Source organism: Pelophylax lessonae, assembly GCF_965119305.1.
Source record: "Pelophylax lessonae genome assembly, chromosome: 3".
In the NCBI taxonomy this organism is placed as follows: Eukaryota; Metazoa; Chordata; class Amphibia; order Anura; family Ranidae; genus Pelophylax; species Pelophylax lessonae.
This window is the reverse complement of record NC_138770.1, coordinates 180,577,166-180,649,254: the sequence shown is the minus strand read 5'-3', so window position 1 is coordinate 180,649,254 and position 72,089 is coordinate 180,577,166. Positions and strand designations below refer to the sequence as shown.

The window sequence follows — 72,089 nt, the reverse complement described above, 5'->3', positions numbered from 1 at the left end:
GCTATATATTGAATTTATTGAATATATTGAATTTAGTGACCATTTTCAGAAGTTTTTTTAAAGTCTCATTTGGGGTTCAACACACATCGGTACTTACATTATATTATTTATTATTTTAAAAAATTGGCGATAACAGAAATAAGATGAAATGGTACCACATATGTTGTGGGTTACACACTTCTTCAAGCATAAAGTAAAGTCAACAAGGCACTTTTTCAATAGCTATCCTTGGAGAATCCTTGAAAAGGTATCCAGATTACTGGGTCACCTATAGATCCCCAAAGTCCTTGCAGCTGATGGTGGGAGACAGTTCTAAGAAACTTGTAGATGACATACCCTGTAAGGAAAAAACATTTTCTTTCCCCTTTTCCTAACAAGTGGGACTCTAGACCTGACCTACTCCCACACTACGGACCTGCCGAATAATGCAGAAACTAACCTATAACACAAATTTCACAGGATTATGCCATCCAATAGGAGATGCCAGCATCCCCAAGATGGCCACCAGGAGCTCATAATAGGGGCCAACACATGATCAAAATATTTGGCAGAGTTAGGTTGTCTGGTGGTCCCTACAGGAAAGCAGGCCCCACCATCCATCTCACCACCTGAAGGCAGAGCATTCTTAACAGGAGAATCTGAGGGTCTAGAAGCAGAGGAAGGCTGCACATCCTGAACTCCCTAATGCTGAAATTTAGTTTTGATTTGTAGCAATTACCTCTCAAAATAAAGCCTCAAGAATTAGGGGCAAGACTCTAATTTAACAAAGGTTTTGGAGGGCACTGAAAATGAGTTTGCACCCTGCACCAAAGACACAGGATCTTAGGAGATTCTAGTGTAAATTCTCAAAAGGTCCTACCTTGTCTTCAGAAACAACATGCACAGGACGATCTGGAAAGGGCTGCTTTTCAGTGCAGTATGGACGAGACTCCCATCTGTACTCTAATTTGCTGTCCCACTTATATTTGGGACTACTATTGGCGCTTTTCCACTGCATTGAACCGAACGGTTCGGCTCGCTTTTGTGCTTTTCCACTGCTGGTACCGCATGGTATGGTGTAGGAACGGTACAGTACGGTACGACGACGCTTTTTCACTGCATGGAACCGAACGGTACGGCTCTCAAAAACAGTACCACCTCGATTGCGGTTCCAAGAGGTACCATACCCGGTACCATATCCCACAATCCTTTGCATGCAGTCACTACTAGCCACTGATTGGTCAGAGAATCCCACCCACCCCGTTGTTATCCCACCCACTTAACTTTAGTATTACTTTAGTGGAAAAGCAAACCATACCGTACCGTACCGAACCGTTCCAACACCGTACCATGCGGTACCAGCAGTGGAAAAGCAAACCGGGCTAAGCAGGGCCGAGTAGGGCCGAGCCGGTACTTGCAGTGGAAAAGTGCCAAAAGAGACCCTGATTACCAGGTCAAAGGGGTAATAGATCAATCAAATGTTCATCTTTTCATTTTTGATGTCTTTCTGGTGCCACCTGCTTAGCCTTCCTTAGGTAGTAAAGAGAGAGAGCTGCGCTAAACTGATATACTTGATATGTATAAACACAGGCTAGAATAAACCAGCAAATATTAAACAATCATATATATGAACACAGGCTAGAATAAACCAGCATATATTGAACAATCAAAGGACCAGTAATGATCGTATAACTGGACGTCATGCAAACATGGAATGGGCATAAAGTCCATCAAACATAAAGTCCAAATGAAAGAGGAGTAAAAAGGGTGTCCAGTGTGGAAAAGGAGATCAATCACCACTTCTGCGTGCCTAAATCCACACTCGGTGCCACATGCATAGAGCTCACATCAGGCTTACCAGAGCTCAAAGGATAATGAGCATATCATAAGTTCCATCCACTATGTAAACTGACTGATGTCAAGGATAGCAGGAAAGCCTCGTCGTACTGCTGCCTCTGGATAACAATGCGGATCACCCCAAGCGGATATAGTAGCCTCTCAGCAATCCACGTACCCAATAAGGAAAGGGAGCACAATGGCGTAGTACGTATAGACAGTTAAAAACACTTACATGAACGAAGATAACAAGCGCTTGTATACAATGTCCCGCTGCCGCCCGGCTTCCGGGTTGCGTCGTGGTGATGTCAGCACGCCTTCCCTACGCGTTTCGTGACACCTCACGCCTTCCTGGGGATGCGGGCGGCGCGCTGACGCACCACTTAAATAGCAAACATCTACACAGGAAGGCCGCCTCCTCCGGTGTCACCCGAAGCGAGCGCCGCCATCTTGACTAAGGGAACCGCCAGACCTCCGGGAACTTCACACAGTAGGTCATGGCAGAAAAGTTGACCGGAAGGGGCCGACCAACCTCAGATGCAAACTCAAATGCTAAAAGTTCTTTACAGCAAATCACATTTACAAAGCAGGTATCGAACTACCCATGATGCTGCATCAAAAGATTGTATTAATAACAAACGAAGTAGCCATTCAAACTAACTTCGCATTTAAGTAACCAGCAACCAAGAATATCCCGGAAACTGGCTACGCCATATTGGAACATGAAAAACGCAGATGAACTGCATACAGTCTCAAGATATGTATCATACCTGAGTCCAATGATAAAAAATACTCCAGTGTATTGAAATATCACTGAAAATAAATTGCCATAAACATTAAGATTAGTAATGAATAAAAAACATCATATATGAGTCATGCCGGAAACACTATAATAAAACCACATGTCTGGAAATGTAGAAATATATAAAAAATATACGTATAAAAATATGTATATAAATATAGAAAAATATAGAAAATATAAGTGGGACACGAGCGTATCTCACTCAATGCACTTAGGGTAAGAAACAGCATTGCTGCAAAGGGGCGATCAATCTAAAAATTTAAAAAATATAACCACAATACAGCATCATGGGTCCACAACACCTGCTGGTACTAAAGTACAAATCAGCCCAATTGACATAATACATAAGAATATGACTCCATATAAGAAATAAAATAGACAGTAACCCCTAAAAGAAGCTAACTTATCAGCAGAGAAAGGCTATGTCCTGGATCTAAAGATGGACAGGTACACGGACGGAAAGCAATCAAGAATTGTCTATAAATGCGTTCACGTCCGTGTCAATGTTGAGACCAAAAGGAGTAAAAGTCCTGATCTTATAGATCCAGGACATCTCCAGCTTTGAAAGCCCTCTCACGAAAGGCTCCCCTCTCCAATGGGGAGAGAACTTATCAATTCCAACAAAAATTGTGCCTCGGGATCCTTGTTATGCTTAATCCGATAATGGTTGGAGACAGAATGTTTCCTAAAGCCTTTCTTAATATTTGCTATGTGTTCGTTGCAGCGGACCTGAAAAGCTCTCTTGGTCCTGCCAATATATTGCAGGCCACACGGACACTGCAACAAATACACAACCTCTGTAGTCGAGCAAGAAATGAAGGGCTTAATAGGGAATTTGATGCCCAAACTGGTAGAAAGAATTTCCCTGGTATTCCTTTGCCTACATGCATTATAAAAGCACGTCTGGCAGCGGTTGCATTTGTAATAACCTTTGAGCTGATTAAAAAAGGTAGGCTTTGGCTCTGGGGGGTCCAAAACATTTGGAGCCAGCCTGTCCCACAGCGTAGTAGCACCCCTGAAAATGAGCTTCACAGGCAATACTTCTCTCAGAGTCCGGTCATTTTTCTTGAATGTGCCAGTGGCGTTCTATAATATTCTTGACATTACTATGCTGCGTGGAAAATGTAGTTACAAAAGGGGCAGTGTAAGAAGACTGCACATTAGCCGGCCGAGTAGTACTGGAGAGCATGTTAGACCTATCCATGACCTCCACTCTCTTGAGAATATCAGTCAGGAAAGATCTATCGTAGCCCTTATCCAGAAAACGGTCAGTGAGGACCTGGGCCTGACACATAAAATCCTCTTGATGGGTGCAGTTTCTCTTGAGCCGCATGTATTGCCCCTTGGGCACCGCTTGCAACAAAGGGGAATGGTGACAGCTATCTGTCGGAATGTAGGCATTCCTGTCCGTAAAATATGTCCTAGTAATAAACTTGGCATCATCACAGGTTATTGTCAAATCTAAGAAATTAATGGCCTCCTGATTAGCCTCAAAACTAAGTTGGATACCTCTATTGTTGCAGTTCAGTTCTTCCATGAACGCATCAAGCTCTGCCTTAGGCCCATCCCATAGGAGGAGGACGTCATCAATGTACCTAGCCCAGAGCAAAATCTGGGGTTTAGCACTGTTATAGATGACGTCCTCCTCCCACTGAGCCATAAAGAGGTTAGCAAGAGAGGGGGTATACTTAGCCCCCATAGCCACACCTCTATCCTGGCGAAAATATTGCCCACCAAACCAAAAATAGTTTGATTTGGTGGCAAACTTCAACAGCTCCATGATCAATTGGATCTGGAGCTCGGGGACTCCAGAGTCCCATTTAAGGAAATCCTCCACAGCCTTCAGTCCCAAATGGTGTGGGATAATAGAATAAAGTGATGCCACATCAGCTGTGACTAACCACAAACCATCCACCGGAGTTATTGATGCCAGCAAATTGATAACGTGCCGGGTATCCTTAATATAGGATGGGGTAAGCTGCACCAAGGGCTGAAGATACGAGTCTAAGTTCCACTTAGGTAGTGCCATTGCTTCTGCACCCACTCATCAGATAATTGTTCAGACCCATGTTCAGGTCTGAGCTAAGTCTTTTTACTATATCTCATGTTGAGGCTTAAACACTCTGAATTTGCCCTTCTCCTTTTACACTTTACTATAAATTAGTGATTATTTCTTCAAACAATTACACTTTAGGACAACAGTTGTGCCCCCTGTCAGCCCTTCAACATTTCCCTTCTCCAGCCTGTCCCGCTGTAAGAGAAGATGCCAAACTAAGTAAGCAAGCTGGATTTGTTCCTGAAAAGTGGGCTTTTGGTTTGCTAGACAGGAATTTCCAAACCTGACAGACGTTGGGATTGTGTTGTTAAAATGCAGTCCTTTTTGGTGGAGGTTTATTTCAGGTACACTTTATTGTTACTCTCCATTCTGAACAGGTAAAGCAGCCGACCCTTCTAGATTTCCTGTATGAGGGAAAACCTCATATTCCTCCAGATGTTGCAAACAGTCTAAGAAACATATAGAAATTACACCTGCAAAATGGGATCTGAATGATAAAAAAATTGTTTGTGTCATACCCAGGGGCATAGAATTGTTAATAGGTTTCATTTTTATTGCTACAAGGAAATGGTGGTTTGCAGGTGGAAAATCTGCATTCTTGGTGTACAAGGTTTTTTTAGATGCTTGTGCACAGCAAGTTCTTTACTAACACATTTTAAAGAAAACAGTTAAGGGAAGCTTTGATGGAGGAGAATTGATTACAGAATGGCAAAGTCTGCGCACCACTGAGAGTTATGTAGACTGGGTTTAGTTAACTACGCAGTTACCTGGTACACACCAAACAGCTACCACCGTGTGTTTTTTTGGAAACGCAAACTGCTCACAATATCTGCACTAACAATTATGACTTTTAAGAAATGTCTGCTTTAAAGAGGAGTTCCAGTCTCCTGTGAAAAAAAGTTAAAAGTCAGCAGCTACATAAAATGTAACTGCTGACTTTTAAAAAACAGCCACTCATCTGTCCAAAGTTCCAGTGGTGTGCTCACCCCAGTCAGTTGTCCACTGTTCTGTCTGCTTTCCTCAGCGCCAGCATCTTCATTATGAGCACTTGACTGTGACAGCTTGCGGCTTTACAGCCAGGTGCCTACTGCACATGTGCTGTGCAAGCAGTGCTGCACATCATGAATGGTGGGATGCAGTCTTCTGGAACCTGTCACATATCCCAGAAAACTGCAGGGGGGAGGAAGGGAGGAGAACTTTCGCTCCGATCACCTAGGTGGTCGTAGCTGAAGTGGGAGCGGGTTCCCCTCATCAAAATCAGATTCCCCATTCCCCCCCCCCCCGCTCCTCAAAAGTGCCAATTCTTCAAGTGGAGTGGGGGGACAACTCCTTAACCGCTTGACCTCTGGAAGATTAAACTAACCTTCATGACCAGGCCATTTTTTGCGGTACGGCACTGCGTTACTTTAACTGACAATTGCACGGTCATGCAAAGCTGTACCCAAATAAAATGTATGCCCTTTTTTCCCACAAATAGTGCTTTCTTTTGTTGGTATTTGATCACCTCTGCAGTTTTTATTTTTTGCGCTATAAACAAAAAAAGGCATAAAATTGTGAAAAAAACAAAACAAAATTTTGCTTTAAAAAACACATCCAATAAAAAAATGTAAAAAATCAAATTTCTTCATCAATTTAGGCCAATATGTATTCTGCTACATATTTTCGGTAAAAACAAATCCCAGTAAGCATGTATTGTTTGGTTTGCACGGTATAGTGTCTACAAATTATGGGATATATTTATGAAATTTTTATTCATTTTTTTTATTTATTTTTACTAGTAATGGCGGTGATCAGCGACTTATAGTGGGACTGCGATATTGGGGCAGACAAATCGGACACTAACTGACACTTTTGACAGTTAGTGTCCGGTTTATCACTAACACAGTGACACTAATACAGCAATCAGTGCTAAAAATATACACTGTCACTGTACTAATGACACTGGCTGGGAAAGGGTTAACATCAGGGGTGATCAAAGGGCTAACTGTCTGCGTAGCCAGTGCTTCTGTACTGTGTGGGAGGTGCTTTGACTAGGGGAAGGCATTGATCCATGTGCCTGCTTTACAGGAACACAGAATCAATGCCTTCCCTACTGACAGAACAGCAATCTGCTTTTTTTACATATGTTTTTTTATCGGTAGGTTCCAGCAGACATTGAGTCTGTGTTACCCGCAGTTCAGCTCCCGCGCTGTGTGTAAACACAGAAGGAGCCGGTCACCGGTGGCGTGCATGCGCGCCCCAGACACGGAATTGCAGGATTATGTACTAGGTATTTTAGCAGAGATGCCTTGCCGTACAGTATACAGTATATAAGTTGTACATTTTTGATAAGCGGTCAAAGAGGAACTTCCCCTTTTGAGTGGAGCTCAGCTTTAAGTTCTGGCTTAGTGCATCAGAAATAACTTTAAAGATTTAAAATATTTAAAAAGAGAAAAGGAATAATAGTGCAAACCATATTTTTGCAGATAAAAGGAACAAGAATAAAAGCACTTAAAGTAGTAGTAAAGGCTTTTTTTAAATTTATACCTACAGGTACCTACAGGCTTACCTGTAGTTATAGTAAATAAAATATCTCCTAAAGGTGCACAGATTATGAGATATTTACCTTAGCAGCACGCATGCGAATTGCGCTCTCAATGAACAGCATGCTGTCCATAGAGAGAGCCATGCTGCTGCCACAACTCCCTTGCACATGGGTGGGAGTGAAGTAATCCCGGCTCAGTCAAACGGCGGCTGCCTGCATTACTACCGTTTTAAAGAGGAGCTCCAGTTACATACAGTGGGTACGGAAAGTATTCAGACCCCCTTAAATTTTTCACTTTTTGTTATATTGCAGCCATTTGCTAAAATCATTTAAGTTCATTCTTCTTCCTCATGAATGTACACATAACACCCCATACTGACAGAAAAACACAGAATTGTTGACATTGTTGCAGATTTATTAAAAAAGAAAAACTGAAATATCACATGGTCCTAAGTATTCAGACCCTTTGCTGTGACACTCATATATTTAACTCAGGTGCTTTCCATTTCTTCTGATCATCCTTGAGATGGTTCTACACCTTCATTTGAGTCCAGCTGTGTTTGATTATACTGATTGGACTTGATTAGGAAAGCCACACACCTGTCTATATAAGACCTTCCAGATCACAATGCATGTCAGAGCAAATGAGAATCATGAGGTCAAAGGAACTGCCTGAAGAGCTCAGAGACAGAATTGTGGCAAGGCACAGATCTGGCCAAGGTTACAAAAAGATTTCTGCTGCACTTAAGGTTCCTAAGAGCACAGTGGCCTCCATAATCCTCAAATGGAAGATGTTTGGGGCGACCAGAACCCTTCCTAGAGCTGGCCGTCCGGCCAAACTGAGCTATCGGGGGAGAAGAGCCTTGGTGAGAGAGGTAAAGAAGAACCCAAAGATCACTGTGGCTGAGCTCCAGAGATGCAGTCAGGAGATGGGAGAAAGTTGTAGAAAGTCAACCATCACTGCAGCCCTCCACCAGTCGGGGCTTTATGGCAGAGTGGCCCGACGGAAGCCTCTCCTCAGTGTAAGACACATGAAAGCCCGCATGGAGTTTGCTAAAAAAACACCTGAAGGACTCCAAGATGGTGAGAAATAAGATTATCTGGTCTGATGAGACCAAAATAGAACTTTTTGGCCTTAATTCTAAGCGGTATGTGTGGAGAAAACCAGGCACTGCTCATCACCTGTCCAATACAGTCCCAACAGTGAAGCATGGTGGTGGCAGCATCATGCTGTGGGGGTGTTTTTCAGCTGCAGGGACAGGACGACTGGTTGCAATTGAGGGAAAGATGAATGCGGCCAAGTACAGGGATATCCTGGACAAAAACCTTCTCCAGAGTGCTCTGGACCTCAGACTGGGCCGAAGGTTTACCTTCCAACAAGACAATGACCCTAAGCACACAGCTAAAATAACGAAGGAGTGGCTTCACAACAACCCCGTGACTGTTCTTGAATGGCCCAGCCAGAGCCCTGACTTAAACCCAATTGAGCATCTCTGGAGAGACCTAAAAATGGCTGTCCACCAACGTTTACCATCCAACCTCACAGAACTGGAGAAGATCTGCAAGGAGGAATGGCAGAGGATCCCCAAATCCAGGAGTGAAAGACTTGTTGCATCTTTCCCAAAAAGACTCCTGGCTGTATTAGATCAAAAGGGGGCTTCTACTAAATACTGAGCAAAGGGTCTGAATACTTAGGACCATGTGATATTTCAGTTTTTCTTTTTTAATAAATCTGCAACAATGTCAACAATTCTGTGTTTTTCTGTCAGTATGGGGTGCTATGTGTACATTCATGAGGAAGAAGAATGAACTTAAATGATTTTAGCAAATGGCTGCAATATAACAAAGAGTGAAAAATTTAAGGGGGTCTGAATACTTTCCGTACCCACTGTATGTGTTTATTAAAAGTCAGCAGCTACAAAAACTGTAGCTGCTGAGTCTGACATTTAATAAACAGACACTCACCTGTCCAGGAATACAGCGATGTGCTCACCTGAGCCGTTCGTTTCGTCAGTGCTTTGTCCCTGACCCGCGCTGTGCTTTGTGAATGGTGCCACAGGCTTCTAGGACCTGTGACTGTGGGAGGAAGGGGGAGGGGGAAGAACTTCCTAAGTGGTCCTAGGTGGTCCAAGCGGAAGTGGGAATGGGCACCTGTCGAATCCCAGCCCCCCCCAAGAAAGTGCCTTTTGGTAAAGGGGGGGGGGGAGGGGGTGGAAGGAGGCCTTAAAGGGGAACTTCCTCTTTTGGGTGGAGCTCCGCTTTAACAAGGTCTTGGGTTCTTTGGGTTTACCCTTTTAACCTTGATGAGAGCATTTCCTGCTACAAAGCAACAGGTTTACTTTAAAAGCAAGGCTTTCCCAGGTGTTCGGGATTGTGACCCAGTCCATCCACTAATTTGAATATGAAATATGCCAGTCAGCTAAAGAACCCTTAGCCCCCCCCCATTCACATCAGTACGATTTGACCTGTCAAACCGCATTTCAAATCGCAGCCTATTGCCGGCAAAGGGAGCATCCCAATCGGTGCGACGCCGACTTTGCCGTGCCTCAACGATTTCCAAAAGTAGTTCCTGCACTACTTTTGGCGACTTTGGGGCGATTTCAATAGATAAACCCGCACAGATGTCTTTCAAGTCACCCCCGAAGGTTGGACTGAAATGCGGTCAGATAAACTCGCACAATTTCAAAACTGCGTTAATGTGAGCGAGGGCTAAAAAGCAGAACACAAACTAATACAATTTCCACTAGCAAATTGTGATGGCATGGATAGTTAAAGGTCACAGTTGAGCAGTTGAGCTGATAAGTGTAGAATAAACTATAGTTTCTCACAAACTGAAATGTCCTTACTGTGAAGTTTCAGTACTTTGCCTCCTATGTGGTTGCTTATTTGAGTGACTTAGCAGGAAACCACACAACATGTACCTATCTGTGCATCTTTCACACCTCTTTGCTCTTTCAAATGTATCATTGAAGCGTTAACCTCTTCATGGTCACATTTACCAGCTTTGCTGTATGTTTTTAAAAACATTTAATTCAAATCCCACTGGGCTTCTACCTTTCTGTGCCAAACTTATTTTTTTTTTTATATGCTTTTCACAAAATATAAAATGTTGATTTTTTACTTGAAAATGTACTAAAGAATACCGAAACTATAGTGCAGTGCACACAAAAACACATTATAATCTCCAAATTTTCTGTTAACTATAAAAATGAAGATGTGAATTATTAAAAACAAATATATCTAGATTCGAAATTGTGCCCTTGAAACAACATAAAACTATGATACCACAAAATTGTAGAAAGACTGTGCTTTTTTTTTTTACTAGAAAACTACCTAGAACCCCAAAGCAATATATATTTTTTGAAAGCAAAGGCCCTGGAGAAAAAAATGTTGGATGTTGCAATTTTTTATGTCACACAATATTTACGCAGCGATTTCTGAAATGCAATTTCTTTTGGAAAAAATATATTTTAATTAATGTTAATGCACACACGCAATTATAATGCCCAATTGTTTAATAAAATATAAAAGATGATGCTATGCCAAGTAAATAGACACATAATATGTCACACTTTAAAACTGCACTTGCACTCCCTATAGTAATTTCCTATCCAAGGTCCCTTTCCATCCCCTACCTTCTCTTCCTACTAGGGATGGCCTTGCGGTTCGCCCGGCGGTCGGTTCGCGGCGAACTTTGCTTGTTCGCAGCCCGCCGATTTTCCGAACATATGGTGTTGTTCACGGCGGCCATATTAGTTTACATTGGGGAGAACTTTGACCCATGACACAGCCATCAGGTGGAACGGGACAGCCAATTGAAACATTGCAGCACATGGACATACCCCCTACCTTATAAATAGACCTGACCTGGCGCCCATTTCACATTCTGCTTTTTGTCAGTGTAGGGAGAGGTTGGCTGTGTGCACCAGGGACAGATCGTCAGTGACACAGATCGCTCTGTGAAGGTCCACAAAAGTCCTTTTAAGAGCTGGTATTTGCTCAAAGACCAGACCCCTTTTTTCAACTTGGCACTGCGTGACTTTAACTGACAATGGCGCGGTCATGCAATGCTGTACCCAAACAAAATTTATGTACTTTTTTTCCCCACAAACAGAGCTTTCTTTTGGTGGTATTTGATCACCTCTGCGCTTTTTATTTTTTGCGATATTAATATAAAAAGAGCAAAAATGTTGAGAAAAAAATTACATTTTCAACTTTGTCTTTTAAAAAATATCCAATATACTCAATTTATGTCATATATTTTGGCCAAAATGTATTTAGCTACATGTCTTTGACAAAAAAAATCTCAATGAGCGTATTTTTATTGGTTTGCGCAAAAGTTATAGCGTCTACAAACTATGGTGTAAATACAGGAATTTATGCAGCTTTTACTTTCTGACTGCCTATCTCATTTCATTAAAGCGGAGCTCCGGGCACAGAAGTCATTTTTTAACAAACATACCCCCGGGACAGTCAGGGCTAGCACATTCCACAATGGCTAGCCTCTGATCTGTCCCGGTTCGCACTTACCTTTTAGAAGAAATACTTACTTATAAAATTTCTTCCACAGCGTTTCCATCTCTCTTGTGGGCAGCTGAAGCCGGCGCGGTCCTCTTCTGCGTCTTCTTCCGCGTCTTCAGAATGCGCCTGCACCGGCCCCTCTCATCACTTCCGGTGTGGCGCCGCATTCCTAAACAGCTTCTGGGCATGCCCAGAAGCTGTTTAGCAGGGGAATTGATTCCTGGGAGCGATGACGTTCAGCTCCCAGGAATCATCGCGAGACAGGAAGTGACAGCGGAGCCGCGGCGCTGAGGGAGGAAGTACCATGAGGTGAGTATTTACGATCTTCAATTACAAGGTGAGTTTTAAAAAAAAAAAAACCTAACTATCCAATTCCTTTTCAGGTGATGCAGAACTAGCGGACGGGCACAAAAAAAAAATATTGATTTTGTGCCTGGAACTCCGCTTTAAGTGCTAAAATGGCAGGGCAGTATAACCCCCCCCCCCCCCCCAAAAAAAAAAAAAAATTACCACTTATTGGAAAGTAGACATCCTAAGAAATGTCCTGAGAGGCATGTTGAGCCCAATGAATATTTCATTTTTTGTCACAAGTGTTGTTATTGAAATGATATATTGCTCACACATGCCATGGGTATATGTGTAATTACACCCCAAAATACATTCCGCTGCTTTTCCTGAGTATGGGGATACCACATGTGTGAGACTTTTTGGAGCCTAGCTGTGTACGGGACCCCAAAAACCAATCACCACCATCAGAATTTCAAAGGGCGTACATTTTTCATTGCATTTTCTCACTACCTATAACGGTTTAGGAGGCCCCGAAATGTCAAGATACCACAAACCCCCTCCCAAATGACCCCATTTTGGAAAGTAGACTGTTTGCTGAGAGGCATGGTGAATCCATGGAATATTTTATATTTTGCCACAAGTTTTGGGAAAATTACACTTTTTTTTTTTAATTTTTTTTAACACCAAGTTGTCACTAAAAGATACATTTTCTTTAAAAAAAATTTTAGCACCAAGTTGTCACTAAAAGATAAATTTCTCACAAATGACATGGGTTTATGTGGAATGACACCCCAAAATACATTCTGCTGCTTCTCCTGAGTATAGGGATACCCCATGTGTGAGACTTTTTGGGAGCCTAGCTGTGTACGGGACCCCGAAAACCAATCACCATCTTCAGGTTGTCTAATGGCGTAAATTTTTGATTTTACTCCTCACTACCCATCTCAGTTTCGGAGGCCCTGAAATTTCAAGATAGCACAAAACCCCTCCAAATGACCCCATTTTGGAAAGTAGACACCCCAAGCTATTTGCTGAGAGGTATGGTGAGTCCACAGAATATTTTTTATTTTGCCAAGTTTCGGGAAAATTACATTTTTTTTAAATTTATTTTTTTAACACAAAGTTGTCACTAAAAGATAAATTGCTCACACATGCCATGGGTATATGTGGAATGACACCCCAAAATATATTCTGCTGCTATATATATATATATATATATAATTCCAAATTGTTTGGTAAAATTTAAAAGATAATCTTATGCCGAGTACATAGATACCAAACATGACATGCTTTAAAAATTGCGTACGCCTGTGCAGCAGCAACAAACTACGTACTGTACATTTTTAAAAGCCTTTAAAAGTCTTTACAGGTTACCACTTTACAGAGGAGGTCTACTGCAAGAATTACTGCCCTCGACCTGGTGTTCGCGGCGATACCTCACATGCATGCTGCAATTGCGGTTTACATATGGCACTAGACCAACGCTTGCGTGCGCCTTTGCGCGCAAGCACGGGGGGACAGGCTGGGGCTTGATTTTTTATTATTATTTTTATTTTTTTGCTTTTTTATGTTATTTTGACTCCTTTCCTTTCATTTTCTTTTTTTTTTTTTTTAATCATTTTTATTGTTATCACAGTGAATTTAAATATCCCCTATGATAGCAATCTGTAGTGACAGGTACTCTTTTTTTTAAAAAATGGGGTCTTTTAGACTCTAGATCTCTCCTCTGACCTTGATGCATCTGACCACACCAAAATTGGTGTGATAAGATGCTTTCCCAAATTCCCAATGGCACTGTTTATTTCTAGCGAAACAGAAGTCATGAAATGCTCGTAGCTTCCGGTATCTTAGGCCATAGAGATGATTGGAGCCATTCTCATCTCCAATCAGCTCTATGGTCAGATAACTGAACCACCGGCTGCACTCTCAGGTTAACCGGTGGGACTGGAGAGCCCAAGAAAAACCACGGAAGGCGACGGGAGGGGGGGGGGGGAGTCCCCTCCCACTGCATGTAAAAGCAGTCTAGTGGCCAATTATCCGCTGGCTGTAAAAAACGATACCAAGATGATGCCTAAATCTGCAGGCATCATCCTGGCATAACCACTTAAAGTCCAGCAACGTACCAGTACATTGCTGGTCCTTGTTTGGCATATAGTGTAGGTTTTTTTTTTTTCATGCAGCCTGTGGGCTGAATGAAAAAAAAGAGAACCTAACAGAAATCACCACAGGAAAATTGTGTAGTATACACACCATTAACCGCCCACATCCAAACCCACTTATTTAATGGTGGGTATACATGACAATATTCCACGTATATCTAAAGGTATTTTAACTGCAGTGGTGAAATCAACCTACCACAGCTGCTGCCATCAGAGGTATCCATATATGCTGAGCGGAAACGCAGTTTGTGTCAGAATATATAAAATCAGTGTGGCAACCGACGGGTACCTGCAACAGAAACAGGTTAACAAAAGAATGAAAAACAAACAAAGTACAGTAAAAGTACAGTAGGAAGAGTAGAAGGACATAAAAATAACTGACACGACAACTGTTTTTGGCTTTTTTATTTTATATTTTTTTTTGTATTTTTTTATTTTACACCTTTTTTTTTTGTGAACTGCAACTTTCCAGCTTAGGGTCTCTCAAAATGTCGATAGCCATCGAACATCTTTTGAGACCCTGTGTTTGTGTGCCCTACACTATGTCGTGCTGTACCCTACACTAAAACTCCATTAGTGTGTGGTAGTGACGGAAACAGTCCCCAATGCAGAGACCAGGTTGGTCAGGACAGTCGGGACAATAATAACGGGTGTCACGCCTAAATCTGCACCTGCTACAGACACAACATCTTCTTTGGGGGTGTCTTTGGGTAGGGGTATGCGGGAGGACATGACATGTGGAAAATGCCTCTCATGCAGCCGGCTCACTGCATCTGGAAGGGGAAGTTGGGCAGGAACACCTACTGGATACAGGTAGGCATTAATGATCTCTTCCTTCCTAGGACAAAGGCGTTCAGCATAGCCAATTGGAATAAATAATCAGACACTCGTTTGTACCAGCGTCTGGCTTTACGGGCAACTAAATACGGCGCCAAAAGCTGGTCGTTAAAGTCCACCCCTCCCATATTAAGGTTATATTCGTGGACACAGAGGGGTTTCTCCATAACGCCAGTTGCCGTAATAATTTGGATCGTCGTGTCTAGGTGAATGGGGGACAGAACGAAAACATCCCGTGTATCCCTCCACTTCACTGCAAGCCATTTGTCCGTTTTCAAGCAGGCTCTCTCCCCCCGACTAAGACGGGAATTTACAAGCCATTGGGGGAAGCCCCGGCGATTAGGTCGCAAGGTGCCACATGCGCCAAATTGTAATTCAAGAAGGTGACTAAATAGTGGCACGCTTGTATAAAAGTTGTCCACGTACAAATGGTACCCCTTTCCAGGTAAGGGTGATACCAAGTCCCAAACTATCTTGCCGCTGCTCCCTATGTAGTCTGGGCAGTTGGGGGGCTCCACAGAGCTCTTCCCTCGTAGACCTAGAAACTAACTGTATAGCCTGTGGCCCTGTCACCTAGGGACAACCGCCTTAAGAAGGCACCTGAACTCCCATCACTGAGCCCAGTGAGAGCAATGCCGTCAGAACCCACAAAGCCACACTCCAGGCTCTCACCGTCCAGCCTCTTCTCCTTCTCCTTCTCCTCTCTCCTCACAATTGTCCTCCACTCCACCTTCCATCATGCCGTCCTCACGTTGTTCTGGAAAAAGGCAGGCTTCCGTGGCCCAAATGTTGTAGCATAAAAAAATGATGACGCCGGATAACCCTCTTGCCCAACGTTTGACTGCTGGCTTGTCGGAACTGATAGCCCGCCAACTACTGCTATATCAACTGGTGGACTCAGAGGCCTTTCGGAAATTTGTGGCCTTCGGAACACCACAATGGAAGGTCCCAGGCAGGAAATATTTCTCGCAGAAGGGCATTCCAGAGCTATATGACCATTTTCAGCTGCAAGTGAATGTATCTCTGGCACACAGTGTCGGTGCCAAGATAATTCTGACCACAGACACATGGACTAGCAAACACGGGCAGGGAAGGTATATAACTTTTACTGCCCACTGGGTGAACCTTCTGACAGCCGTCAAGCATGTAAACCGTGGCACCCGTGTAGATTTGGTTTTACTGCCACGGATTGCATGCAGGCCTGCCTCTTCTTCTCCTCCTCCTACTCCATCCTCCCTCTCCTCCTCAGCTGACTCCTCCTTTTCCGCTGCTACTGTCTCTTCCAGCTGCACCACCCACGATCCCAAGAACCTATTCCACATGCCAGGTGAGACATTGCCATGCTGTGCTGCGTCTGTTGTGCCTGGAAGCCAAGAGCCACACTGGTCCTGCACTCCTTTCAGCTTTGCGTTCACAGGCAGATCAGTGGCTGACACCACACAATTTGACAGTTGGTAAAGTGGTGTGTGACAACGGTGCCAATTTGCTGAGGGCGCTGAAACAGGGCAAAATTACACATGGCACACGTCCTGAACTTGGTCGTGCAGCGATTTGTTGCCAAATACCCTGGGGTCCAGGACGTCTTGCGGCAGGCCAGGAAAATCTCGGGCCATTTCAGAAGATCTTACACAGCCATGGCTCGCCTTGCTTACATTCAATAGCGACGCAACCTGCCCATCAGGCGTCTTATTTGTGACTGCCCGACGCGATGGAACTCAATGTTGCATATGCTTGATAGACTGCTCCAGCAGAAACGTGCGGTTAACGACTACCTGTACGAACTCTGCGGCAGGACAGGTTCTGGGGAGCTTGGGTTTTTTTCACCTCGACACAAGTGCCAGTTAAAGTAGTGCAGTGCTGAACAGCACTACTAATCTCTCAAAAAGTGTTTCCCAGTGCTAAACCTTTCATCCAATTTCTAAATTGCTGCATCTGTAAATTTCAAAATCCAGTATAAAGGAATAATAGTGGTAAAAAAAAAGCAATTGTGTGTGTCCAATGTCTACATACTTTTGCTAATAGCTGTCCATCGTTCCCATCTCAAAAACTTTGGAGGTATGGAAATGGCATTTTCAGTTTAGTGTATGCTGAGAAATTATACTTGTAAGCAACATGTTTTTAAAACCACTTCCATACCGCTGGATGTCATATGACATCCTGGGCTTTGAGTGGGGATATCTGAATGATGCCTGCAGCTGCAGGCATCATTCAGATATAATTTTTTTAGCCAGCGATTCCCTTCAACATAAGAACAATCATAGCAACTGTTCAGCCGCTTGATTGTTTTTACAGGCAGCGGGGGACATCTCTCGCCGCCCTCCGGTGATTCAACCAGCTTGTCCGTGCGATCGGCGAACCGGAGAAGGAATCCGCCAGCGGTGGAAGTACACCTTGGAGGATACCAAGGACCAGATGGTCCCCGGCAGTCTCTATGACACTCGGAGGCCCTGGCAGTCATAAATACTGCCGTGATCTCGGCTGGATAGCCGAGATCGCTTTTTTTTTACCTCAGGCTTTCCAGCCTGTAGGAGAGATCTGAGGTCTAATTGATCCCAGATCTCTCCATAAAGCGGACCTGTCATGCACTTTTTCTATTACAAAAGATGTTTACATTACTCGTAATAGAAATAAAAGTGATAAAAAAAAAAAATTAAGGGAAAGTGCTATAATAAAAACAGAAATAAAATAAACAATAAAAAAAATAAAAATTTTATAAGTGCCCCCAGTCCTGGCGTGCTCACACAATGAAGTGAACACATGCGTACGTTGTGCCCACATATGTAAACAGCGTTCAATCCACACATGTGAGGTATCACCACCAACGTTAGAGTGAGAGCAATAATTCTAGCCTCCTCTGTAACTCTGAACAGGTAACCTGTAAAAAATTTTAAAGCGTTGCCTTTGGAGATTTTTAAGTACTGAAGTTTGGCACCATTCCACGAGTGTGCGCAATTTTAAAGCGTGACATGTTAGGTATATATTTACTCAGTGTAAAATCATCTTTCACATTATACAAAAAATTGGGCTAACTTTAGTGTTTTTTTTTTTTAAATTAGTGAAACTGTTTTTTAAAAAAATAAACGCATTTGAAAAATTGCAGCGCAAATACCGTGTGACAAAAAAGATGCAATACCACCATTTTACTCCCTAGGGTCTCTGCTAAAAAAACATATGTAATGTTTTGGGGTTCTGAGTAATTTTCTAGCAAAAAAAATGATGATTTTTACATGTAAAAGCGGAGTGCCAAAATTGCCCCGGTATGGAAGTGGTTAAACACTAGCACTCACTGACTTTACAATTAGCACTGCTTTGTTTTAAAGTCTGATGTTATTAATAAATGCAATACAAGAACAGGGTAAGGTACAGTACATTTTCATGAAGGATCTTTGGTAAACATTAGGAAAAGCAGTAATTTTCCCTCCTAAAATAAACTGTTCCTCCTCCTCCCACTTTTCAGGTCACTTACATAAACCTCTGGAGAATGGTCTGAGGTACACCAAGAATAGTTTCACTACCTCCATTGCTTGTTCTTTTATATGTATGTTACTGTTTGCAATAATGAACAACAGTGAGGCTTTCTCAGGGTTAGAGAGTAACAATGGTGTGACAGGTCATTGTTATGGAGACTCGATCTCCTCACCCAACCACAATGGTTTGAAACTGACAACTGTGAACCGTGAAGCGCTCACAGCTGAGCATTTCTTTATTCACTGCACAGTGAAGGGATCGGGAAAGATGTTCCTAAATTCCCCTCTGGTTTCCATCCCAAATAGATTTTCAATGTTCCCAGGCAAGATGGGGATAGGGAGAGTCCTTAGCCTTGTGTAACCACCGACTGGTACAACTTGGAAAATACCCAGGAATCCTTTTCTGCACTTCAAGGTGCTGATTGGAACAAGAGGGGATTAAATTAAATGTATTTGCAGCTTGGGAAAGAGGCATTATAGCAATCCTTTTGCTTTACCCTCTTCACCAGCAGTCCTCAACCCTTTTTGCACCAGGAACCAATTTTGTGGCAGCTAATTGTTCTGATGGGGGTACTAGGGAGGTGCAGGGGTGGTTGGTGACAGGATATTGGAGAAGTCAGTCCTCAGCCCCCTTCACACAACAACCCTTTTTACAGCACAGTCCCCCTTTAGATCAGTGTCCACAGTCCCAATTTACATCACAGTACTCCCTTTAAAACAGTCCCACAGTGGCCTTAGTTCCCCTTTACATCAGAGCCCCCCTTTACATAGTGCCCTTTTACAGTGCAGTCCCCTTTACATCACAGTGTTCCTTTACAGTGCAGTCCCCTTTACATTAATATAACGCAGACTGCACTGTAAAGGGGGGGGGGGGTTGGTGATGGGAATGGCACTGCAGTGTAATGTAAAAGAGGGCTGTAATGTGAAGGGGACTGCGCGGTAAGGGGGCTCTGTGATAAAAATGGAACTGCACTGTTAAAGGCCACTGTAATGATTACAGTGCCCCATTACATCACAGTCCCCCTCCTGATAACAGTGCCCCTTGCAGTCATGTCCCACCCCCTTTTATCTCTAATCACAGTGCCCCTTTTTACTCTCTGCCTCCTCTGCACAGTCCTACCTTTGGCAGGGCAGAGACAGGATTCAGCCTGTGTGTCCTCTCTCGGCTCTATCTCCCCGCTGACTATGTCATCCTAGTAGCAGGGCAGGAGGAGCTGCAGATCTGGACAGAGGTTGGGAGCTGCCCAACTTATCATATTAATAAGCTGGTGATTACCGCTTGTTACTATGAGAAGACTCTATATCTCCCAGAGAGTCGGGAGAGGACACACAGACAGTGGAGAGTGAGCAATGACCGCGGTCTGTGATAGCCCTGTCTGAACCATAGTTGCCGCTCACCTCCTGCTGTGCGGTCCGGTCATCAACGGGCCACGGACCGGTACTGATCTGTGGTCCGGGATTGGGTATGTCTGCTTTTCACTGTTCTTACCTTTTTACATCTTGATTAGTTTCATGCTTTTCCTATTACCCTCACTTGAGCTTTGTTAGTGACTCTGTATGCGAAGGATGTGCTAAACTATCATATGAAATTGGTCAAAAAGGCAAGAATGCTTTGTACCTACTAGAGTGGGTCGTGTTGGTAGGTCTGTGGTAGCTGTCCTCTGAAAGAGAACTCAAGGCAAAAAAGACAGTAATAGTAACAAATAATGCAATTTTACGTATACCAGTTTTCATTTCAGATGCTTAGTTTGGTCAAAGACTGGCAGATTTCTGACAAACAATAGTGAGCAGTGGGACATCTGGCTGCCATACCAAGCCTTGTGTACTGTCAATACATGCCACAATCTTCTTCAGCAGATGGGTGAATATAAGGCATGTACTGGGAAAGCTGTATTCCCTTTCCCTCATAGTAAAATAAACATTCAATTATAAAAAATGTTTGAAATCTCTTTCTGAGATAAGTCACTTTAGACGATCAGTAGAACTTGTTGCCATGCTTCAACATGTGCCAATTGTGTCAAGCAGTGCTATAGTCACCCACATTGCCTATGTTTATTGGGCCACATATGGGTAGGCTTAAAGTGGTTGTAAACGTTCACCTTGTAAAACATCCCATTCAGTTTAAAATAGAAATGAAAGGCAAAACATTTGTGTATAGATATTTAAAAAAAACATTATAAATACCTTTTTCCCTTTTTTTTTTATAAGTGATCACAATCCCTCTGTTCTCAGCTGCATAAGAGCAGGAGGAGGAAAAGCAACAGTACACTGAGCTTTCATTGAATGGCTGTGCAGGGTGAAAAGAGGGAAGGGGGGGGGGGGTTGTGGTTGGAAAAGAGCAGGCTGAATTCCCAGCATAGCTAGAGAACTGGACACCCTGTGTTCCCCTGCTTGGTGTGCTCAGTTTATAATACGAAAGCAGAGGGACTGGCAGGATCACCAGAGGTTTCACACAAAGGAAGCAATACAAAGAGAACAGGAGACTTTTGCATACAAGTATATGGTACAGCAGGCACATATAAGGAATATGAAATGTTGGGTTTAAAAACGCTTTAACCCGGCCTTAGATGGATCGAATCTCAGGTGGTTCAGCATCTATAGGCAGGCTGGTTGTAATGAAGTTTATCCATTTATTTAATTTATCACTCAATGGACATGTCTTTTTTCAATCTAAACTAGCAAAAATGGTCAGCACACCAAAGGATAAAGATCTCAAATCTTTACAGAGATCTTAGCTGTAAGAAAATAGCTTGTGCAAGAGACTGTAAAACCGCCAGATTCTCTTTTGCACAAGCTATGTTGTTATTACAAGATCTCAGTAAAGATTTTAGATATTTAACCTTTGGTGTGCTGGTCATTTTTGCTATTCTGGATGTTCATGGTATCTCCACTGGCTGTGCACCATCCTGAAGGCATGAAAGTAAAGGTGCTAGACTGGGTTTTTTTTTTTTTTTTGTAATCTGACTTGAAATTTCTGCCAAAAAGTAGCTGGACCACTGACATAATTTTGACTAGTCTAAAAGTCAGCCTTTTCCATCTACAATGCTCAAATCGTATGTAGCACCCTACAGGTAGGTGCTAGGTAAATGTATAGTGGGCCTTGTCTGCCAAACAGCAGGGCCATGATTTCTGTTAGTTAGGGTGTCATGGGTTTCAGATGTGTTTGCTAAAGGGGAAGTCTCCCCACTGGCTCCTGTGAGAGGCTTCTCATAGGGTAGTGGAAGAAGCCCAATCAGGGGACACATTCAAGCTTGTAACTACCCCAGGAGGCAGATTATGCCGCAAAGGATTCTGGGAGTGGATATAAGTTTGGGGGAAGTGCGTGACACGGTGTCTTTGGTGAGAGCAGAGTCCCAGGAGGGAGAGAACGGCTGTCTCTCCTCCTGTCTGAGGAAGTGGATGTCTCGGGGTGTCGCCTGGGAATCCAGAGAGTGCTGAGTTGAGCTGAGGGGATCCGGTGTGCCGAGAACCTGCGGAGAGAGCGAGAGGATTCCAGTCCAAGGAAAGCCTACATCGTAGTACTGAGGATTGCCCCTGGGGGTCTGCCTAGAGTCAGAGGGGACCACTCCGGAAGAGGTTCTAGGATCCAGTGTCAGCTAGCTGAGGAAAGGGGGTACCTAGGTTGAGGACCCTGAAGTTACTGAGGGGGGGTACATAGTCAGTGAGCCCTGAAGAGTTCAAGGTTAAAGGGGGCACCTGCAGTTTGGGCCCTGAATTGTACAGAGTGCCAGTTGAGAGTTGCAGCCATACAGGAACCTACAACAAACTACCTCAAGCCAGCGCAAGGCTGGGGGGGGGGGGGGGTTGTAGTAGCCAGTGACTTTGCAGTACTGCAGTGTCAGTAGTTCTATAATCCACAGTCCTGGATCTTCTAGACTTAAAGTCGAGAATTCAGTACTTCTATCAAGTTACAGTGTGTTCTGAGAGTCAGTGAGCATTGGCTAGCGTCGGCTGGCGTCAAGGCAGCGTTAACGGACATTTTTCCTGGATAAAGTCCCAAGTGTATTTAGTTGAGCCTAAGGAGTATCCCACTCATTCCCTTCTCCCATCCCCTTATCTACAATAAAACCACAAAACAAAGATGCCGGAGTTGTCAATGTCTCAGTTCTCACACCGAGGGTCACAGCTCACATGGGCTGGAGATGTAACCGGTAACAATGGCAGACCCACATCAGGCCACAGGCCTGGAAACCTTGCTACATGTATAACTAGAATCACCAGCATTTTATTATTTGTGACAGGTACTGTATGTTCTTTGTTGACAATTCTTGGCTTACAGCACTAGGTCCTGGGTTCCAACTCCACCAAGGACATCATTTGCATAGAGTTTGTATGTTTTCCCCTGTGTCTGTGTGGGTTTCCTTCTGCTGTCCTCCACCAGTCTAGAAATATTCTTCTAGGTGTAGCACTGCCCCCTTGAGGGCTGCTGGAATGTGCACCTTGGGACCCCCCTGGGTTACCTATAGCAACTGCAGCATGCACAATTTAACTCTTCTCTTTCTGGCTCAGTCCATAAACAGTCTAGAGGTTGTAGTTGTTTTTGTGTTTTTATTTTAAATAGGGATGGGAGAAGGGAAGAGTGGGATACTCCAGAATTGAACTATTCACAAAAGATTAGGACTCCTGTCTGTGGATGCAGCCAGGCTGCAGATTCACCTTGCCACTAGATGAATTTTAGGATTAAGTCTCTGAGTAGATGACTTGATTAAGTAACTATCTTCGGGGTACTCGCCTAGCACTCCCTTTCACTCCACCAGCTGACACCCATCCTCTGACTATACTACTCCAGGCCCTTAGACACGATCCCCTGTACTCACGATATTGTTTTTCCAGGGTCTCCAGTGTCTCAACCCCTCCAGTCAGTTCTCCTGGAACTCTGGGTTCAGCTCCTTCTTTCTGGTCCCCAGGCCGATTGCCTGTGACCACGTGCCATCTGCTACAGAGGAGGAGGAAGCCGCCACCCTCCCTCCGGGACTCTTCTCACCCGCCAAAGACCCTGCAGCACATGTGCTCCTGGCTTTTATACCACACCCCAGAATGCACCGAGACAACCAGTCTGTGCCAATCACTAGGCTGTGTCAAAACCTGTTTACCTATTGGCCTGGTTTCCACCACTGTTCAATATGCCTCCCTATTGGACCAGTGTGAAACACTCCCTAGACCAGATGAATCACACACTGAGCACCCTGAGCAGACCTAACTCACAGATCCTGCTCTCTGTTAAGCAAAAAGCAATATAGAATTTGCCTGCTGCTCCTTTGATAGGCAGACATAGCCAAAAACTATACTCTCTCTCTCTAGCACCTACCTAGGAGGGTGCTACATGGGTTACTTACTTCCTCCTAAATTTTTCCTCAAGCCAGCCATACATGGACAAAATTTGGGTTTTTACCTGCTTATTCAGTGCCGGAGACTATAGCCAGCAGCACTGGTCAGTGTAGTCTGCTGGCGGGGAAGCTTCCCCGCTGTAAAAATACAATAACTCAGGGGGAAGATTCCCTCATCCAGATTGAATGTGTGGATGGAGGAATCGAGTACGTTTCTTTTTTTGTTCAGAACACTGGTTGAATGATAAAAGAAAACGGAATCCTGTATGAGCTGCATTAGTGTCTGTATAAATGTCCCATGTACAATAAATAATGAGCCCAGAACAAAGACTGATTTTAAGTTCTCCTATATATTCTGTAAATTGACACATAATATTTTAGCAATATGTAAAATGGGTAAATGAAATAAATAGGAACAAGCAATATTATATGTAGAATTGCTATGAAAAGTTTGCGCCTGCAAATCGCAAATATAAAATTTATGTAAACTTAAATTCTTAAGTGTTCTTATTTGCTTTCTTAGTAGGTATTAGATCTCATATGATTTGTATTTGATTTATTATATTTAAAAAATGGGAGAAACAAAAACTTTGTGGTTCTACCAGTTTCTTGCCCTATCCTGCACTTTCTTGGTTGGGATGACAATCCTAACTACAGCCTACAAAGGACTTAATAGCATTGTCCCATGCCCAGAATCCCCTGCTTACACACAGCATGCCTGAAGTCCCGTTGTCAGTCTGTGGCCTCATTGGGTGACACACTTCCTCTTACAGTCAACACTTTATGAAGCTCCACAGCCCCTGCTAAGGCATGTATAGATAATTTTGAGGACATCGCAGTCCTGTGACCGCTAATATAAATCTTCAAAAAGGGTATTTTTTTCCACTTTTTTTGGTATAATAAAGGCAATGTCTGTGGTTAGGGCAGCCATCAGAAATTTCACGGCCCCTTACACAACTTTAGGCCTGGGCCCCCCAGGCCTGAATACCAACATTTCTCAGTGCCCGCCCACTGACCAGCCCACCGAATCCACCCACTTGCCATCCCAATGAGACCTTCAGTGCACCCACTTTTATTTTAACACTCCTACAACTTAATATATCCTCCATCCCATGTCCTCCTCCTCCAGTCCCATCTCTTCCTCCTCCAATCACATCTCCTCCATCCCACGTCCTATGTCCTTCCTCCTTCCCCATCTCATTTCCTCCTCCTGCTTCTCCAGTCTCATCTCCCCCATCCCCATGTCTTCCTCTTCCAGTCTCATCTCCCTCATCCCATGTCCTCCTCCTTCTCCTACTCATGTCGTCCTCCTCCTGCATCTCCAGTCCCATCTTCCTCATCCCATGTCCTCCTCTTCCAGTCCCATCTTCCCCATCCCATGTCCTCCTCTTCCAGTCTCATCTCCCTCATCCCATGTCCTCCTCCTTCTCCTACTCATGTCGTCCTCCTCCTGCACCTGCAGTCCCATCTTCCTCATCCCATGTCCTCCTCTTCCAGTCCCATCTTCCCCATCCCATGTCCTCCTCTTCCAGTCTCATCTCCCTCATCCCATGCCCTCCTCCTTCTCTATCTCATGTCCTCATCCTCCTGCTCCTTCAGTCCCATCTTCCTCATCCCATGTCCTCCTCTTTCAGTTCCATCTCCCCCATTTCATGTACTCCTCTTCCAGTCTCATCTCCCTCATCCCATGTCCTCCTTCTGCTCCTCCAGTCCCATCCTCCTCATCCCATGCCCTTCTCTTTCAGTCCCATCTTCCCCATCCCATGTCCTCTTCTTCCAGTCTCATCTCCCTCATCCCATGTCCTCCTCCTTCTCTATCTCATGTCCTCCTCCTCCTCCTGCTCCTCCAGTCCCATCTTCCTCATCCCATGTCCTCCTATTCCAGTACCATCTTCCCCATCCCATGTCCTCCTCTTCCAGTCTCATCTCCCTCATCCCATGTCCTCCTCCTTCTCCATCTCATGTCCTCCTCCTCTGGCTCCTTCAGTCCTATGTCCCCCATCCCATGTCCTCCTCTTCCAGTCTCATCTCCCTCATCCCATGTCCTCCTCCTTCTCCATCTCATGTCCTCCTCCTCTTGCTCCTTCAGTCCTATGTCCCCCATCCCATGTCCTCCTCTTCTAGTCTCATCTCCCTCATCCCATGCCCCCCTCATGCTCATTCACATAGGTGCTGCGGCCTGTACAGTGCAAATCATTTTTTTTTTTTTTTTTTTTTTTATGTGGCTATTGCTGTGTGCAGGCAGCTTATGCTATGCTATGGGGAAGCAAAAGCTGTATGAACACAGTGGCGGGTCGTAATTTAGATAGGTGTGTGGATGCAGGTGTGCGGCCCAAAAGACAGAGTATGCATTCGGGGCCACTTACAATTTTTTTAAAAATGATTTATTTAAAATATTTAACAAATATTTTTTACAGTTTATTTTCTACATTTTCAAAATTATTTTTTTACAACATTGTGGGGGGGTCTTTGGTGAGACTGACATCTCACATTTGAGACAGAGAAAGGATTGAGGACACATTGCCGACACATACCGATCACACATTATGTCCATTAATTCACTAAAGGAAGGGGCCAGTAAATTACATATTTACTGACCCCTTCCACCGCTCTCTATCCTGACAGATGCTCCTGTGTACCTGCAGCCGCTGGCAGGACAGTGAAGCTGGCAGGGGTGTGGGGGGGGGGGGGGCACACAGGGGGAAATACGATGTATGCAGGACAGAGAGGGGATCGGTGTGGTGGGACGGGGAGATATTATAGGAACTATGCCCTGTGTGTTTCTCTCTCCAGCAGCTTAAAGCCAGCGGGAGGGAGAGGGGTGAAACTAGCTTTCAGCTGCTGCAGAGAGCCGCACAAGGCATCATTACTGGAATTAGCCCCCCTGTGTGCCTGGGCTCTTTACAGGAGGACTGGTGGTACCCCCCTGTTCAAGGCCCTGTCTGTGGTATTAGTGCATGCACATAGGTTTCCTTCTTTCGCAGCTAATGTCTTTATATATATTTTAAAGAGACCCTTCAGGCCATTCATTACATTAAAATCTTTCTATAAGAATATATGCATTTAACTGTAGCACCCTTTAGTGTGTGCTAGATGTTAGTGTGGGGTTGTTAGTGTACATAAATTTAGTTAGCTCAGGGCTAAGCCTGAGCTGTTGAATCTGGGTCAGGGTTCAATGAGTAAGGGCTGGATAACTCATCCTGACAAGTCCTATTGTGCCTCCCTCTGGTCTAGAAGATTGTAGAAACTTCTAGAACTAGTGGGCAGGAGGTCAGGAGAAGCTGTCTGGAATATTTTTGAGGCCTCGGCCAATCCCCAGGAATGGGCTGGCAGGGGGCAGAGCTTACTTCATAAATAGGCATGGGCTATGCCAGCAGGGCAGTCGGGTGGAAGATAGAGATATAGTGCTGAGGAGGTTGTCAGTGGCACCGTGGGGCATCCCCCATTCTCGGGGGGTGACCTTGAGTCGGGGCTCAGGTGTTGGAAGGATCCTGCCACAACACACAGAAGAAGCCCTTCCTGGAGGCACAAGAGCAACAGTGTGAGGACAGTGTGAGTAGTTCAGCACTACTGGGGACTTACAAGGGGAGAGACTGTCACATGTAGCCAGTTCTCCCTGTAGATAGCAGTGGGCCAAGTATTCATCCTTCCCCAAGAGATCTTCTGAGAGAAAGCCAGGTGGGCTGGTGAAGAGTCAGTCTGGAGGACTGCTGTGGAGAAGTTAGTCTGGAGGGCTAGTGAAAGGGGCAGCTGCAGCCAGGTGGGTTGGCCTGAAGAGGTGGTGCTGGGATCAGTAGCCACAGGAGAAGGAATACAAGCTGATCACTGTGCATTGCTGGACAACAAGGGGCTGCGAGTTCCTGCCTGCAAAGGGCCATTGCTAAATCTGACTGAGCCGGTCAGATCAACCAACAGTGATTCAGCTAGGACAGTGGCGGCTGGTGCTCAAAATTTTGGGGGGGGGGGGGCAAACAGAAAAATGAGTGACCAGCATGCCCCCAATCAATGCAGAGTGCCACAGCATGCCCCCATCAATGCAGAATGCCAGAGCATGCCCCCCAATCAATGCAGAATGCCACAGCGTGCCCCCCAATCAATGCAGAATGCCACAGCGTGCCCCCAATCAATGCAGAGTGCCACAGCATGCCCCCATCAATGCAGAGTGCCACAGCATGCCCCCAATCAATGCAGAGCGCCACAGCGTGCCCCCAGTCATTGCAGAGTGCCACAGCATTGTCCCCAATCATTGCAGAGCACCACAGCATGCCCCCCAATTAATGCAGAGCGCCACAGCATTGTCCCCAATCATTGCAGAGTGCCACATCATTGTCCCCAATCAATGCAGAGCGCCACAGCATTGTCCCTAATCATTGCAGAGCGCTACAGCATTGTCCCCAATCAATGCAAAGCGCCACAGCATTGTCCCCAATCAATGCAGAGCACCACAGCATTGTCCCCAATCATTGCAGAGCGCCACAGCATTGTCCCCAATCATTGCAGAGCGCCACAGCATTGTCCCCAATCATTGCAGAGCGCCACAGCATTGTCCCCAATCAACGCAGAGCGCCACAGCATTGTCCCCAATCATTGCAGAGCACCACAGCATTGTCCCCAATCATTGCAGTGTGCCACATCATTGTCCCCAATCATTGCAGAGCGCCATGGCATTATCCCCAATCAATGCAGAGCGCCACAGCATTGTCCCCATTCAATGCAGAGCGCCACAGCGTGCCCCCTTCAATGCAGTGTGGGCTCCCCCCCCCCAAAGCCAATGCACTTACTTGGCGGAGGCTTCTTTTCAGTCCCGACGGCGGCGGCTTTTCCTCACTCTGTCCCCCGGCGCGTCTCCTGCAGTGCTCCCGCTCTCGCCTCCTCCTCGGCCAATGGCATGAGGTTTGCCTTGCACCCAATCAGGAAGCGTGTATCGGATGCGCTTCCTGATTGGCCAGGAGGAGGATCGGTGTGGCAATAGCGAATTTTCATTCGCTATTGTCACACAATGGGTGGGCTCGGGACGCAGTGCTCTGCGCCCCGAGCCCACCCTTTGCATCGCCCTATTAGAGCCTCTGGCTCTAATCAAGTGATGTAAAAAAAAAAATCCCCATTGAGCTCCATGCGTCCGGTGCCCCTGCATGCAGATTAGGGGGCCGGATGCATGGATGGGGGGGGCGGCGCCCTGCGCCCCCAACACACCGTCCGCCACTGAGCTGGGATCAGTGTGCAAGTGTGTGCAAGAGGAAAGTGAGGAGACTGTATATAGGAAGATGTCCCTGAAGTTGTTATTAAAGTTCTGCTAAGTGCAGTGGGCATCCTATAACCTCCCATCCCTATCCAAGTTATCAACCATCAATTATAACAAAACAAAGCCATTGACTGTTTTCTGACTCTGGAGTGCCTGTGAAAATTCGGTGTGCCTGGCTGTGCAAGGTGGGGGGGGGGATCCCAGTTCATCTGCGGCGTAGCTACATAACATATTGTATGTATCCTCTTTTCTGTAAAAACCTCCCTTATGTAGATATCCAAAAGTCCTGTGACTGCTGCTGGGTGCTGCCATCCTGTATGTGATGTCAGCAGCTCAGCTCCAGCAGACTCACAGCTATCACTCAAGTGACACTTTATAGTATTCGCCTTTGCTCCTCCCCTAGCAGCTAAATAAAGTGTTATGTAGGGAGGTAAAGGAAGGGTAGGAGTAGCTGGGCCAGCACAGACTATAATTAAACACTCCCAGAAAAGAAGAGGGCTATGATGTGCAAGCAGGGAGAGGGCTGTTCCATTGTCCTGGAGTAGTTAAAATTTAGGTACGTTTTAAGTGAATAAAACATCATTATTGTAAAGGAAATACACTGCAAGTATGTGTGTAGGAAATTGTTTTTTTCTATGCTTTTACCTGCAATTTCTGAAGCTGGTGACAAGCTCTCTTTAAGCCTTAAAATGCATACATGAGCACAGCCTATAATGCTCAGTCTTTCATTTTTTCATCCAGGCAATGTTGTAGTGAACCAAGTAGATTTTGTTTGTAATCTGTTTATCTGAGAATGCATGCTTGTACTATAGAAGAAATATTCCCAGACACACCCACTGAATGCTCCTTGTTGACTCTGGCATACATAAAGCCTGGTATAAAAAATGTCAGTACCAACTACCAGGCAGACACTCAATGCCACCTATCAGACTGAAACGTCCGCTCCGTAAAAAAAGAGCCTAATGGGCAGATGTCAGTAGCTATATTTGCCTCTAATAAATTCTGAAACTTTTACATACATTATCTATGCATTAAAGGATATCTAAACCCCAAGCAAAAATGTAAAACAGTAGGTTGCAGCTTGTTCTTCAGTATAAATACACTTAAGCCACTTCACCTTTGTACATCTTAGAACAGCTGAGTGGTGAACATGTACTGTAATTCTGCAGTGCAGAAGTACCGGCAGTACAGCCCTGCCGAAATAATGCTAATAATGGACTGCCACTGTGCCTGTTAGTGACTGCGATCTATCAGTCAGTTCTGTCTGTCAGATGGCTCAGATAACAGACACATGTACAGAGCCAGCCCAAGCAGCTCTGTACCTTGTGATCACTGTGGTGACCAACAATTAGATTTATGCTGAGGGGTTGCAAGTGATTGTAATACACTCTTTTCCTTTCCTGTACAACTCATCCATGCTGTCTCTATGTGACTTGTACATTAACTACATTTATCTTCTGATCCCTCTGTGTAAGACCTGTACAATAATGATGCACTGTATCTAGTGCTCTATTACCAAGTTTTAACCACCCCATCATTTGCATGTTTTTTTCATTTAAAAAAATGGGCAAACAATCAGATCATCTTGGGGTGTCTACTTTCCAAAAATGATTATTTTGGGTGTTTCTGCACTGTTTGGACTTTATTTGATGCATTTTAAAGCAGAAAGTAGGGAATACATTTTTTTTTCTTTTTACAAAATGTTTGTTTTTTTCTTTATATAGTATCATCATGAGTGCTGCTGCCAGACTCATCCACCTTACCAGCCGTTCAGTGTCTACTGCCTCTCTCTGCCAGTCGCTATCAATGGCAGTGATGCCAGTGCCATCAGGGGGGTACAACCCATACACCTGTAGGGGGCCCAGGTGGCCCTAGGGGCCTAGGCAGGGACAACTTCCCTGCAAATTCTCTGAGGACCGGCAGCACAATGAACCACTCTGACAGGTCCCGACTGCTTATCACAACAGCACACCTAGCTGATGGAGCACAGGCTCCTCCTCCATTCTGACCAGGTGCGGACTGAGGGCCCAGGTTAAGTGGAAGAGGGATATACTTGCCACCGTGGTGACAGCAGCAGTGTCATTGTTTCTAAATACATACACTGCACCGGCGCTGTATGTATTTAGACTCTCCAAAGCTTTTTTCTCTTCTCCCCTTCCTCATCTTCTGCACTGATCTCTGACTTACCCCTCCCCTTGGATCACCAGTGCGGTGTGCTGAAGGAAGGCGGAGCACACTGTAGCTACTGCTCTCACAACAGGTGAGCTGAGATTTTTTTGAGCAAAGTCTTCTTGGATGAAAAGCTGCCAAAGTTTCTGTTAGGATGTGTCTTGTAGGTTTTGCAGGGATAAGGAGAGGAGGAGAATCAAGAGACAGGGAGTGTGACAGATATCTCCCAAGCTGGCACACAGCTCTAGCTATATAAACATCCCCAACCACTCTGTCCAGATAATGTGAAGGTAATTTATGACCGTTCATTTAACCCTATGTTTATGTGCTTAGACTCAGAACTTGGATAACATGAGGGTTAAATGAATTGTCATAAATTAATTTCACATCATCAGGACATAAACATAGCGCTGGGGGCTGGATTTTTTTTTTTTTTATTGTAAACATCACTATCTGACCACATGTCAGCCCTCTACTCCCTTCAGCTTGCATCACACCCAGACATGGGCGTCCGCAGGTAGGGGCAATGGGGGGCAAATGCCCCCCTCTGGAATCTCAACTTCCCCTTTCAAGTGGTTGTTAAGCCGCTTTATACCATCCTGTCTGGTCTGTTTAATAATCCTGTGTGCCTGTGAAATAAGCCGTTCTTTACCACTTTTAAGAAGGCCAAGCGCCGCTCACGTTACCCGCCGGCTCTTCCTCTCCCCCTCCCCTCCTCTCCCCGTCTGACAGCTGCCTGCACTGATTCCTCACTGATGTCAGTCGGGAGGAGGAGGGGAGGAGGAGAGGAAGGGAGAGGCGGCGGGTCACGTGAGCGGCGAGTGGCGCTCTGAAAACTTGTAAAGAATGGCTTATTTTTTTAAAACACAGACACAGGGGCACACAGGATTATTAAACAGACTGTAGACAGGATATGAAACTTTAAATGAAACTACAGGAGCAGACAGGGAGGGCGAGAGGGGGGAGAGAGAACAGAGGAGGACAGGAGGGCTGCGGATGACGGAGGCACGTAAACTGACCACGGTGTCAGGGCTGAGCAGCCATGGTATACCGTGATCAGTTTACAGAGGGGAGGACATGGCCAGGCAGGATAAACCAGGTATTTTAGGTGATATGGGGGGGGGGGGGGCAAATTACACAGCAAAGCACTGTGCTGTATAACATGTTTTAAAGGAACAGGATCATTTTTTTTTTTTTTTTTTTTAGGTTAATAAATGCTTTAAAAATAAATACTGCTGTTTGCTCTTTAAAAATAAATACTCAAAATAAGTATATTGGCTAAGCCCCTCCCCTTTATGAGATTGTTGAAAAGGGGCGGAGCATGGGTGACCTTAAGATGACGCCCCCCCTGAAAAAAGTTCTGCGGATGCCCATGCACCCAGACCACTTCATACATCCAGCTGACGGACATCAGTTGGACCCTTATCTGCCCAACATCCCTCCCTAGTCCCCCCACAGAATGCCATTAAAATTAATCCTTCCCCATTCTTCCACTCTCATACCCTCCACACCCCTCTCCTCTAAATACTGAAGGGATTACACTGGACTGGATCTGCGCTGTACTGAGGGCTCAGGAAAGGATAGAAAGACTACAGCGAGAGGACACTGCAAGAGAAGACTGACATAGAGGAGAGATGAAACTGGAGAAGGACCACATAGGATGGAGGAGGAGGAGGATGTGGGATGGAGGAAGAGGAGGATGTGGGATGGAGGAGATGGGACTGGAGGAGCAGGAGGACATGGGATGGAGGAGATGGGACTGGGGAAAGAAGACGTGGGATGGAAAAATGGGTCTTCAGAAGGAAGAGGATGTGGGAGATGGGACTGAAGGAGCAGGAGGACATGGGATGGAGGAGGAGGACATGGGATGGGGGAGTTTGGACTGGGAGAGGAAGAGGAGCACATGGGATTGAGAAGGAGGAGGAAATGGGATGGAGGGTATGGGAGTGGAGGAGGAAGAGGACATGGGATGGAGGATATATTAGGTTGTAATAGTATTATAATAAAATGGGTGCACTTAAGGACTTGGTGGGAAGGCCAGTGGGTGGATTTGGGGGACAACCAGTGGGCAGGCCTTGAGGAATGTTTGTGGTCAGTCCCAGGGGGGCACAGACCTAAAGCTGTGTAAGGGGCCCCAAAATTTCTGATGGCTACCCTGGTCGCTCCCTTCAACTTATCACAGCACTGAAAACTGAAAAGTGTCCTGGTAATTAGAGGTGTATTGCATGCTGGTACCCAAGTGCTTAAAGAGTGACTGTCCTTTTTCCAATTCAGTTTCTCAGCAAGGTATAGTCACCAATTTGAGCTTACTTACTGCTTTTCTACTGCAGGAGCCAGCCTGAGGAGGCTCATATGTCAGAACTTACTTGGGTAGATAATGTCACTGCCCCTCCCATATGACAGTGTCCAGGCATAGCGATTGGCTGCTCAGACTGGAGCAATGTCACATGGGGGGGCAAGCTCACCTATATAGAAGCCCAACTCTCTTGAAGCAAAGGACCAAGGGCTGCAAGGAAGGAAGTGATGCCTGTGAAGGAGTGCACATCAATGAGTATGTGAAGGTGGGTTATCCTGAGGCTCTGTATTTTTGCTCTTTTAGCAGGAATCAACAGTAGTGTCTGCTTTCACACTTCCTCAATATACATATATGCCTGTGACACCTATTAAATGTGAACTGGAACAGGAAAAGGAATGAATGTTGTTGAAATTCATTTTTTTTTTGTTTTGTTTATTTGTTTTCTATCTAATTCCACATTTTCAGAATAATTCAAACTTGGATAAGTTGAAAAATGATCGACCGTTTCAAATTTTGTGCGAAGGATAGCTGGTTATTAAGGAGCGGGCCGGAAAGCTGGCCCCTGTGTCCTCAATAACCGATGACTCATCAGCTGTCAGCGGCCGTCCCCCGCTGAGAGTTGAAATGTAAACAAAAGAATGCCGGCAATAGAAAATTCTGAAAAATAAAACAGCGTGGCCCCCCCCCCCCCAAACCATATCAAGCCCTTCAGGTCTGGTATGGATTATAAGGGGAACTCCATGCCAAAATAAAAAAAATAAATGGCATTGGGTCCCCTCAAAATCCATACCAAACCCTTATCCAAGCATGCAGCCCGGCAGGTCAGGAAAGGGGGATGGGACATGCCCTCAACATAGCGGGATGCTTTGGGATGGGGGGTCCTCTTCCCCACAACCCTGGGCTGTGGTTGTGGGGGGTTTGTGGGTGGAAGGGCTTATCAAAATCTGGAAACAATCTTTAACAAGGGGGCCCCCAGATCCCACCCCCTCCTAAAAAAGTGTTAAAGGGAATAAAGACACAACCTGAGTTTTTGACAATCCCTTTGTTAAAAAAATTAAAAATAGAAAACAATGTACCCCGATATAGATCTATCGCCAATCACGCCACCCGTCAGACCTGAGAAAAGAAAAAAAAAAAAACCTCCGGCCTCGTTGAAGGCTCCCCACCATTTGCCTGCTCCTCCATCTGACATTTCTTAAATAGCTAAGGGTAGGAGTCCCCCAGTGACATCAATGGGTAACACCACCCCCTTGTGATTTCATCGACCCAGCATACCTTGGTCAGAGACGTCACAAGTAGGAGGCATGATTAATAATGGATCTACACCGAGGGACATTGTTTTTTAATTTTTAATAAAGGAATTGTCATTACTTGTGTACTGTCTTTATTCACTTTTTACACTTTTTTGGTGAATGGGTAGGGGTGTAATGTACACTGCACTCATTCACGGGGGGAGGGGGGGGGCTTGGGCTGGGCTTGTTAATGGAGGCTTCCAGATTCTAATAAGCCCCCCACCCGCAGACCACCCCCTGCCCCAAAACACCCCTTCATGTTGAGGGCATAAGGCCTGGTATGGTTCAGGAGGGAGAGGTGCTTGCTTATACCCACCATTCCTGGCCTGCCAGGCTGCATGCTCGGATAGGGGTCTGGTATGGATTTAAGAGGGACCCAACAATGTTTTTTTAAAAAAAACAATAATTTGCATGGGGTTCCTATTAAAGAGGAAGTAAACCCTCCTCTGACACTTGTACCTATAGGTAAGCCTATAGGTACTGTAAATATCTCCTAAACATGTACCGTTTAGGAGATATTTACATTTGATGCAGCCAGTGACGTCACTGGCGCATGCGCTCTGAAGGAACGGCCGATCGTGCCGTTCCTTCAGAGCCCTGTGCCGTGATCGTCGGCTCCCGCGCGCGTGCGCGGGAGTGACGTCACCGCGGCTCCAGCCAATCAGATGGCCGTATGCCGCGATCCCGGAAGACGGGCGACTGTACATGTCGCCCATCATAGAGGTAAGAGAGCGGCGCGGCGAGGGCTCGTTCTAAGGTAAGTATTTCATAATGAGCTAGCATGCGATGCATATTAGCTCAGTATGTCTTTCTCTTTCAGGATGTAAAGAAAAAAAAAAAGTTTTTCTCGGTTTACAACTTCTTTAAATTTCATACCAGACCCAAAGGGCCTGGTATGGATTTTGGGGGAGACCCCACTCTGTTCCTCTTAAAATCTATACCAGACTGATTTTTATTTCAGAACTTTCCATTCTTTTGTTTACATTTCAGCTCTCAGCGGGGAAGCCCACTGACAGCTAATGAGTTATCGGTTGTTAAGAACGTGGCGGTCAGCTTCCTGGCCCACTCCTTAACCAGCTATTTTTCACGCAGAATTCAAATTGGCCAATCATTTTTCAACCGATCCGAATTCAAATTGTTCTGAAAATTTTGAATTCGTTAGAAAATCAATAAATTAAACTAAACAGAACTAAACGAAACAAATTCCAAAACATATCAACAAAACTAAATTATTAACATAACAAATCTATCCAAAACTAAACTAATTTTTCCATTCTGCATGTCTAGTGAACTGTCTTTGTTTTGTTCTATTCCTCCTCATTGCAATATTGACTGACCATAGACTAGTTAAATTTAATTTTAACTTTTGTTTGAAATTCTAAAAAAAAATGTTTGTCACAGCATTTAATCTTGGCAATATTGTGTTAACTAATTTCTTTCAAAAAGCCTTACATTTAATTCAGACCTGCTACTTGAATGGAATCCCAGTCTTATTCAACAGGTTTATTTTGTGCCTAGCACATGCACATTACAATATGTACGATTTTTAACAAATGGAAATCACATTCATGGATGGAATTTTGTTTGCTCAGAAAAGAAAAGAGAAAATGTTTCAGTCCCGATCTATATATTTTCTCATTACTATGGTCAAAAATGATTGTCGACTTAACCCCACTAACCATTAGAAAATTGAATGAATGTTCCAAAAACTTTCCTCACATATCGAAAGTCTCAGGTATCAGCCCAACTCGAGCCTCAACCACTTGTTGTGGCTGTCTATAATTAGAGCCCCAAAAGTTAAACACTTCTTTACAGCGTTTATATTTTAATCACTATTTACTTGCACCATTTTTTTTTGTTTGACTGACTAAATACATACAATATTCATCAGTACCTGGAAGACATCCTAAAACGTCTTTTTAACACTTTTAGTACTGGCTGCTTGAATGTAAGAAACAAGAGAAGGAGTGCTACAAGCAATGTTACAGAGGCAGGCACAGTGAGCAGCACAGACAATAAGGTGCCACCAGATTTCCACTTGCAGCTATGAAGAACAGTCTCAGGTAACTCTGGTACTTTCATATAGATATTGGAGAAATTACAAGTCATTTCTTGGAAATCTGGGATAACGATACTTCTGGATGCCCTAAGTATTTCAAGCCAGTTCAGTTGACAGCAATCAAATGGATTTTCACTTAGAAATACAGCGTTAAGGTTCCTTGTGAGTGGCTGATAAGAACCAGACATGGGTATTGAAATGAGTTTGTTTTTTCGAACATCCAAATACTGAAGGGGCAGAGAAGTCAATGATTCAGGGAATGTTGTGAGACTGTTTTCTGAGAGGTCAAGAGTAGCCAAACTCAGAAAGTCTGAAAAATCGATTCTATCAATAAAGGATGAGCTATTTCGAAGTGAAAGGAATTTTAGCGTTCTGACAGTGTCCTTCAAAAAATCAAGGCCTCTTAAAGGGTTGTATGAAATGTCCAGATGTGTTAATTCTGTGCCTTGGAAAACATTCTGAGTGTCCAAATTTAGATCACAGCCAGCTAGTCGAAGATGCCTAATAGATGCTGTCTTAAGGTCCACACAAGCCTGACCTTCAGTAGCATGATCTAGATGAGAACACAGTTGAATCAGGTTATGGCTTAAGTCCAAAGTGTCTAACCTGGTCATGGTGTGGAAGATATTCTGAGGAAGGTCCTGAAGTCTGTTCTTGCTCAGATTAAGGTAAAGTAATTGTGGAAAGCTTTGGGAGCTAGTATCAATTTTCAGCTCCCACAAATTATTGTTACTGAGATCTAGATTATTAAGAACATTTGAGATACGTCCGTGTGACAGGTCAAATGTATCTAAGCAGTTCCAGCTAAGCTTGAGTTCAGACAAAGTGGTCATGTTGGTAAGAAAATCATCTGGTAAGTAGTTGAACTGATTTCTGCTTATATCCATAATTTGTAAACTAGAGAGATTGCTTGAGATAGAACCTTCCCATAGGTTTACAGTAAGTGTACTGTTTGTATTGTTATCCAGGATAAGATAATCAACAAAGGATGAGTTGTCATCGAATAAATGAGCATAGAACTTCATCTTATTGTCAGAGAGCAGCAGTGTGTGGAGGTGATGGTGTTTTGGCAAGAGTGGAAAATAAAACAGTTGGTTGTGGGAAATGTCCAGCTTCTCCAGTTGAAAGTCAATATCAACTTCTCGTGACAGAAACCATTCAATATGGTTAAAGCTGAGATTGAGAACCTTGAGCTGTATTAGACTGAAGTCCACAATGCATGGCAATAGGTTAAAGGAAAGGTTTAAATTTTTAAGTTTTTTAAGACGGTCAAATGTACCCACTTCAATTTCATAAATATAATTGCCCTGAAGGCTCAACTCCCTCAAGGAATCAAGTCCTACAAAGATGGAATCATCCAATCGCATAATAACATTATAATCCAAATAAAGGTACTCCAGTGAGGTTAAATTCTTAAGAAGGGTAGTCACCATGTCTCCATTGAGATTATTTCTAGACAGATCCAGCCATTTAAGAGATGAAGCAGATAGCAAGCCTGTGCTGACCTGAGTGTAGTTAGAAGAGATAGTGTTATTCTGTAGTGATAATGACTCTAGCTTTACTGTATCTTGGAAGATATCCTTTTCTAAAAGAATTAAGCTGTTGGATCTCAAGCTCAAATTGGTCAGACCATTGTACCGCTGGAATGTGTTTTTACCCAAGTATTTAAGGTGGTTGAAATCTAAAAGTATTTCTTGGATATTAGAAGGAAGGTCTTGAGGAACAGACAAGAGATTTAGGTGTCTGCAGTCTGCCATTCTGGAAACCTAAAATATGAACAAAACATTATATACAAAAACTGGAATTCAAACTAAAAGCAACATTAAACAAAGCAGAAAAAAACTACTAAAAAGGTAAAGATAGTACCAGGATTAGATTTTAGGTTTTCATCCATTTAAGCAATTTGTAGATCACTTTTAGGGTGCTTTTTTCTATTACAAGTGTTTTGTGGCCTACCTATTTTGAACCCCTTAAATAAAATAAATATGCACCGGTAGTAAATATGATTAAAAGGAAGATATGTTTAGGGTTAGGAATGTGTGCTCAGAAATGTATTGAACTTTGAAACAACAGAGCACATATTAGCACACAACCCACAATGTTTCTTTATCTGGCTTTATGATAATCATCAGTAAAACTGGTGTTCAATGTTTAAGGCTGGCCATACATTATACAATTTTCTCACAATTTTCTGTACAATTTTCTTTAGATTGACCTTCAACCATAGTAGTACAAAGGCCTTACTTATAGGATACAATTGAAAGTGTTGTTTCTTTTTGACCTCCTATTATATGGTTGTTGGTAAATCTAACAGAAAATTGTACAAGAAAATTGAACATGTATGGCAGCATTAAGGAACACTCAGAGTTAACCGTTGCCTTCAGGCAGACAGTTGATAGATGGGACTCTCTGGCTGATCACTGAGAGCCGGTTCACACTGAGGTGACACGACTTCGGGGGGCGACCTGTGAAGTCGCGTGCACCGCGACTTCGGCGTGACTTGCAGAGACTTCACATAATGGAAGTCTATGCAAGTCGCTCCGAGGTCACCCCAAAGTAGTACAGGACCCTTTTTCTAAGTCGGAGCGACTTGTGTCGCTCCTATTAGAACGGGTCCTGTACTTCTCAATGGACCACGACCGACCGCGACTTGTCAGGCTGACAAGTCGCCTGACAAGTCGCAGCAGTGTGAATGGGCTCTAAAGCATTCTACTTGCTGAATTTAGGTGCCTATTACTGCTAGGTGTGCATCTAAGGGTGGTGCTGGATTTTCTTTTTTTTCTTTTTTAATCGTCACTTTAAAATGCACATGTTTAAATGTGTAAATAGCTAGATTTTTTTTTACCAAAGTTTCTTTTATAAAACTAAAAAAAAAAAAACAATTGCATCATATACTGTATGTTGCCTTGATTGATAGATGAAGAAAGAAATTTTGGTTACCATATTGGTAATAAAAATGTGGCTCCCTTTTACTATATTTATAATAACTAAATCACATTGGTTAAAACATTTAGCAAAGCCTTTAAAACCACCCCCATCTCATTTAGTTATCCATAGACCAATGGAGACTGGTAGGGTCTCTTTCAAAAAAACCTGCCTGTTAGCAAATTAAAAAAAAAAAGGCTTTGATACCACTTTTTAAAGCACAGCTGTCACAGTGTCCAGAATAAGGCAGAGGAGAAGGGCTAAGGAAGGTGAATAGGCAGGCACACAATGTAAAAGCATGTGTCAGGAAGTGGAGCAGTGACCACAAAGAGATATAACTGAGCAAATAATAAACGTGTGGTCATGTTTTTCAGAGTAAAGCATCTACTGTTAAAAACAATAGGGCATCCTAAGAGAATTGGCTGGCCTGAACATACATTTTCAATTTAGCTAGACTTAGATCTACTTACCAGCTGGCAGCCACTTTGTGAGAAAAGCTTTTCCCCATCAGCACTGTATCTCCACTGTAATAACATCAGGTACATACACCCAAATGAGTACCAGAGAGACACAATGGCCATATCATCAGCAAATGTCCTAAATAAAAAAAAAAAAAAAAAAAAACTTTAGGACTAAATTATATCAATTTTCTTTTTTATTTCAATGTAAGAGCAAAACTAAACCCATCGATTTAACTGCTTCCCAAAATAGTTACATTTAAAGCAGAGTTCCACCCTAAAAATGAACTTTGCACCATCCGTTAGCTTAAAAAAACCTGAAAAAGTGGATAATTAATATTTTTTTTTTCACTTACCTTGTTCTTAATGAAAATAAACCTACCTTCCTTCCTCTTCCTCCTTGTGCGGCCGCGGCCCAGGACGTCACTTCCTCCTTTGCATTGCGTCCCGGGAGATGAGCCTCATCAATCCCAGGATGCAATGGGAACGGCCGGCCGCTACTCTGATTGCCGATCGTAATCTGCAGCGCGTGCGCGAGATTTCGATCGGCATTCTGGGTAGCGAAGAACCAAGAAGAAGGATGCAGCGGGGGACACCATGGCTTCAGATGCCCACACCGGAGATGGCCGCGCTCTGCAATCAATTTTAAAAGGTAAGAATTTATCTTTGTTCTACAACTGTAATGTACTGTAATGTGGGGTTAGTGTTAGGGTAGTTGGGGAATGGGAGGATCGAACTTTTGAAAAGTTCGGTTCGACCAGGACACCCGAACTTCCCGAAAGTTCGGCCCGGATTTCATAACCCCATTGAAATCAATGGGACCTGAAATTCGGTAATCAAAAAACACCATTTTGAAGCCCTAAAACCCAATAAATGCCCCTAAAAAGTGCCTAGGGTTCTGGGTCATGCCCCAGGGACTATTAATCACACAAAAAAAGTTCTTAAAAATTGTCGTTTTTGATAGAGATCCAATTATTGAAAAAATTATTGAAAAAAAAAATGAGATTTCTTTGGATTTAGTGTCTGGGGGGTCTAAAAAGTGTACCTGTGAAGTTTCAGCTCTGTAGCATGTCCAGAACCAGAAAAAAAAAGATTGTTTGTATTAGAATTGCAGTAAAGCAGGCATAGGGCTCCGCTATTTTCACACCCGGCCGTTTTTGTTGCAGGCGTTTATTGGGCTTTTTTGTGGACATCTTTGGAGGCAGGCATGACATCTGAACTACTGTGTAGGGGTATATATACACACACACACATGTATGTATATATACACATACACATATATAGGTGTGAAAGTAGCAGAACCCTATGCCTGCGCTAATGAAATTATTTGCAGGCATAGGGCTCCGCTCCTATCACACCTATATGTGTGTAAGTGTGTGTGTGTATATATACCCCTATACAGAAGTTCAGATGTTATGCCTGCCTCCAAAGACGCCCAAAAAATTCCCAAAAAAACGCCTGCAACAACACACCTGGGCGTTTTTGTTGCAGGCGTTTTTTTTGGGCATTTTTTGCCCATAAAGGTCTCGATAACGTTTACTGAGGTGAAAATGTTGAACCCTGAACTGTCCTTGACATTTGTCATTTAGAGATTGAAAATAGTTTTTTCAATTACTTACCCATTTTTCCTGTAGAGGACTTACCAAGCAGACCCCAACACACAAATGCTGGAGATCCAGTGAGTTGCACATGAGTAGTTTAGCCCTTACACCAGGGGTATTGAATTAAGATTCACAGAGGTCCAGTCAATAATATTATATTCCAGCAGAGGTCCAAATGTTTGTGCTATGAGTCAGATCCTTCCCATCACAGCCCCCCTCTCTTCCTCACATCTTAGGCTAGGTTCACATTTCTGTGGCTGAGGAACATGTGCGAAATTGCATGGGTTTCTAACCCACAGAGAAATGCGCTGCACTTTAGCAGATGCATGGGGGTGCCATTAATTCTTAATTGCCCCTACAGCACATTTTCGCATGTACCAAACCACACGGTGCTGCAGCACCATACAGCTTGAGGCCGTGCAATAAAAAAAAAAAAAAGGGTTTGAGACTTCTTTTCCCTTATTTCTCATGGGTAGGACAGCGCATCAAAACTAATTGGCTGCCGTATTCTCAATGTGCGCATGCAAACACACATGCACAGGTCTGAATTGAGCCTGTTCTTACATCAGTATGCTTAGTCCCTCCCCCGTCTCATCACAGTCACTTCTATTCACATGAAATTCCCCCTTCACATTACTGCCCTCAACCTACCCTTACATTGCTCTCCTCAGCCCCTCTTACATTACTATCCTCAGCCCAATCTTACATTACTATCCTCAGCCCCTCCCCCCTCACATTACTGTTCTTAGCCCCCATTACTGTCCTGAGACCCCTCACATTACTGTTCTCAGCCCCCTATTACTGTCATCAGCCCAGTGGTGGAGCCAGAGGGCTAGCTGGGGTGGCAATTGCCACCACAGATGAAGTCCTTGCCACCCCTGTTGCCACCCCGCTCGCTGAAAACATTACACTTATTAGCTGAACGATAGAGCGTGGGCGCCTGCAGCTAGTTCTCCTGACTGAGTGGTGAGCAGCAGCGGCGCCGTGAGCAGCTGCACAACTAACCAATCACGCATGCCTGCACACCTGATTGGTTCGCTGTGCCGCTACTCACGACATGATTGGTTCCCTGTGCCGCGCTCACCGCTCGGTGAAGAGAACTAGCTGTGGGCCAGGCAGACTGAACATGTGGGATGGATGTGTCAGGCTGTGTTCTTCTTCTTCTAACTTAGGTAAGTATCTCTGGTCTCTGCATTGAAGGGGACACGGCATGCTGGTCACGACATTGATGAGGGGGTACGCTGGTCACTACATTGATGGGGGGGGGGGGGGTACGCTGGTCACTACATTGATGGATTCTGGCCTGGTCACTACATTGATGGGGGGGTATGCTGGTCACTACATTGATGGGGGGTATGCTGCCAGCATGCCCCCCATCAATGTAGTGACCAGCATGCCCCCCATCAATGTAGTGACCGGTGTACCCCCCCATCAATGTAGTGACCAGCGTACCCCCCCATCAATGTAGTGACCAGCAGTCCCCCCATCAATGTAGTGACCAGCGTACCCCCCATCAATGTAGTGACCAGCATGATGCTGGTCACTACATTGATGGTGGGGGGTACGCTGGTCACTACATTGATGGGGGGGCATGCTGGTCATTACAGTGATGGGGGGGCATGCTGGTCACTACATTGATGGGGGCATGCTGGTCACTACATTGAAGGGGACACGGCACGCTGGTCACTGCATTGATGGGGGGCACGCTGGTCAGTGCATTGATGGGGGGCACGCTGGTCACTGCATTGAATGGGGGCATGCTGTAGTAACTCTGAATTGAATGGGGGCACACTGTAGTAACTCTACATTGAATGGGGGCACGCTGTAGTAACTCTGCACTACTAAAAATGCGCGATGAAGAGGATCCGCCGCAAAAAATATCGCAATATATTGACCCCCCAAAATAATACCTTGCCACCCCTGTTTTAAAAGTCTAGCTCCGCCACTGCATCAGCCCCTCATTACTCTCCTCAGCCCTGCCATTACTGTCCTGAGCCCCCCCCATTACTGCCTCAGTGACCCCATTAATGTCCTCAGCCCCCCATTTCTTTCCTGAGCTCCCCACTGTACTGTTCTGGACCCTCCCTTCAACTGTCCTGAGCCCCTCCCATTACTGTCCTCATCCTCCCCATTACTGTCCTAGACTCCCCCCTTAACTGTCCTGAGCCCCCCTTACTGTTCTGAGCTCCCCCTTACTGTCCTGGGCCCCTCTATTATTGTCCTGTGCACCCCCCTAGATATAAGCCCCTCCATTACTGTTTTTAGGGATCTCATTAATTTTCTAAGGCCCCTTCACATCGCCCCCCCTTACTGTCCTAACTTACACAGACAGGGAGGAGGACAGAAGTCCCAGCAGGGTTATAATAAGGCTTACCTGTGGGTACTGTGAATATCTCCTAAACTTGCACAGTTTAGGAGATATTGAAAATGCATGCAGCCGATGACGTCATTGGCACACGAGCTCTGAAGGTCTGGCTTACCGTGCCTGACCTTCAGAGTCAGTGCCGCATACAGGCAGCTCCCGCGCGCATGCGTAGGAGTGATGTCATTGTGGCATCTGCCACTCATTGTGCTGGAGCCCGCAAACCCGAAAGAGACATCAGGGAAGATGTCAGCTGTTCATCGGTGAGCGGACGCTGCTGGAAGGGCTTCATTCTAAGGTAAGTATTTCATAATGCATACTAGCTCATTATGCCTTTGGCTTACAGGTTTTTTTTCCGTTCAGGGGTGTACAACTTCTTGAACTCGGGCAGCCCCTGCCCTCCATCCAGAGTTGTCCCTCCTCCCGCTGTTGGCACATTGAGAATGAGAATGACAGCGGCCGTGGGGACAGCTCTGACAAGAACAGCTCCTAAATAGCGGTACCGTGATGTTCCAGATAGGACATTGACTCGGTCTGGAATCAGACCGTGGTCTGCCATTTAGTGATGCCTGCCTTACACCAACTTAGGGGGGAATTGTAGCACTTGCACTATTGTCTGGGACATACATCCCACATCCTACATCCTACATATACCATTTCCTACAATTTTTTCCACAGTAAAGGTGCCAACCCATTAAATACACAAAGGGCCACCCTTTGTTCAGAATGTAGTGCCAAAACAGGCATATCTAGGTCCCGCGCACAAGCCTAGATTTACCTAATAATAACTTAGCCCCCTTGTATTTATTTTTGTATTAATTTCAAAGAGAAAAACATATGCAAATCTAAAAGAAAATAATATACAGTATCTCACAAAAGTGAGTACACCCCTCACATTTTTGTAAATATTTTATTATATCTTTTCATGTGACAACACTGAAGAAATGACACTTTGCTACAATGTAAAGTAGTCAGTGGGCCCAAAGTGTCAATATTTTGTGTGGCCGCCATTATTTTCTAGCACTGCCTTAACTCTCCTGGGCATGGAGTTCACCAGAGCTTCACAGGTTGCCACTGGAGTGATCTTCCACTCCTCCATAATAACATCACGGAGCTGGTGGATGCTTGAGTCCTCCTCCACCTTCTGTTTGAGGATGCCCCACGGATGCAATAGAGTTTAGGTCTGGAGACATGCTTGGCAAGTCCATCACCTTTACCCTCAGCTTCTTTACCAAGGCAGTGGTCATCTGGAGGTGTGTTTGGGGTCATTATCATGTTGGAATACTGCCCTGTGGCTCAGTCTCCAAAGGGAAGGGATCATGCTCTGCTTCAGTATGTCACAGTACATGTTGGCATTCATGGTTCCCTCAATGAACTGTAGCTCCCAGTGCCATCAGCACTCATGCAGACCATGACACTCCCACCACCATGCTTGACTGTAGGCAAGACACACTTGTCTTTGTGCTCCTCACCTGGTTGCCGCCACACATGCTTGACACCATCTGAACCAAATAAGTTTATCTTGGTCTCATCAGACCACAGGACATAGTTCCAGTAATCTATGTCTTTAGTCTGCTTGTCTTCAGCAAACTGTTTGTCGGCTTTCTTGTGCATCATCTTTAGAAGCGGCTTCCTTCTGGGACGATAGCCATGCAGACCAATTTGATGCAGTGTGTGGCGTATGGTCTGAGCACTGACAGGCTGATCCCCCCACCCCTTCAACCTCTGCAGCAATGCTGGTAGCACTCAGACGTCTGTTTCCCAAAGACAACCTCTGGATATGACGCTGTGCATGTGCACTCATCTTCTTTGGTCGATCATTGCGAGGCCTTTTGTGAGAGGAACCTGTCCTGTTAAACCGCTGTATGGTCTTGGCCGCCGTGCTACAGCTCAGTTGCAGGGCCTTGGCAATTTTCCTATAGCCTAGGCCATAGGCATTTACGTAGAGTAACAATTCTTTTTTCAGATCCTCAGAGAGTTCTTTGCCATGAGGTGCCATGTTGAACTTCCAGTGACCAGTATGAGAGCGTGAGAGTGATAACCCCAAATTTAACACACTTGCTCCCCATTCAAACATGAGACGTTGTAACACTAACAAGTCACATGCCCCTGGGGAGGGAAAATTGTTAATTGGGCCCAATTTGGACATTTTTACTTAGGGGTGTACACACTTTTGTTTTCAGTGGTTTAGACATTAATGGCTATGTGTTGAGCTATTTTGAGGGGACAGCAAATATACACTGTTATACAAGCTGTACACTCACTACTTTACATTGTAGCAAAGTGTCATTTTTTCAGTGTGTCACATGAAAAGATATAATAAAATATTTACAAAAATGTGAGGGGTGTACTCACTTTTGTAAGATACTGTAATCTGCAAGGACTTTTAAATCCTAAGCAAAAGTCAAAAACAATGAGACTGACCATATGACAGTGTTTCTTACATTGTACTGTATGTCTGCAAATATGTAATAATTGCACCATTCAATTATTTTAAAATTATCTTTATTTAATGAATGTGCAGATAACTATATTTATTTATAATAAATTGATCCCTATATAAAATTTCTTCAATAAGAATAGTTGGAGTTCAACTTGTTTACTTCACATATTTTATATCCACCTTTTACTTTTTGACCATTATGGTATCAATATGCATTCAACTCCAAAAGAATATCAGTTGGTCATATCATAGGCTTACTAAAACAATGTATTCTATATTAGTAAGAAAAATTTAAAATCCATAGGGTATAGGCCAATCCATAAAGGCTCCATATGGAGTAAAGTGACAGAAAGAGTAGATAATGTGGTCTTTGTAGGTTCCGCACCCACTGGTGCTCTGTAAAAATTGTGAGTAAAAAAGTTTCTCTGTGCCTTAATGGGTTGAAAATATACATGTTTTTCATAAGCAAGTACAGTATACCCAACTGATATTTTGAACTGAAATTTTCTTACAATTAGTAGCCTTAGTCTTAGCTATGAAAGATGCAAAAAAAAGACATGAAATGCAACATTTTTCTGCAGTTCTTTTAAGTGTGAAGCCATTTAATTCAGGTAAGAAACTAGTGCTGAGCCTTTGGCCATGTGATCTCTACTTAAGGCAAATATCAGGGTTTAGACAGAACTTCTGATTGGTTGGTTCTACCTGAAATTAGCCCCCTATGCCTTTTTGTATGCGACCATATGATGTATTCCTTGGAATCAGAGGGGTTAGAAATTAGAAGAACTGCAGGACAAAAGCATTAAATATCCGTCTTTTGCTTTTCCACGAGGCTCATGTCACTCCGGCAGGTCTGTATCTCACAAAAGACAGAATCTCTAATGCACAGCTGCCTCTACCCAATGGAAAAGAAAAGCAATTAACATACCCTAGATTAGTCATACTAGACCATGATTCTGTTAAACCCTAAGGTTCCTATAGAGGTTTCATGGGTTCACCTGTGGGTTATTGACCTCTAGTTTGATAGTGCTTACATAGTTTCAGGACCAACACCACTTGGTAGGGCCAGTTGTAGAACTCCAATGATCTTGGGTCTGAAAGTCCTTTTAGCTGTCTGTAAAGAGGACATTCATCTCACTGGCCACAAATGTAAGAGGGCATTTTTCCCAGTGACCACCAATGAATTGATTTTAGCAAGACCTACAAATGATTTCAAGGGTTCCTCTGGGGAAAATGTTTGATAAAAAAAAAAACTGCTCTAGAATCTAGTCACATGTGATGTGTGTATTTATGCAGTTTTTGTGCAGTTCTACATAATACAATTAAGACTTTTTTTTCTCTCATGTAGCAATAAAGGGAAATAAATCTATTTGAAAACCATTGCAATGTTATTATTTTCATGAATATATCCATTATTATTCAATCTTTGAGGAATCCTATAATTCATGCATTAAGATTGCCTTAATTCATGAAGTGTGTGATCGGACAGCTGTGTATGGAAATTTGGGCATCACAAACTATAATTTTAACTCTCTATACGTAGGCATGAATGGTTGATCAATACAGGCTATTTCATCTGATTGGAAAATTCTCAGAATATGTATTTTAGTGCAAAGATCAAATCATAGCACAACAGAATAACTATGTGATTGAGTAGTTGGACTACTTTGGTTGTCCATTATGAGACTAGCAGTGTACTAATACATTTTTGTCACTTGGGAAATTGAATATGAGTGGGGGAATTGAAGGAAAAGACTGGGGGCACTGATTTTCTGTTGGCATATTGCTGTATGGGCAACTGTCACTTTCCAGTATTTGGCCAAAAAAAATCACATTACTGATTAAACAAAGCTTAACTATCATTTTCTTCTGAGTATGGACACCTTCAATTAAATGTGTCTATAGTAAACAGTGAGCCTGTATATAGCCCAATATCTCTGTCTTAAATTTAGCAGCATTTGGTTTCCAATTGTTACCTGCAATATAGTGCATCATAGTAACATATCATAGTAACATATATCATAGTAACATATCCTGTATCATGTATCATAATAACATATCATAGAGCTTTTCTTTATTCTATATAATGTCCTAACTGTGTATCTAATCTGTGCACGTGCAGCAACAATGTTCTATAGTCATAGAATTCGCTAGCCCATTTACAATACATTTTCGTTTTGTGGGTTCTTTTGCATGTGGGCTAGAAAACCCCAAAAGACACAGTTATGGAGTCACTCACCGCACGTAGACTACAGCACATCATCTTGGGTTCCACTTGACTTGCTGAGGGCCACAGAAAGGAATGAAGAAGTGGTGTCACCGTGTTGGAGGTCCTTGGGATCTTGAATTTGCACTCCTCCGTGAAAGCCACTAAAATAACCTTTGTTGTTAACATGGAGTTAGTTTGCACAGATTATGCAATAAAACTTCTTCAGATCATCGACATAGAGAGCTAAGCGGTGAAAAATATCACAGGCTGAGGTAAAATTGGTGGAGCGTTGGTGGACGTGACCGAGTGTCACTGTGGTACTCGGTGCAGCCAATTAGCTGAGCAGCATGGTACACATGTGGTCAGAGTGGCACATGCATAATCTGAAAGAGAACTGCACATTCTTCACGCTGTGTTTTTTGCTTCCTTCTAGAGGTTATTTTAGATTTTGCGGAAGGAAATAACGGAAACCAAAGTCACATGAACTGCTGTAAGATGAACAGCAGCTATCGGATAGTTTTTCATCTAGAGATTGTTCTTCTTTACTTTTAACTACCACCAAATTTGTTTGTTTTTTTATAAGCTTCACCACAGCCTAAGACACATTCGTTTTTTATGGCAAGGGACAAAAGAATTCTGGGGCATTTTTATTTCTTTTTTTAACAAATATATATTTTTTTTAATTTAGGTGATGTAACAAATTATCAGTTAAAATGATTGTAAACCTCCAAAAATAAAAGAACTGAAAAAATAAAAACCTGAAAGACAAAGGCATAATGAGCTAATATGCATCGCATACTAACTCATTATGAAATACTTAATACTTCGAACGAAGCCCCCGCAGCGGCACCCGCTCAACCGCTGACAAAGCTGACATGTTCACCCGTCTTTCTTCCAAGTTTGCATCCTCCGGCCATCTGATTGGCAAGAGTCATGATGACGTCACTTCTGCGCATGCGCGTGAGAGCCGCCGTTCACGGCATAGGGCTCTGAAGGAATGGCACGGGCAGCTGTTCCTTCAGAGCGCATGCGCTAGTGATGTCACTGGCTGCATGCAAAGTAAAAATCTCCTAAATCAGGGCTCAAATTTTCAAGTCATGAGCTACTAGCCAGGCCTTAAGAGTTACTTGCCACTTGTTGCCCCACCCAAACCCTACCCTGCTCCGCCCCTACACACGCCCTCATAAAATATCTCATAAAATTGCACTGTTAAATGTTTTGTTCAGAATTAAGTTACAAAAATATATTAACAACAACAACTTTAGAGTACCCACAGCGTGCCCCCTTAAATGCAGAGTGACCACAGCGTGCCCCCTTTCAATGTAGAGTGCCCACAGCGTGCCCCCTTCAATGCAGAGTGACCACAGCGTGCCCCCTTTCAATGCAGAGTGACCACAGCGTGCCCCCTTTCAATGTAGAGTGCCCACAGCGTGCCCCCTTTCAATGCAGAGTGACCACAGCATGCCCCCTTTCAATGCAGAGTGACCACAGCATGCCCCCTTCAATGCAGAGTGCCCACAGCGTGCCCCCTTTCAATGCAGAGTGCCCACAGCAATGCAGAGTGCCCACAGCGTGCCCCCTTTCAATGCAGAGTGCCCACAGCGTGCCCCCTTTCAATGCAGAGTGCCCACAGCGTGCCCCCTTTCAATGCAGAGTGACCACAGCGTGCCCCCTTAAATGCAGAGTGACCACAGCGTGCCCCCTTTCAATACAGAGTGACCACAGCGTGCCCCCTTTCAATGCAGAGTGCCCACAGCGTGCCCCCTTAAATGGAGAGTGCCCACAGCGTGCAGAGAGACCAGCATGCACTTACCTGATGCAGCGGTGGCATCTCCTCAATCCTCCACCTCTCCCTCCTCCTCCTCCTTGGCAGGATTTATGCTTAGAGAGGAGTCAGAGGGGAAGACATTTTTGCTTGAGTGGATTTATACTTGGGAGGGGATGATTTTTGCTTGGAGATGAGGGATTTTTTTGTTGGAGAATCTGTCTTTTGGAGAAATGCCTAGGGAAGTGGGAATTCGTAAATGTATCCTTGTGGGATGGCTAATCTGGTGCTGTGGAAAACTCTTAAACTCTTCACTCTATAAACCATGTTTATCATTTGTATGCTGTTTGGTGCTAGACATGTGTCAATAAAGGATTTTACTTCATTCAAGCTTGGTTGAGGTGTGCAGCCAATTCTTCTCTTATCCAGTATGGTGGTCAGGAGGATGTAGCCTGCAGCGCCGCATACACCGTGTGACAATCAGGAATATGCAATGTACAACACAACATAAAGAGAGCAGTTTTCAGGAGTATAAAGTCTACATACTTCTGACTGCCATATGATATATATTACATACTCCTGACCGTAGTACTCTGTACACTGTGCTGCATGTTACATACCTTTGGCTGCTGCTCTCTGTACTTACATAATTCTGACTGCTTCACTTTGTACTTAGGGCTATAAATTACATACTCCTGACCCTTACATTCTGTGCATTACATATTCCTGACTCCTGTACTCCATATGCTAGGCTGTATGTTACCTACTCCTGACCATTGCACTCTATATTGTACTTTACCTACTCCTGATTAAAGTATTAATTTCCTCAACAGTTGCTGGTTTCTAAGTACAACGTAGTTTTAATTTTTTTAAATTGATTATGCCAAGATTTAAAGGGGTTGTAAAGGCAGAAGGTTTTTTTTATCTTAATACATTCTATGCATTAGGATAAAAAGCCTTCTGTGTGCAGCAGACTCCCCAGCAACCCCTAATACTTACCTGAGGTCCCTCTAGCTCCAGCATTGTTGTAAGAATCTCTCAGCTGTCCGGGACTCCCCTCCTCATTGGCTGAGACAGCAGCGTGGCGCCAATTGTCTCCTGCTACTGTCAATCAATGTGAGTTAGCCAATGAGAATAGCAAGGGGTGGGGCAGGGCTGTAGCTCCGTGTCTAAATGGACACACAGAGCTGTGTCTCAAATCAGGTTCCCCCATAGCAAGCTGATTGCTGTGGGGGTACTTTACAGGAGGGAGGGGCTAGGAGTACCAAAGAGGGACCTGAGAAGAGGAGGATCTGGCCTGCTCTGTGCAAATCCAACTGCACAGAGCAGGTAAGTATAACATGTTTGTTATTTTTAATTAAAAAACAACAAGACTTTACAATCACTTTAGGTGTGTCTATGCAGCTGTCCCTTCTGGCACGATAATTACAGCATCTTTTATTGGTACTAGGACTGTGGCATATGTGTGTCGTTTATACAGTGAGCAGGTTTGAGTTTTTGGAACCATGCTCCTCCTACTGTTGTTAGTGCAACGTGGGTACACGCACAATTCCCTTGGCACGCTATCTACGCCTTATCTGGGTGTCACAGCTCTTTCACAATCTTATCAACTGTCTTGATTATCACTCTGTACAGTTTGATTTTTTTTTCCTTAGCAGACATGTTTCGCCCTGTAATCTCAAGTCTGCGGCCTTTTCGTGCTAATTTAATGAGGCTAGGGGCAAACATAACATTTGTGCACACTGTGCAGCTGTGAATTATGGGGCCATTTACATGAGCTGTGGTCACCCGGGTCAGCCAACATCTTGCCTTTGCCATGTAGACCTAAACACTGTTCACCTCTAGTGCTGGTGAGAAGCAAAAGACAGTGTTAATGATGCCCTAAATGTGCTCCTGGTTTTTAATATACAACTGGTAATGGGCAAAAAGAGCACCACCATCAATTTTTGTTTGACCAACAATAATACATGGAAATTGCGTCTCCTATTTCCTGCTGATAGCATTTGGGTAGAAAGTGAAAGGAATGTAGGATGTCTGACCCCAGTTGAATATTATGGGCCATGACAGAGTTCAAGTGGTAATAATCCAAAATTACATTACCAGTCATTAGATGGGGTGACTGCATTCCTTTTTTAGGCCTTTTTTTTCCCTCTTTATTCACCTGGCAATCCTGCCAGTAACACACCTCCTAAATTAGTGTCTACACACTGGATGAAGGAGCACAGAGATACATTTGGAGAGCAGCATTGTCAATCTATGGGGAGGGGAGTGTAAGATGTACTAGTTGAATTATTACACTAACGACCCTCTAACTGCTACATTTGCAGGACAGCATGGCCTGTTGAAAGACAACAGATCTACTTACCAGGTCACTAGGTTAAAATAAAAGAAACAAAAAATCCTAAAAAGAAAACAAATGCAGCTATCACATCTAAAGCCTAATACACACTAGTAGTTTTTTTTTTTTTCATTCAACCCAGCAGGGCTGAACAGAAAAAAAACCTGATAGCTCAGAAGGAGCCGCTGTACTAACTATCCAATGTTAGTTCAGCGATCTCCCCTGCTGTTCTATTGTGTTCTGATAGGGGGACCCCCCGTGTTCTGACAGGGGGACCCCCCCACTGGCTGAGAGTGCTAATCGGGGGTCGATCAGCAGACCTTTTTCGGTTATGCCCCTTCAGAGAACGGCTGGCTTCTGTTGGACCGACTCCAGTACACACGGGCCGAATGCCGTTCGGTTTCTATTGAACCCACCTGACATTTGGCCCGTGTGTACTAGGTTTAAGAATTGGTAAGCTGCAATCGAATAAATGTTTGCCTTTGGTTTGGGCTTAAAACCGCTTTCAGGGTTTTGCAGAATTTTTTCCTCACATCTATCTATCTATCTATCTATCTATCTATCTATCTATCTATCTATCTATCTATCTATCTATCTATCTATCTATCTATCTATCTATCTATCTATCTATCTATCTATCTATCTATCTATCTATCTATCTATCTATCTATCTATCTATCTATCTATCTATCGTGAATAAAGCTCTGTACACATAGACTACATCGGCTGGTTCAAATAAAAAAAAAGTCTGACAATCGGCCTATGTGTATGCCAGTCGGCCTGACAAAAGCCATGCTGGAAAATCAGCCGACTGACTCCCGAACAACGATCTCAGCCAATGGTGGAGATCGCTGATCAGAGTCTTCTGGCGGGGGGACCGTCCCCATGTCAGAACACAACAGCTCAGCAGAGGAGATCGCTGTACTAACTTTCGATCTTTGATAAAGTGGTTCCGACTGGAGCTGAAAAAAAAAAACTCATAGTGTGTAAGGCTTTAGTGTTTGTACCTTGGCATTAACTGATGTGAGGGTGGGAATTAATAATTTTTCTTGCACAGGGGCCATTTGCTGACTATACCACTGAATAAGGCAATGTGCTATATAACATAGAAATTGGGGTAATGTTTGCTTACTACTCAAACATAGATGATTTTTCATATGTACCACAACCAAAAACAATTTGTAGGTGTTCAAATCACCACAATTAGGCAAGTTTTGTTCTGTGGAATAGTTTCATTATAGTTTTCTAGCTAAGCAATGATGACTAATAGCTGTTGTGCATTGAACTAGCTTGCTTGCTGACAGAACAAGAAACGTACTTGCACAAGGTCCTTGTCCTCACATTGCTCTGCAGCCCATTCATGGGGTCCTGATCTTGGAAAACCCCTCTGCATAAATTACAAAACACATAGCGGTATCTGAACACTACAGTTTTACAAGTGTTTCCCGCATTGAGACTTCACAACCTAGGACAGCAAAGGGTTGAAATTGGTAAGCCATGGCACATATGAGCTCACTGCACAAAATGTTTAGGCTGCTGGCAAGACATTACAGGAGGTTTACTTGGTGTGTTCTATGTTACAGACTAAAATCACAATTTCACAGGATTAGCATCACAGTTGATATGTCCTCTTGAAAAAGCTGTTTTACCTGTAAAACATGTCAAGGCATTTTTTTTTTTTTTAATACCATACAAGGATAATTTAGGAGAAGATACCTATGCCTCTTTGATTATTTAAGACATCTGATGTGGCATGTCTTGTGATACACAGGACACAGTCAAAATGATGATGATGCAAGATGAGGTGTTGTGAAAATGTAAATATATATATATATATATATATATATTTTTTTTTTTTTTTTATATGCGTTTTATACTTTTTAGCACAGTTTGAAAAAATTAAGTTAAAGTTTTTATTACATTTTAAAAGTGATGAAAGAAAAAAAAGACGGCTGAGTCTGCTCCATTTTTTCCTTTTACAGTACATATTTATTTTAATCTTTTTTGTTTACTTATAGTGTCCATTCACACTACCGCGACTTGTCAGCCTGACAAGTTGCGGTCTGTCGCGGTCCATGCAGTGCTACAGGACCCGTTCTAATAAGAGCGACACAAGTCGCTCCGACTTAAAAAAAGGGTCCTGTACTACTTTGGGGCGACCTGGAGCGACTTGCATAGACATTCATTATATGAAGTCCATGCAAGTTGTGCCAAAGTCGCGGTGCACGCGACTTCACAGGTCGCCCCCGAAGTCGGAGCGACCTAGTGTGAACCGAGACATAAATTTATGTTTATCCCAATTATGACTGAATCCACTTACTGTTGACTGACTCACTACCTCTGCTGGAAGTCTATTCCAAGCATCAACTACTTTTTCAGTAAAATAATACTTTCTAAAATTAAGAGTAAACTTTTCTCCTGCTGGTTTGAGATCACTCCCGTGTATTTGAGCTTCTGATTTAAAAAAAAAAATGCCCTCCTGAACCTTAATTACACACTTACATACTGATGTTACTAGTGTAGCACCCTACAAGGTAGGTGTTAGTTAAATTATAGTGGGCATTGTCTGCTTATCGGCAGGGCCATGATTTTCAGCTGGGCTGTCATGTCTCCCAGGTGTGGCTGTTGAGATTGGGGAGTCTCCCCACTGTGCTCCATGAGAGGGTTCTCACTGGGCAGTGGAGGAAACCCAGCCAATGGCACACTCAGGCCTGTATCTACCCCAGAACGGCAGATTCGGCCGCACAGCATTCTGGGAGTGGGTATAAGTTTGAGGGGAGCACATGACGCAGCGTCTTTGGCGGGAAGCAGTGTCCCAGGAGGGAGAGTGCGGCTGTATCTCCTCCTGTCAGAGGAATCGGGTGTCCCAGGTGGCTTGCCTAGTGAGAGGGGACAGAAGGCTGAGCTTAGCTGCAGAGAGGATCCGGTGCAGAGGACCAGCAGAGCAGAGGGGGTCCAGTTTCAGGAAAGCATTCCCAGTTCGTGAGTACTGCAAACTGCCCCTGGGGGTCTGCGTAGAGAGAGGGGACCACTCCGGTGAAGGTCATAGGGATCCAGGAGCTAGCTAGCCAGTGCAGGAGCAAGTGTAAAGGGGGTGCCAGTGTTGACCTTGAAGAGCAAAGAGGGTGCCAGTGTGTGGACCCTGAAGTGTAGAGGGGATGCCTAGTGAGAGGACCCTGAAGTGTAGAGGGGTGCCTAGTGAGAGGACCCTGAAGTGTAGAAGGGGTGCCTAGTGAGAGGACCCTGAAGTGTAGAGGGGATGCCTAGTGAGGGGACCCTGGAGTACAGAGGGGGCGCCAGCGGTTGGGCCCTGAAGTGTTAAAGTGTACAGCGTGCAGTGTATAGTGTTGAGAGTTGCAGCAGCAATAGCAGTATACAGAGGCTACCTCAGTCAGCAAGAACTGGAGGGAGCAGTGTTCGGGACTTTTGAGCTAACCAGAGTGTCAGACGTCAAGTTCAAGTACAGTACAGCAAGTCAGTGTTTTTCAAGCGCCAGCAAGCGTTGGTCGGCATCCAGCCGGCGTCAAGACAACACTGAAAGGCATTTTTCTTCAAAGTGTCCCATTTGTACCTAGTTGAGCCAGAGGGGTATCCCACTCATTCCCTTCTCCCATCCCCAATATAAAATAAACAAAGCAAACTAAAGATGCTGGACTGGTCTTTGACTCAAATCTCACACTTGGGTATTCAGCTTAAAGGGGCTGCTGGTGTTTCTGGTAACCAGGGCAGACCCATATCAGGCCCAATGCCTGGAAATCCTGCTACACTAGTTTGCTACCATTAAAGTCCCAACAAATGGGCAAACATGACATTTTGGTAATCTTCATGTTAAGTAGTAGTTCATTTGGGTCTGAAGTTCAGGAATGATTATGTAGCACCCCCTAGCGTTGCTCGAGAGCTAGTGTTGGGATTGTGTTTGCGTTAGCGTAGGTCAAATCAGGCTTGGCTGGCAGCCAAGCCTGTGTTGTTTAATCTGAGTCAGGTGAGTGACTCAGGGAAGCTGGATTACTCAGCAGCAGCATCTCTTATGACTCCCCCTGCTTGCTGGAAACTTGGAGAAGATTCCAAAAGCAGTTGGGAGGGGTCTAGGAGGAGCTGTCTGGAGTATTCTGAAGGCCCTGACCAATCCCCAACAGATGGGTTGGCAGGGGGCAGGCCCCCTCAAATACTCAGGGTCAGCCCAGCTGTGGCAGAGTGACTTTGAGTGGATGATGGAGATGGAGTGTTAAGCTGTCGGCATTTGAGAGTAGCCCCCTAGTCTGGGGGGGGGGGTGAACTCAGGCCTGGGTTTGGGTTCGGAAGGGAGCCCTTCTCACGACACATGGAGGGGTCCTGATTAGGAAGAACAGGAGCAAGGATACGACAGCAGAATTACACTGCCAGGTAAATATCCAGGGAGGAACCCAACCAGGTGGGCTGGAGAGTGTTGCAGTCAGAGGACTGAGAGGCATGCCTGAAGGGACTGGGTGTAAGAAGTCTGGGCTAGTGAAAGTGGCAGCTGAAGATGTGGTACTAGAAGCATTAGCCACAGGAAAAGGACAGCTAGTGCCAAAGACCTCTATTTTTGCTACACTACCAAAGGGGCCTGAGGTCCCTGCCTGCAAAGGGCATTCACTTGGATCTTACTGAGATTGTGTTGGATCAATTTGTCAGTGCTAGCTGGTCCTGGGAGTTGTAGTTCTACAAGCAAGATTGTGCTGGAGGTAGAAGAGAAGTGTGTATATACTGGATGTATATAGTTTGTGTCCCTGGAGATTTCTGTGCTGATCAAGTGGACATCCCATGATAACCCTTACCCCATCTAAGTTCAGTCCCCCCCTAAAAAACAAAACAAAAACAAAACAAAGCTGCAAGGACTAAGTCCTGTCTCCAGAGTGTATGTAAAATTTGTGTGCCTGGCCGTGCAAGGTGGGAGATACCCATATTCACCAGCGGCTCCTGCGGGGGTAGTGCTACAGTTATGTTATGTCAGCGGGGTTTTGCATGCTAGATCGTGGCTTTGCTAACCTGGAACAAACATGCAGGTATTGAAATCCAAATTCCCATCCTGCTGGCTTTATCAGGCTAGTGACTACCTAAGTATTGGGAACTCCATCTTTAAGGCTGGAGTCGCACATATGCGGGAACCAGCGCAAAGAAAGTTGGTATTCACAACTCCAATATTCCCATCCTCACAAGTTCACTTTTAAGAGACCCCATTAGCATCAGGTAAAAGCACAGTGAAATCTTAACTTTACTATCTTTACTTATTGCAGCACTTTTTTTCTTTTCAAAAGGATTTTTTATTCATTTGCAATGTGCCTTTCAACTTGTTAGCAACTTTGACCTATTCAGGAAGACTCAATTTTGTAGCAGAAACCCTCCTTCTATGCACATCCCAGCCCTCTTCTCTTGTGGGGATGTAAAATTACTGTCTGTGCTGGCCAGGTCCTTTCCCTCCCTCACCTTCTTGCGTAAAATTTTAATTAACTGCAAGGGGAGAAGAAAAGGGGAATACTTTACGTGTCACTTGAGTGAAAGCTTTAAATATGTTGGGGCTATTGAGTTTATCTACTAGATGGTGCCTCCTAGCAGCAGTCTTAGGGCTTTTTCGAAGAATACACAAGGGAGACTTTTGCAGGTAAATAAGCATGCATAAATACATTTGTCAAGGTCTTACCTTGCCCTCCTGTTGGCAGCCATCTTGGACATGTGCAGACTGCTGCCTTTTAAAAAACTCTGATTGAATTATCGCTTGCCGGCTGCCTGGGTGTTGCACAGTGATGATGCTGCTTACCTGACTATATCTATTACCTGATGAGTTGCAGTCCCTGCCCTTGCGTTTGTGCTCCAAAGTGCATCTCTGCTAGCAGTCTTCTGTTCTCTTGTGTTCCTCCATGTATGACCTGGCTTGGCTGACGACTCTCCTGGCTCTTGACCCCGCATCGGCAGACGACCCCACTTTGGCAGGTGACCCAGCATTGGCAGACTACCCGCTTCTGGACTTGACCCCGTCTTGTTCCTGATCTTGCTGTGCATTTATTGTTGTTTGCTTAAATAAACTGCTTTATTTTACCTGCATTCCTGTGTGGTCTGGTTTCCTTGCACCCTTGTGCCTCTTTGATGGTTTATATAAGCCACAACAGTGGCATTGTCGGGTTGTGCCTGGGACAGGGTGACCCCGAAGCCTGAACGTCCAGAATTTCAAAGCCCGACTGACTGCTCAGATTTCCAAAATGTTGATGGGGAGACTTTTCTCTACCCAAGACCATTTCCCCTGGACAGTGGCTTCCTCCAGAACTGCTCCCCAGAGACTGGCATCTGTAGTGACTAATTTCCAAGTCACTGGAAGAAATGATTTCCCTTTCCCTAGATTTCTGGTCAACAACCCCCAATTTAGACTCTGACATACTCTTGGTACCAGAGACATGGATCAGTCCAGAGACTGAACCTTTCTGGTCCAGGCAGACAGAATGTTGTTCTGTAAAGGTCCGGCATGGAATTGAGCATAGGGAATTGCCTCGAATGGGGACACCATCTTCCCTAGTAACATCATGCAAAGGCGTATAGAAGGCTATCTCAGCCTTACTACAGATCGAACCTGATCCTTCAGGTCTGCAACCTGTCTTGCTAGCAAAAATATCTTTGCCTGTGTTGTGTCCACAAGAAAACCCAGATATTCCAGATGATGGACCGGCTGTAATGCTGACTTTACTAAGTTCAGTATCCAACCCAGACATTCTAGGAACTGTACTGTCTGGAGGACATTTTGGCTTAGAGCTGAAGCTGATCAATCTATTAGTAATAGATATCCTAACAGGATAATAGGATAGCTATCCTAGTAATAGATATCCTATTATAGATATCCCTCGGGAGCTTGGAACATACTTGAGCTAGGATCTTTGTGAAAACTCTTGGGGCTGTAGCTATCCCGAAGGGCAGGGCCACAAACTGAAAATGACGGTTCTCTATTGCAAAGTGTAGGAACCTTTGATGAGCCTGAAATATAGGCACGTGAAGATATGCATCCTTGATGTCTATGGATGCTAGAATTTCCTCTCCCTACAGGGAGGCTACGACTGAATGAATTGACTCTATCTGGAAAGTACAAACGTTCAGAAATTGGTTTAAAGTTTTGAGATCCAGAATAGGTCTCACAACCCCGTTTGGTTTGGGGATTACTAACAGATTTGAGTAAAACCCCTTGAACTTTTCGTTTTCTGGAACCTCTATTATTACTTTTTGAGCCTTCAGTTGGTCTAATACCAAAGAGAAAGAGAGACCTTATTTTTAGGGGGTCTGTTGGTAACTTAAACTTGTAAACCGGGGGTACAGGAACACCCGAAATTCCAGTTTGTACCCCTGTGAAATGGTGGAGATAACCCAGTTGTCTTGGATCAATTCCACCAAAACCTTTGAGAACTGCCGCAGCCTTCCCCCCACCCACGTGAGTGGGGGTGCCTCTTCACAGAGAGGGTTTAGTAGAAGACTTGGCTGATTTCTGGACCCAGGGCTTTTTCTGACCCTGCCCTGAAGGCTTGGTTCCAGATCCAGATGGTTGAGGCCGTCGCCACTGTCTGGAAGTAGAAGCACTGGTATTATGAGTGCTGGGGATTTTGAAAGAAGGACGCTTGCTTTTCCTCTTTACGGGTAGAAATGCACTCTTCCCCCCCGAGATCTTTTGGATATACTTATCCAAATCATCACCAAAAAGGCATTCTCCCTGAAAAAGGAAGCCAGCCAGTAATTTTTTACAAGGTAATTACACAGACCAATTTTTTAACCAAAGGATTCTGCGTATATGCACTGATATCAGAGCAAATCGTGACATTTGCCTTATGGAGTCCGTAAGAGCATCCACTGCAAAACAAAGTGCGAGGTAGATCTGACACATCTTCCACAGACTCTCCTTGAGAATGAACTTTCTTGGCCACTCGCTTCATATGTCCTTTCAAAAAACAAACAAGCGGAGCGCCTCTAAATGCAGTAAGTTTTTAATCCGAAAAGCACACAAGATATGAAAACTCACATGGGGTACATGATAACAGGCTCGATCTGGTGTCGGGAAATGGTGGTAGAGTCCAATGTCCAGAGTCTGGGAGAAGGGATGACTGAAGCCGTTGAGGTGGATTTGGAAGAAATCAGCTGTTGTCTTCTAAGATCGGCTGACCTCCGCACGTCAAGCTGGAACGCAGCGTCTGCCGCGTGACGTCACCAGGACCAGAGGAATTACACGTGTTTCAGAGCATGCGCCAAGCTCTCAATGGGCATGCACGCTCTTTTTTCAAGTGTTGATGAGATCAGATTGAGCCTGTTATCATGTAAAAAACTCCTATGGCTGCTACTGGTGGTTGTATCGCAGAACCTGCAACCACAAAGGAGGCTTTCAGTAAAGATTCCAACTTCTTGTTTGCTGGATCTTTAAAAGCCTGGGCATTATCCACAGGACAGGTTAAACTCTTGTTAACCGCAGAAATAGAAGCATCCACAGAGGGTATTTTCCATTTCTTAGTAAACTTTTCCTCCATAGGATACAATAAGGAAAACCTTTTGGGAGGAACAAAAATCCTATCAGGATGGTCCCAATCTTTTTATATTTCTTGCTCCAAGAGCAAATGTATGTGAAATGTCTGAGGACTATGGGTAGGGCACAATGAGCCTAGAGAGGAAAAAGACTTCAGCTGTCTCTAGGGGAGGAAATTTGTATCCAGACCGAACCACTTCAGTAAGAGACTGAATAAGCAATCTCTGGGTCTGAGAGGCTGACAGAGACTCCTCTGACCCTGACTCCTCAGAAGTGGAAACCTCAGCTTGACCTTCTATGGGGTCATCAACAGCTACTTCTTCCACATCTTCCCAATCCTCAACTGACTCAGGTGGTGCCTCAGGTGAGGGGGGAGATCTATCATCAGGTTACGGCAGCAGTACTAGGAGTAGCTACTATGCCCGACAACCGTAGTGGCTCAGATTGGCAAAATGCCTCAGGAGGAGTAGACACAGTGTAAACACAGTGTAAACACGGCTAGGACCTTCAAGGCCAGATGGTGTATTCACAGTCCCTTTTCCAATTGTGACCCCCCCCCGGCCCTTTTTCAGGGAGACATTGCTTTAAAGCAAGACAAACTTGAGGTACCATCTAGAAGTGTACGTAAGGCTAGTGCCAAGCATATACAGCCTAATGCACACAGCACTGATTATCCCCAGATACAGGACCTGTTTGTGCCAGTAACATAAACCCACAGTGATTCACACAACCCATCTGCTGCTGCTCTGTGTCCCTTTAGACCTGTGACAGAGGCTAGTGCAGCTTAGGCTGAATCTTGCTTGTCACAGCTGATACTATTGAAGTGATCAGCTCAGGGTAAAACACAATGTGATAACAATAGGCAAAGAAACAATGATTTAAAACAAGCTTTGCAACAATCCCATAACAGCCTCAACAAGATGTAACTTGTAAACATAACATCCACCTCATTGAGGGATACATACGGTACATGGTCTCTGTTACCTTTTAAAAGAAACAGTGCAAAAAATATTTACAATTTGCATTTAAGCCAGCAATTTTTAAGGTTTGCTGAATAAGTAAATATTTTAAAATGGACTCACCAGTCCTGCCACAGGATTCAGTTTTTACAAGAATCCAATCTTCCCCCATCACGGCGAGCTTTGTCTTGGTGACCTTCAAGGACTGGGTCCCCTATATAAGAAGGGCCACAGCCTTGGAGCTGTAGAGCACCCTGCATGGAGCGCCTTTGGGGTTTGGTATTCCAAGGGTCCGGATCCCAGGGTCCAGCGCCTAAAAAGGACAGCATTACAGGCAAAACCTTGTATCTGCTTCCCGAGGCTCGGGTACCCTCTTTTTAGTCCACTGACTTTTTAGGATGGATCTGATAGCTTAACCCCTTAGACTCAATGATCTTTGATCTGGGTAAACAGCATATCTTCTGTCTTCATTTGAGGGAAAAACAAGAAAAATGTAGAGAGACTCTCCACAGTGACCATCACCTTTAGACACTGGCGAAAAAACTGAGGTACTTTCTGTGTGGGAGGGGCTATATAGGGGGGCATCAACTCTGATTGGTTGCCAGTGTCCTTCACTTAAAAGGTGGCTATATAACCCATATGGTATGTTTTATGGCTCTGTGTCCCGTGATGTACGAAAATAAACATTGTTTTTTTCTTCATTGTCGGCCTTTTTTCATTTATACAATAAATAATTTAAAACCCAAAGGTGATGAAATGCCACCAAAAGAAAGCTCTATTTGTGTGAAAAAGATGCTATAAAATTCATTTGGGTGCAGCATTGCATGACCGCGCAATTGTCAGTGCCAAATAGCAATGTCCTGGTCATGAAGGGGGTAAAACCTTCTGGAGCTGAAGTGGTTAAACCTTTTTTTTTTTTTTTATTAAAATAAAAAACATGTTATACGTACATGCTCTGTGCAATGGTTTTGCACAGAGCAGCCACAAGCCTCCTCTTCTCAGGTTTCCTTCTGGTTCCTCCTCTTCAGAGAGTGCCCCTATAGAAATCTGCTTTCTATGTGGGCATTCATGCGGGCTCGATCCTGAGCTGCCCTGTCTGCATCTTTTGACTCAGACATTGTGGCGCGGCCCTGCCCCCTGGTCACAGAGCTTGATTGACAGCCAAACGTGGGGTAAGCTCACAACGCGCTTCCTATATGTGACAAACAGAAGTTTCAGATCCCAGCCACTGCCACAAATGTACCCACAGTATTCCGATGTTACCAGTGTGTGACGATTGCGCTCCAAGCCCCACCCTGCACAGAGATTTTCCATCTCACAGGGCCACAATGTAAGTACCAGCAAACTTAGTTGTAAAGTCAGGAAGGTTTTTTTTATCTTAATGCATTCTTTGCATTAAGATAAAAAGTCTTCTGTGTGAAGCAGCCTCCCCACCTGGACCTGACTGAGGTTCACCTCCTACTCGTGTTCCAGCTGTGTTGTGGGGAAATGTGGGATACATCCAAGGATATTACTACACAAATCCTGGATTTTTTTCGTTAAAGGACCTAGGGAAAAAAGAACACTCCTGCTGCACAGTGACATCACTTCCACCAGTGTATTTCTGGACTCGCAGGGAATCCATATCCCTCCCCAACTTCCCCAGCTGTTCAGACCACCAGTCGTGCCTGCAGAATGGAGATATTACACCATCCAGAGCTATTTTTTTGTCTTCCTTCATATCTGGCCTGAGGTGAGAGGAGAGAGAGGGGGAGCCCGCCATCCTATCCACCCAAAGCAAGCCACGAGGAGACTCCATCATAGCCTGGAAGGCTACCTAAGCCTGGCTGGTCTTGGTGCCATAAGGCATACATGACCCACGCTATTTGGTAAGTGATTCAATCTTACCATTTGTCACGGTGGAAATAAAAGCTGCATTAAGCACCACAGAGCGGATTGAGAAATCACTACGCTGAGCACTTGCACCTACTGTTTGAAAATAAGCACTGTTTGCACAAGAGACTCACTTTATTTATTTATTGGATTATTTATTGGACCTTTGAATTTTGAAAATATTTTTTGAACTTTTTTCCTCAATATTTCACTACAGTAACCTTATGGAATTTCTTATATGATTTTTTTTATATATGAATTAATTTGTATATAGCACCATATTGTCACTATTATCACCTTTATGAAATTTATTTATGAATTTTATGTATATCACTTTTTAATCTTTTACTAATATTTATTGCAATCAACTAATTTTAGCAAGCGCTATAGGTAGTCAAATTTAGACTACTTACCTGCAACACGTATACCATATCTCTATAGCAGCTGCTACCAACGCACAATTTTGCATTCAACCAATCATTCACTAAATTAATTTTATCACTCACATATTTATTCACACATTTATTTTTGAACACCGGGCGCGGGGCATATACCAAGTATATTCCTTACATAACAGCTAGTTACCAAATACAGTGCACCCCAAAACACACTGATTGTCCCCCACAATAAAGAAGACCTGTCACTAGCCCATTAAAGTACCTGTCACCAGCCCATCAAAGTACTTGAGTACCTGTCACCAGCCCATCAAATTACCTGTCACCAGCCCATCAGGTACTCTGATGACAGGTACTCGGGTACTCTGATGGGCTGGTGACAGGTACTCGGGTACTCTGATGGGCTGATGACAGGTATTTGGGTACTCTGATGACAGATCCTCGGGCACTCTGATGACAGGTACTCGGGTACTTTGAGTACCTGTCATTGGAGTACCCGAGTACCTGTCATCGGAGTACCCGAGTACCTGTCATCGGAGTACCCGAGTACCTGTCACCAGACCATCAGGTACTCTGATGACAGGTACTCGGGTACTCTGATGGGCTGGTGACAGGTGCTCGGGCACTCTGATGAGCTGGTGACAGGTACTCGGGTACTCTGATGGGCTGGTGACAGGTATTCGGGTACTCTGATGACAGGTACTTGGGTACTCCGATGACAGGTACTCTGGTACTCTGATGCCAGGTTCTCGGATACTCTGATGCCAGGTACTCGGGTACTTTGAGTACCTGTCATCGGAGTACCCGAGTACCTGTCATCAGAGTACCCAAGTACCTGTCATCAGAGTACCTGAGTACCTGCCTCTAGCCCATCAGAATACCAAAGTTCATCTCTGAAGCTCATCAGAGTACCCGAGTACCTTTCTGAGGCCGATCAGTGTACCTGAGTACATGTCTGCAGCCCATCAGAGTATCTGAGTACCTATCTGCAGCCCATGCCTCCTAGATTATGTGTTGGGGTGTTTGCTTTCCAAAATGGGGTCATTTTGTGGGGGTTTCCCTTGTTCTGGTGCTCAAGGGCCTTCAAAAGTGTGATAGGTCGTTAGGAAATTATATGTGTAATTTATGCTCCTAGAACACCTGACGGTGCTCCTTGCATGTTGGGCCTCTGTATGTGGCTATGCTATGACAAAGTCATACAAATGTGGTATTGCCATATTCAGGAGGAGTAGCAGAATGTATTTTAGGGTGTCATTTTTGCTATGTACATGCTATGTGTTAGAAATATCTTATAAATTGACAACTTTGTGTAAAAAAAAAAATGCGTCTTAATTTTCTTTCCACATTTTCCAAAAACCTGTGGAAAAAAATGACATGTTTAAAAGACTCATTATGCCTCATAGAATATATGTTGGAGGTGTTTGCTTTCCAAAATGGGGTCATTTTGTAGGTAATTCCATTGTCCTGGTGCTCCAGGGCCTTCAAAAATGTGATAGGTCGTTAGGAAATTATATGTGTAATTTATGCTCCTAGAACACCTGACGGTGCTCCTTGAATGTTGGGCCTCTGTATGTGGCCAGGCTGTGTAAAAGTCTTACACATGTAGTATCGCCATACTCAGGAGGAGTAGAATGTATTTTGGGGTGTAATTGCAAGTATGCATATACTGTGTGTGAGAAATAACTTGTTATTATGACAATTTTGTGTAAAAAAAAAAAAAAAAAATCTTGATTTTCCCAAGAATTGTGGGAAAAAATTACAACTTCAGAAAAAAATCACCATGCCTCTTACTAAATACCCTGGAATGTCTACTTTCTAAAAAGGGGTAATTTGGGGGGTATTTGTACTGTCCTGACATTTCAGGGCCTCAAGAATTGAGATAGGCCGTCGGTACATCAGGTGTGATCAATTTTCAATGATTTGCACCATAGCTTGTAGACTCTATAACTTTCACACAGACTAAATAATAAGCACTAATTTGGGTTATTTTTACCAAAGATATGTAGAAGTATAAATTTTGGCCCAAATTTATGAAAAAAAATTACTTATTTGCAAAATTTTATAATAGAAACTAAAATAAAATGTGTTTTTTTCATAATTTTCACTATTTTTCACTTATATCGCAAAAAATAAAAAACCCAGTGGTGATAAAATACCACCAAAAGAAAGCTCTATTTGTGTGAAAAAAAATGATAAAAAATTTGATTGGGTACAGCATTGTATGACTGAGTAATTATCATTCAAAGTGTGAGAGCACCGAAAGCTGAAAATTGGTCTGGGCAGGCAGGGGGTGCAACTGCTCTGTATGGAAGTGGTTAAAGTGGAGTTCCAGGCATTTTTTTTAAACTCCCCCCAGGTTCATGATCACTTTCTACTGTATATTTAGACAATTTTTTCCCATCAATGTAAATACCTTTTATTTACCCCGAATGTTCCACTTCCACTGTACCTCGCTGGAAGGAGCAACGAGTGGGCTTCATTTGCCCACACTGAAGATGGGAACCCGCTCGCTGGGGACAGCAGAGTGAGTTTTATAAAAAGAAAATAATTTATAAAACCTACATTTCGTACTCATACCATTATATATAGCATTAGGTGCGACCATCAAAAAAAAAAACAAGCTAGGAATTTTATAGCCTAAGTTTTGTTTAAAATAAATCAGTACAAGGGACAGTACTTACATTTAATGAGAAATGACCCTTGTGCTGGTAGCTGCGGTCCTTGTTGAAGTCTTCAATAATTTTCCAACCCCCCCCCCCCCCCCCTCCCCGCAGTGCTGCAGGGGTTAATACAGCCACTGGACCTGTTATAGGTACTTGTCTAAAGTGCTGACTATGCCCGTCCTTTCCACCTTCCTCCTCCACTCATAGAACCTGCACTAAATCCCCAATCACAAGGCTTAAGAGGTGGTAAGTAGGAGTGGGGAAATATTTTATACAATTCCAGCAGACTCTCCAATGAAGTCAATTTTCTACATGCAGTTACAGTATACTATGATTCTACCACATAGCACAATCTGGTGAAACATTTTACTGGGCCTCATGCCCTCTCTATTTGGCATCATTCTTAGGTGTATTCTCCTTAGTAGATGTAATGGTTCTAACTAGCCTTCTGTATTGCATAACCTACTTTGGGATTGTTTGGGAATTTCTTCAGAAATTGCTATTTTTTATTATTAACCACTTTACAACCGGAGGATTTTGCTGTCTTCCGTCCAGGCCACTTTTTGCGATTCGGCGCTGTGCGACTTCAACTGACAATTGCGCGGTCGTGCGACGCCGTACCCAAACGAAATTTACGTCCTTTTTCTCCCACAAACAGAGCTTTCTTTTGGTGGTATTTGATCACCTGTGCGATTTTTACTTTTTGCGCTATAAACAAAAAAAGAGCGTTTATTTTGAAAAAATAACAATATTTTTCACATTTTTTTATATGAAATTCCCCCCAAAAAAGATGTAAAAACCAATTTTTTTAAAAGTTTTTGGCCAATTTGTTTTATGCTACATATGTTTGGTAAAAAAAATCGCAATAAGCGTATTTTGATTGGTTTGCGCAAAAGTTATTGCGTTTACTAACAAAGGGAAAGATTTCTGTCATTTTTGGTGTTTTTTTTTTAACGCGTAATGGCGGCGATCTGCGATTTTTTTTGCGGGACTGCGACATTGCGGCGGACAGACCGGACCCCTGACTGACATTTTTGACACTTTTGGGGGTACCAGTGACATTACTGCAGTAATCAGTGCTATATATATGCACTGTTACTGTAAAAATGACACTGGCAGGGAAGGGGTTAATTTTATTGGAGAGGGAGGGGTTAATGTATGCCTGGTGCTTACTGACGTGTAGGGGGGGAGGTGACTATGTGATTCATGGACAGATCGGATGTCCAGCTATGCTGAACAGTCCGATCTGTCACTCCCTGTCACTATGGAGATCCGCCCGCTGTGTTTACACACAGCGGGCGGATCTCCAGACTCGATCCCCGACGATCGGGTAAGAGCAGCGGCGATCGCCGCTGCTCCTCCCCTGGCCCGACTCCCGCTGTGAATGAAAACAGCGGGAGCGAGCCTCCGGCGGCGCGCAAGCGCCGCCCAGAAGGGGAGGAGTCCAGTCACGTTAATACTACGTGACTGGACGGGAACGAGCCACTCTGCCGCAGTACTATTACCGTGAGCGGTAGTAGAGTGGTTAAAGTAATTTTATCAGTTCAGGATTTATACATGTATACTGTATGTGTAAACTGAGTTCTTAAACACAAGATTTTTGTTTTGATGATTTAAATAGATAGAATTTTGCAAAATTGTGAACTCTCAGGACGACACACCATTCACAATTCAACTTTTGAGGGTGCCAGGCCTTATCATTGCATTACCAACTACTGTACATAGGGATGAGTTTGTGTTCCAACATTAAAAAAAAATAAAAATGTTTCCTGCATTATACTGTATAGAAGAGCATTACCCCTGCTGAGAATAAAGGAAGTTAAATTGAATACTATCTTATACATACGCAACATTACCACGTGTTCCTGCTTAGAACTTCCCTGTAATTACACTCATGACTTATATATTCCATCTGTTTCCTGTTTTCTGTTAAAAATGAATACAAATATACACCATAGGTGCATATCTTTGTCAGCAATAATATTGCTACTTTATGAGCAAAAAAAGGAAGGGAAGAAAAAGGAGGAATTGTAGGACTATATTGGTACCAAGAAGAGGATTGGCCATATACCAGTTATGATAAAATATCAAATATGTATTACAAAATTACAAAGTCTTATACATTCATAAAACCACAAAAAGAAAAGAAAAAAGATTTGCTATCATTGGGTGGCGTTCATCACAAAATACATTGGTCAATATCTTTGTGCTAAATGTTCCAGGAGGTCAATGCATTTAGCTGCTTCTTTAGGAGCTTGATATCTTGGCAGCAAAAAGATATATCCTATATAACAAAAGAACACATATATATATATATATATACACACACAGTATCTCACAAAAGTGAGTACACCCCTCACATTTTTGTAAATAATTTATTATATCTTTTCATTTGGACAACACTGAAGAAATTACACTTAGCTACAATGTAGAGTAGTGAGTGTACAGCTTGTATAACAGTGTAAATTTGCTGTCCCTTCAAAATAACTCAACACACAGCCATTAATGTCTAAACTGCTGGCAACAAAAGGGAGTACACCCCTAAGTGAAAATTTCAAAATTGGGCCCACAGTGTCAATATTTTGTGTGGCCACCATTATTTTCCAGCACTGCCTTAACCCTCTTGGGCATGGAGTTCACCAGAGCTTCACAGGTTGCCACTGGAGTCCTTTTCCACACCTCTATGACGACATCATGGAGCTGGCGGATGTTAGAGACCGTGCGCTCCTCCACCTTCCATTTGAGGATGCCCACAGATGCTCAAGAGGGTTTAGGTCTAGAGACATGCTTGACCAGTTCATCACCTTTACCCTCAGCTTCTTTAGCAAGGCAGTGGTTGTCTTGGAGGTGTGTTTGGGGTCGTTATCATGTGGAATACTGCCATATGGCCCAGGCTCTGAAAGGAGGGGGATCATGCTCTGCTTCAGTATGTCACAGTACATGTTGGCATTCATGGTTCCCTAATGAACTGTAGCTCCCCAGCTCCGGCAGCAACCCCTATGACACTCCCACCACCATGCTTGACGGTAGGCAAGACACACTTGTACTCCTCACCTGGTTGCCGCCACGCACGCTTGACACCATCTGAACCAAATAAGTCTAACTTGGTCTCATCAGACCACAGGACATGGTTTCAGTAATCCATGTCCTTAGTCTGCTTGTCTTCAGCAAACTGTTTTCGGGCTTTCTTGTGCATCATCTTTAGAAGAGGCTTCCTTCTGGGACAACAGCCATGCAGACCAATTTGATGCAGTGTGTTGCGTATAGTCTGAGCACTGACAGGCTGACCCTTCACCCCCTTCAATCTCTTCAGCAATGGTGGCAGCACTCATACCTCTATTTCCCAAAGATAACCTCTAGATATGATGCTGAGCATGTGCACTCCACTTCTTTGGTCGACCATGGCGAGGCCTGTTCTGAGTGGAACCTGTCCTGTTAAACCGCTGTATGGTCTTGGCCACCGTGCTGCAGCTCAGTTTCAGGGTCTTGCCAATCTTCTTATAGCCTAGGCCATCTTTATGTAGAGCAACAATTCTTTTTTTCAGATCCTCAGAGAGTTCTTTGCCATGAGGTGCTATGTTGAACTTCCAGTGACCAGTATGAGAGACTTAGAGCGATAACACCAAATTTAACACTCCTGTTCCCCATTCACACTTGAGAACTTGTAACACTAACGAGTCACATGACACCGAGGAGGGAAAATTGCTAATTGGGCCCAATTTGGAAATTTTTTACTTAGGGGTGTACTCAGTTTTGTTGCCAGCGGTTTAGACATTAATGGCTGTGTGTTGAGTTATTTTGAGGGGACAGCAAATTTACACTGTTACTGCCGGTTCACACTACCGCGACTTGGTCGCCTGACAAGTCGTGCTCCATTCTGTGCTATGGGAACCGTTCTAATAGGAGCGACTCAAGTCGCTCCGACTTAGAAAAAGGTTCCTGCACTACTTTTGACCGAAGTCGGAGCGACTTGCATTGACTTCCATTATGTGAAGTCCGTGCAAGTCGCGCCAAAGTCGCGGTGCACTGCGACTTCACTAGTCGCCCCCGAAGTCGTGTCGCCATAGTGTGAATCGACTCTTATACAAGCTGTACACTCACTAATTTACATAGTAGCAAAGTGTCATTTCTTCAGTGTTGTCACATGAAAAGATAGAATAAAATATTTACAAAAAATGTGTCACTTTTGTGAGATACTGTATATATAGTTTACAACATATCTCTATATTTGAAAATCAACAACAAGCTGTGTCACTACATTTAGTTGAGAGCCCCAATGATGGCGGAGCGACAAAACTGTAAATAGGTGCAGAAGATTTGTCAGATAATGAAGGCAGTGGCAAAACAATGTGAAAAACCTATGTGAAAACCAAAAAGGGGGCATATCAATATTTTCATATTTTGTTACCATTAAGTAGTGAGTGAGAAAGCACCAATGTAATATAATACATCATACAGCCACAAACAATTATACTCTTACTTAGCATAAGGACAACTGTATGTAATCCCTATAGCCAAAAAGCCTGTTCTCCATATAGCATCATAATTGACCTAAAATGTTAATTAAACAGAAAATATAATAAATCAACACCAAGGAACACACTTAGTCAGTCAATGGAAAAGGAGATAAAGTAATCAGTTATCTGTCTGTCTTCCCCTCTCTTTTATTGCACAAAAAGTAACCTGCGGCCCCTATTGGACACCAGATGCTAGCTCAAATACTGGAAGATTTATAGAGATAATGC

General features: G+C 43.9%; 1 protein-coding gene across 1 annotated transcript; it reads right to left on the bottom strand.

Annotated features, from left to right (window-relative positions):
• Positions 1–36,608: 36,608 nt before the first annotated feature.
• NRROS (negative regulator of reactive oxygen species) lies at positions 36,609–49,256 on the bottom strand. The gene is made up of 3 exons (XM_082251675.1): positions 48,880–49,256; positions 40,250–40,376; positions 36,609–38,620 (listed from the first exon to the last, which is right to left on the bottom strand). Exons 2-3 carry the CDS (start codon positions 40,358–40,360, stop codon positions 36,683–36,685), a joined length of 2,049 nt encoding a protein of 682 aa, XP_082107801.1. The 5' UTR covers positions 40,361–40,376; positions 48,880–49,256; the 3' UTR covers positions 36,609–36,682.
• Between the last annotated feature and the right edge of the window lie 22,833 nt (positions 49,257–72,089).

Excerpts from the sequence above, each read along its gene's own strand:
- NRROS (XM_082251675.1), bottom strand. The coding sequence starts at position 40,360 with ATGGCCATTGTGTCTCTCTGGTACTCATTTGGGTGTATGTACCTGATG. Across the intron at positions 38,621-40,249 it reads CACAAAGTGGCTGCCAGCTG|GTTTCCAGAATGGCAGACTG; the intron begins GTAAGTAGATCT and ends TTCATATTTTAG.